Source organism: Cryptomeria japonica, chromosome 2 (genome assembly GCF_030272615.1).
Source record: "Cryptomeria japonica chromosome 2, Sugi_1.0, whole genome shotgun sequence".
NCBI classification, from domain to species: Eukaryota; Viridiplantae; Streptophyta; class Pinopsida; order Cupressales; family Cupressaceae; genus Cryptomeria; species Cryptomeria japonica.
Genome location: NC_081406.1, coordinates 313,101,237 through 313,173,325, shown reverse-complemented (window position 1 = coordinate 313,173,325; position 72,089 = coordinate 313,101,237). Strand labels below are relative to the sequence as shown.

The following is a 72,089-nucleotide window of genomic DNA, read 5'->3' as shown; positions in this document are numbered from 1 at the left end:
AGTTGATGCTAAAAGATTTAAAACTGTTGAGTATCCACTGAAGGATGGAAAGGTTGGAAAATGATGTGATCCAACCACTGAAAAAGTTAGTGTTCATGCATTTATGAATGAATTCAAGAGTAACATTGTACCTAAATATGTTAAACACACTCAAAATGCTAGATGGCTCGATGGTCAGTTTCGAATATGTAAGGATACATTTCTTGTTGGTAGTATACTTTCGGTTGTTTACTTTGCAGAGAACTACACGCTTGCACCACAAGATGAGGTCCAATCACAATACTACAATTCAGTGCAAGTGTCAATTTTTGTCCATATTGTCTATAGGCATGCACCAGATAGTACAGAAGAGGATCGCAAAATTTTGAGAGAGTACCATTTATATATGAGTGATAATAAATTACACTCATTTGAGTTTGTCCAGTATTGGTTCAAGACCTTTTTTCAGAATTTGAGGGAGAAAGAAATTCAGATGACACATCATCTAATATGGTCTGATACTTGCACAGAGCAATTCAAGAATGCTAGACTATTTTATTGGTTGAGTAGGATTCATAAGAAAAATAATATCCAACACATATGGAGTTTTTTTTAGGCTAGACACGGGAAAGGAGAACATGACGGTGTCAGTGCATGTGTTAAGATAGCCCTTTGCAGAGGTCAACTCAAATTCGAGGAAAAGGCTAAATTTAAAAATGCAAGTGCAATTGTGGATTGGTGTAGTGCAAATTTATCCACAGGATCAAGTCAGAACTCTACAATTAGACGTTTCTTCTGGCTAGTTAAAGAGGAGAATATCCTTCCAAGATATTATTGTGATACAATCAAAGGGTCAGCTAGATGACATTCATTTAAGAGTTCTAATTCTAACACTTGGACTATATGGACTAGAGAACTTGCATGTTTTTGTCAATTTTGTGTTGCAAGTGAATGGGAAGAATGCAAGAATACGGAATGGGTCGAAGAATGGCAACACAAATCTTAAACACCTAGTGGGACACAATATGAAGATGTTAGAAGAAATGAAGACCCAGATCATGCATTTGCATCAGAAGATTATGATCGTGTTTCAGACCTCATACAACCTGGTAATTTAATTCAATTTCTTGTTTATAACTTTAAATTATATATTTTTATGTATTGTCATATAATTTATGATTACATATTTGAATTATAAATTCTAACAAGTTTTATTTCTGCATGTACTTAAATTTGTTGTCTAGGACATGTGTATGTTGTTTTGCACCTGAGGATAATGATGAGCAGGTTGAGTATTGGCTAGCTAGATGTGTAGAACCTAAGAAAAAGTTGATATGTGATCAAGTAGATGATGATGGTTTTCAGTATCTAGTTGGGTCTGTTGTGGTAGTTGGTACATGTCTATGCAAATACATAAAAAGAAGGAATGGCTTACCAGCATATGAAGACTACCAATCAGAAAAGAAGATTATACACTATTCTCATTTGGTGGTGGCAACAAACATCAAATTAGGAAGATACAAAGGTAGACCCGCTAATAAGGTATTGTGGACACTTTCAGTAGAAGAGATTGCGGCAATCATAGATGCATTGCAGAAGAGAGAGGATGCAGATGGTACATTAGGTTGAATCAAATTTATATGCATTTAAGTTTGTGTTACTTGTGTGAACTCTTTTATATTTAATCATGATAATTGTTTTTCTTTGTCCCTTTAACATTGTATTTGTCTACATTTGATACAATTTTGGTTTCATAAACAACATTGTATTAGCTATCTTCTTCTTAATGTTATTTTGTGCACATTGTAATTGTGTTACAATTGAATTCTAATTTTTTATGATATATTTATTTTATTGTAATCTCTTCATAGATTAATTGTAAGTTCAAAGATAGAATTATGTCTAAAATATGACAACTCTATATTTATCATTGTATGACAAATCTATATTTATAGTGTGATTTTTTATTTTACTACCATTCCATCCATGCTTTTCATACCACTACTATCCTCACTTATTAACCTTCAATACACTAGTAAAGTAGTGTGGTCATCTTAAGAGGAAAGTTGATACTATGTTTGTAGCTCTTACTCTATTACACATTTTGCATTCGTGGTTGTTACACACTCATTGCCCAATGGATTTGTTATATCTATATAAATGAATTATATTATGGAAAAGGAGGTCACAATGTTCACCTGCAGTCTTTCAATGTAATTATTCCATAGAGCAGGGCTCCCTTTACTTATTCCAACCCTTCAAAATGTCAAAAGAATTATGCATTATAATTAAATTCCATCAATCTATTGGATTCCTCTAGGAGATTAAATTATAATTAATAATCCTTTTATAATTTTCATATCAAATTTATATGCAGGTAAGTTTGTGTTACTTGTGTGAACTCTTTTATATTTAATTATGATAATTGTTTTTCTTTGTCCCTTTAACATTGTATTTGTCTACATTTGATACAATTTTAGTTTCATAAACAACATTGTATTAGTTATCTTCTTCGTAATGTTATGTTGTGCACATTGTAATTGTGTTACAATTGAATTCTAATTTTTTATGATATATTTATTTTATCATAATCTCTTCATAGATTAATTGTAAGTTCTTGATTTTATTATTATTTTAAGAATAGGATGTTATTGTAAATTGGGATGATTATTTTATTGAATTATAAACTGTTGCACTATAAGATGATCAATCACAATGTTAAAATATAAAGTCATAAATAGATCACATAACAAGTCATAAATAAAAAGTCCTATATAGAATGACATAAAAATTCCTGATGACATAATAACAAGTCTTGAAAAATAATAATAAGGAAATAACATTAAAACAAGTCCAAATAACATAATAACAAAACAACATCACATATATAATCATTAGAGTGCGCCAAATCACATAACACGAGCTGATATCATAATAGCAACAAACTGACATAATTAAAAGTCCTATATATAATCACATAACAACAAGTCCTATATATAATCACATAACAACAAGTCCCAGGATAACATAACAAGTGTCATCATAAAAAGTCCATAATAGAATAACATGACATGATCTAAAATATATAATCTAAGAGCTTGTGTGCATCTTATCTGCAGTCCTCTTCACTCCACGTGAAGGTGGCTGAGATGAATCATCCTGTTGCACGTGGTCCTGAGATACACCATCCCGTGTCTGTACAGTATCAGTGTCTCCACCCTCCTGTGCAATATTAGTGACTCCACCCTCCTGTGCAGTATCAGTGTTTGCACCCTCCTGTACATTATTAAAAGATTTTACATCAGAAGAATATTTAACATGAGAAGAAGTTACTTGCATAATTCACTTATAAGTAATTAAATACTAAAAATTTAAAATAAATTACCATACAGTCGTGCTCTACAATGTCGTCACTGGTACGTGGAGGTCCACTATCATGAACAAGAAAAGTGGTTGTAGTCAAAACCTGCAAAAAAAACATTGTACATCAATTTTGATAATCCCTATAAAAGCAAGGTACAAAGTATAAATAAAGTAGAAATTATTTTTCTAATCATCACCTCAAATGACAATGTCGATGGTTGCATCTAGCTCAATCCCATAGCCATACCAATACTAGTAGTGGTATCGACCTGAACAACATATATAAAGCATGAATCAAACTTGTATATATACATAAATTATAAAGTATATATATAGACTACAAGATTATCAAAGAAAAGCATACATGTGATGCAGGCAAAGTAACTGATGGTCGAAGGCGTACATGTGATGCACCATCAAACAATCGAGAAGCCTACAATTGCAAAAAATAACGAACATGAATCAAAGTTGCACATAAATTAGTAAGCATATAAACACTTCAAATTAATGGATGAAAAACATACTAGTAATATATGAGGCCGAGCCTCAGTGGTCCACGGGTCACGTGAAGAACTACCCACCTCGGTGCTACACAAAGCACCCTACAAAATTGAAAAAACATATCATACACATCATTACATTAAAAAAATTATTGTTTATTTTAAATGTACATATCAATACAATGTATCTAGATGAAAGTGCATACCGTAAATGGGGCACCAACATCTCTAGGTATTGAGGTAACATGATGTCAGTTCCTCAATGACGTGGTATGATCCATCCTATGTTCGTAAAAAATTGACTCATATTATGGTTCATATGTGTATATATAAGGAATTTAATATTGCACTGTAAATTATATAAATAAATTTGTACCTATGTAGGTTGATCATCGTCTGCCCACAGGAGATCAACATATGAAGAGACGACATTAGCACGTGCAGGCTCCTCGACATCATCATAACCACCATGGGCAGCATCAAGATCATCAAAATCACCATCTCCTCCAGGGGCAGCCTCACTCTATGGACCCGTGCATACATCCCCACAGCTCGTGCAAACATGTGCTAAGCTGGGGGTAGCCCTCACCTCGTGCAACTGTTGTACCAAATTGCCCTACAGGGCACTCCCACTGCTCGATGATTGACAGGTGCTGGAACAACTGGTGATGGAAGAGGAACCAATGGATCATCATGCACACTGTTTCTAATCCTGTTGCTCAATTTTGCTCCTAGCCTATCCTGGGGCATGCCTTTCCCAACCCCCTGAAATGATCTAACATCAAAGTAATTGGGCTTTTTGCCCAATTCAAATTCAGCCCATAATTTCTTCAAAAAATGCATCAGGACCTCATGATTGGAGAGACCATCCACCACCGCTCCCAAAAGTGTCTAGCAATGCCTAAGTGCCTACACCATCGAATAAAGATCCATGGCTTCTTCGGATCTATCTCTTAACCCATCTTAGGGTTCACAAAATATTGTTTCAAATCCATTTTTATTATTTTTAATTCATTGACTTGTTTGTATGTGAGGCCATCAACGTAAAATGCACACAATCCCTCCCACCAACTACGATATCTATCTAGCTCGCTATCTAAAGCCTGCACAGACTGTACAATGCCTTGCATACTATCTGCAAGGCGTAAAAAATGTGGAGGTGGATGAGGCTCACGTCTAATAGTATGGATATCTCTAATTAAAGAATCAATATTCATCCTAATTGTCTGCCTCAACTGATCGGGTGGAGGTGGAGGTGGAGGTGGAGGTGGTGATAGACCTAATAGCTCATCTATCTCAAACTCATCCATTATGTGAAAATAATCTGCATATATATACAAACATGAAAATTTATAATTACAATTACAAACATGAAAATTTACAATTACAATTACAAAAATGAAAATTTACAATTACAAACTATTTAATTTACATTTCACCTTCTAAAAAAACTTATAATTAAACACAATTTAGCAACTTAAATATATAAAAAGGAAACTCACATAGATCTATAATATTATTGATAGGTGGGTAATAATAAGCATCATTTAAAAAATATTATCCACTTAAATCAAAGTATAAAAAATATTCTACAAAATAAAACATCATAATGCCCATGCAACTCAAACAATACTTTTTAACATCTAAAGATGAATTAGTATAAGTTCCATCAAAATCATAAAAATAATCATGAGAGAGAGAGAGAGAGAATAGATAATGAATAAATGACTCCATTGACTTAGATAATGAAGGTAGCTTCCATGGAATTACAATTTAGTACCCTTGCAATATTTAACCATTATCGTCAATGAGGCTACCACTTTATATTTTCAACTTGATAGGATTTGATTCAACTACTCTCTTTTGGTTAAATTAACTAGATTCATTAAAGTCATAAGTTATATCTATGAACTTGTCAATACATGTACTACTTTGTTGTGTTCTTTGCTAGAGTCATTGGATGATTTAGTGATCGCAACTAGTAGTACTACACTAAGTTGAAGCTTGAATAAATAGTAGGTTCTCTACTCTTGGAGGAGTTTTTTTTTTTTAAATTCAATTTTATATTGGTATTTTCTTGTTCAAAGTCGCAACCCACAAAATGTGATTCCAATATTGATCTATATTTGATTCTTATTTTTATTAAATTTGCCACTAGTGTGATTTATTGTCCTCTTAACTTAAATCAAGCTATGTAAATTTAAAGCCTCGTAACTTTTGATAGAGAGCATATTTTTTCATTCTTCATGTGGCGTTGAAAAGGTGGTTCATACATCTTCATAGATCACACAATTATTTTCTAGAATATTCCCTCTTATTTTATATCTTATTTTTTGTGATTTCACATTCTAGTCATTTACTTGGACATCTTGGCACTTGAAAATGACCGTCTTACATGAGATAAAGATGGCTTGGAATGGGAAGTGCATCTTATCTTGCATCAATCAACCTACCTAAAAATTGGAAATTTCCTATCCTATGTACACTTCAGCTGAAATTAGAATCGCGTCTAAAGATAGAACCTAACTAAATCCAAAATAACAAAATTGCCATAAAATAAAGTCTAAAGTTTGAACATCAGTTAACTCACTGCTAAAATAAAATCTTCACATGCAAAGCGTCTAGTCTAAGAAAAAAAACCTAAAGACTTTTATCATTCAACTCCTTATGAATTCGCATATCTTCATTTGCAGTTCTTCATTAATCAACGTGACTCGCCCAATCCAAGCTTCCATATTAATTTCATTCATTTTTCGCCACTTCTATTTTAGTTCTTCAATTTCAAAATCCTTGAGTGGCTCTTCCAACATATCGCTTCTTAAAACTAACTATAACACTAACCATGATTTAAATCCAGACCCTAACCATTAACCTAACTATAACAATAATGTAAACCCTAACTATAATCCTAAACTTAACCCTTAACCCTAACCCTAATAAAAAACCAAAACAAACCCTATTCCTTATATAATTAGGCCTCAAATCAAATCCTAATCCTAATAGTAAACCAAAATTAACCCTAATCCTTATTGAATTGGGCCTACTATTTTGATTCCAATCCTAACTATAATTCTAAATCTAGTATTGAACCAAATGGAATCCTAAATCTAGTATTGAACCAAATGGAATCCTAAATCTAACACTGTACCAATCCAAAACATATAAATATACAACAATATATAATTTGAAATTAATTTATGTCATGTCTTCCAATTCATGTTGCGACTGCTACTAGCTTATACATATTTAATAATATATATAGAATAAGCTGAGACATATCCTTCTCGAGGCACCTATTGCAATTTAATGTTGATAAATTCATAAAAAATAGGCCCCTCTAGAAGGATATCTCTTGGCTTATTAAATATATATAAGCTAGCACATTTACTATGAAAATTTAATAAAAGGAAATCTGTTGCGCAGACATTAAGTGGTCGGACCCACAAGTATCTATCAGAATGCATCATTTAATGTATGTTATTATTGGCGTTGTTGTTGTCCGTTTTCAAATATATCGGTTTTGTTGTCGTTCTCATTCCTTAGTGCAACGGTTTTCAGAACGATTTTATTTACTTCCCATTCAACAGAGTTTGCATTGCAACATGCTTAACAAGCTGAAACTTACCACTTTGGACCCCACAATTTGGGTCAAATAATATCATAAAACATAAAATTATATAAGTGAATAGCCCTCAGTTTCAACTTTTCTCAAAACTATAAATTTGTTATACTTTATTTGAGTTTTCTCTCTCTTTTTAATAAATCAAAATTTGTTACTAAAAATAATGACATGTTCGAGATGACAAGAAAAATAGTAAATGATGTCAAAAAATCCTTGAAAAATAACCTTGTACTCTACATCAATACTTTATTTCAATGAAATATTTAAAAAGATAAAGTATAATCTATATGCAAATATTTATGTGTTATGGTCACTCAAAATCTAGATTATAATTAGCCGATAGGCTATATTTGGTGGCAATGGCCACCGGATTCGTCGACAATCAGACGCTATTCTTTTTTCCCAATAGTTTTACGAATTGGTTTTCAAGAATACCCTTGCCTGTCTTGTTATGGATGTTTTTAGGAACTGGTGTTGTCATCATTTGATTTTGACCAATGAATTGGAGGCGTGCATTCCATTAAGTTTGTAAGGTGGTCAATTGTCAGCATTACACAATTTTTTGCTCATACTGTACATTGGATATAATGTGATTTTATGCATGTAGAAGGAGGAGATCTTTGATTTTTCCCAAATATATCTTATCGTACCAGAACCCTCTGAATTTATCCGTTTGATATGTTGTTTGCGTCTTGAGGTTTCTGACCTAACAAACAACTACTATTCCCACCATTAAAGCATAATATTCGCAAGCATACCAGAGAGCTTGAGCTTGAATGCCATCTTTCTCTTTCTAGCCATGTCAATACAACTCCCTTGCCCAATATGCTTTCTCGGCTCCCCTTTTATAGTTAATACAATGCAGAGGATAACAATGCATGATTGACTTGAATGGAAGTTCCAGTGGATGATTGGCATTGACCGAAATTTAATACTTCAACAACCCTTCCAACATGATCATCCCTTCCAAATCCATTAAAGCAGAAACAACAAATTGTGTTTCCTTCTTTTTCAATTGCCTGGGCTAATTTATCATTCCATTATTGATTTCACAGAGTGGAGTGATATGCTTGCAATTGTGATCAAGGGGTAGGCTTAACCCTTGGAACAATGATGTAGTTGGTAAGATTATTAATGAAATTAGGTGGCAAAGTGAATGCATCTATTTGTAAATTAACCACCTCCATAGCCTATTTAAAGTTGGCCTTTGACCATAGTGAAGCAAGGTATTGAGGAAGTGAAATTTTTTGTTAGCAAATCTCTCTGAAAGGTAAGTTCTTGGCTTCGTGTTTGTTCACGGTTGTTTGCAATTTTCACAAATAGTGGTAGAATGTTATGTTATAAATAAATGTATGCAATTTCTTTCTTTGTTTTTAAAAGTTCTTTGTGTGTCCTGTAATGCCCGCCAAAACACCTTAGAGAAACTAAACATATAACATACTAATGGAGATAAAAAATAAAATTAACATCTAATAACAACTAATGTAACACATAACATCTCCATCTAACTACATTCATTAACCATTTTCCCATTATGAACATACTTCATTACACATTTCATTAATCAACGCAAGCGGAAATAACATAACACCATTAATATTTCCCTAGTGTACTTCAACGTAATTACTTAATTTAACTTCCATAATGACATCCCACTCACACGACAAACATATTCCATCTTGAATTAATGCATCATATTTAATTTCCTAATCATGAGATATGAAACCTACTAGATTATCTATCCATCATGATATGCATAATGTTCTATCATTCTACTAGGATATTATATTTATTCTTTTAAAAATGCAAGACAACCCCTTAATCCTACATTCTTTTTATGCACCAAAACCAAATATGTTTTAACCCATCATTCCCTATCTACATGCTCTTTATCATTTTCCATGACAATGCAATCCTATTGCATAAGTATAATCCATCTAATCTCACTTCAATCACATTTAGTACTAATATGATCTCATTCCATCTATTAATTATCTACTCATAATGTATAAACTATATTTCCTTATTTCTTTACTTAAGCATGACCAAGCACAACATCACACTAATCCTTCAATCATAGAGTTCATTTATTAACTTACAAACATATAACATTATAAATCCATTACTTTCAATACAAGTGCATGGCATTCATCATATAAAAGTCATTTACTATTCATCTAGCAGGATATACATTCCATTACTATGCAAATCAATCCATTTCCTATTAGCTATATTCTAAGGCCTCAATACCTTTTAATCCCAATTTTATTTTACATTCTATTATACATCCTAAACATTCCATAAAATAGTACAATTAAACCATAATGCAACTCCATTTCTCTTTCAAGGTACAAAAGATCACATCCTTACAATAATACAATTACATCTCTAATGTCTTATTATAATTTATGACATAATCCTAATTTCCAACTACTACATACAAGAATATTACATTACATGAACTCCATTATATTCATTACATAAATCTTCTACAAGGTACATCCATAATCATCATGAAGAAGAATACACGTCCACGCAAGAATCCAAGAGAACGTCCAAATGGCTTAAAAGCATAAGCCACCCGACAATGTGGAACCAAAGGAACCACCCCCCGTGCTAGGAGATGACACAAGGTCTCAACACACACACTAAACCTAAATTGGCACCCTAACCAAAGAAACTAACTGCACAAGGACTCTCATGCAAGAAACCATACATTACTACAAGAATAAACTCCCAAAGGCACACAACTTAACAAGATATTAATGCTTCCAACAAGGCGTAATCTTAAATCATCAAGAGGGACACATGTAGGAGTGGAGTGTCATCACATGCCATGCTCAAAAGAAAATAACATAAGGCACTAGCCTGATGGACACATCAAGCCATCTCAACATATGAGAGACTAAGGGAGATTAGCTTATTGTCTTCACGACCTTCTCATGCTTATCCTAAAACATCCTCTGTAGGACTAAGTCATGAGACTCAAATCAATTTATTATCTTATTAATGAATCTAGCTACCCAACCCATCAATTATTAGGTTATCACTTATTTATGAATCATGGTAAACTCCAATGTGCCCTGAGGTCTAGTTTTCATGCATCTTTACAAGGAACCGCATGCAAGCTTATCTCTCGTGACTTTATTCATCACAAGGAAGCCCACTCCCCTTGATATGGCCCAACAATAAATCACAAGAGGCTCTAAACCATAATAAAACATGAAAATATAACATACATATGCAACCAAGAACGTCCACACATACTATTGCAACATACGCAAGGATACAACAACATCAAATATAACAAAATGAGCCTCTTGCCCAATAAAAGCATCCCAACAACCAAATAAGGTCTCAAAGAGAGAAACATTTCTCAGAAAGCGTACAGAACTGTGAGCGACATTCTAAGGAAACCAAAAATATACTTTTCGGAAGCAACTATACAAAAACACCATATAATATAAAGTTTCTCCCCAAATATTTATTTCCAAAACTATATTATACCCATTGAATAAATATTATTTTCAACCCATCTTCCACAAACAATGTGTAGACATAAAGCATACAGGGAAGCCATTAAAATAAAAACAATACAAAGGCTCAAGCTCCAACCTGCAACTAGAAGTGATGGAATGTAGTTGTAGAAGAGATCCCCACAAAGACAAGCCAAAATCCAACCAAGCTCTAGCCAAAATCTAAGTGTAAATCCAAAGCCAAAGGAAAAATGTTTGCAGAATGTGTTCATACACCCCACTTGGGAAATGAAAGTCAAATTATTAAATAAACATAACCTATAAATTAATTAATTAATTAATTAATTATTATCTCTTAAATAATCAAGCCAACAACATTTAACGGTAGGTGGGGAATATAATAAACTCGTTTACTCTTGTAATAAGAGAAATAGCTAAAATTATATAAAATATTATTTACCAAGTAACAAGAGAAATGTAATAAGATGTTATAAAGTATTGATTACCAATGCACAAACAATAATGACCATGCCCTATTAAATATCTAATCCGACCATTTAAAATAAAACCAATTAAATAATTAAATATATGTTGCCAAGGCTAATAAAATAAAAGCTGACTAAATAAATAAATATAAAATAACCAAGGCTCAATAAATAAATTAAAAGCCACAAATAAATATTAACCAACATTAAAATATAAAAGCACTATTAAATAATAAACAATAAATATATATATGCCAATTAAACAATAAATCAATAATAAATAAACATTAAATACCAAATAAGTAATTAAACCATAAACATTAAATGAATAAATAATTAAATAATTAAATATCAAATAAATGATCAAACCTCAATAAAGATTAAACAATAAATACCAAATAAATATTAAAATCACACAAAATAAATAACCATCAAATATCAAATAATTAAATACTCAAAGCCAATAAATTTAATGCATTAAAATAAGCATTATTAATTATAAAACCACACATCAAGGATCACATAATTAATCTAAACATAATCAAATAAATCAACCGTGTCTAAACATACTCACAATACTGAAAAGATCAAACTCACTGACTGACATGGCGAATTATGCCAAGACGCTACGACACTTGGTGCACATCTTAGACCTAGAGTAAGTGAGGGGAACTCATGTCATATCCAAACCACATAAGCCAATGGAATTAAAGGTACGCTCAGACATGTGAATCTAGGTGGAGTCGATGTCTGGTACTTGCAAGGTCTTACAACCACAAAACGATAATACAACATATACATATATATCATAACAGACAAGTGATAGAGAGTTGCGTCAGCAAATCCTGCTTGCAATGAGTGATGTGGAATTGTATCTATCACAAAGATAGTAAAAAACATCTCATAATAATCTCATCAAATGTAATCATGAAATAGGGTTAGCTTAATCATAATCACCATCAAATCCTTGATCAATATAATCTATCGATAATGTATCACATAGTAAGCATATAGTATCCATCAAATCACATGATCAATAATGATAGTATCAACATCGTATAAATCATCCAAAATAGCATATGCCCAATAACTTTTATCATCACAATGCGTAACTAAAACACATGAATAATCATCATCCAAACCATCATAAATAGTCGAGATAAGTCTATCACGCATGAAATAAAAGTCAACTCTAATAAAAACAAGTCAAGTCAAGGGTGGACACTACATCCTCCTCCGCTTAGACTCGACTTACTCCTGGAAGTCGTAAGAGTTAGGGTGACAACTAGAAAAAATTAGTTAAAAGCTTCCTTTTAACATAAACATATTATAATATTTTCTAGCTCAAGCAAGATAATGACAACAAAATTCCCTCCCTATGCTTCAATTATTTGAAATAAACACGTTACACAAAAGGTAAAGGAAGCACCAACTCCTATAAATTGCGATATGTACACTAAATTGTTAAAATATTTTCAAGGGAACTTCATTTTAACCACACTTTTGCAAAACAAAACTATAATTTTAGTCATTGAGTTAAGCATCAATAAGCATAAATCATTATATTTCACACCAATATTCATAGTAACACTCCTTCAACATCTAGTTGCACACAAATAAAGAGAGATATACATTTTACACAATATCTTATACATATGCACATATTATATTATTGAAGAAATCATATCATAAGCCTAAATGAGGGAAAATTTCTTATAAATAAGCCTCTTCAGGTCAAATACATTCAAGACATTGCACTATAAACAAACATAAACAACCCATTTACTTAAAAGATCAAGATTCATGGAATTCAAATGTCCTAATTTCCACCATGCTTCCATTGCACTACTCTTGATACAACATTAGGTGCAATCTTCATCCAATCAAATCATTCAAAAGCATCTTTAATCCATTATTTATACATGATATGTAGACAAAATATTTTGAAGGCAAGAAATCAATAGCTGGTCTTTATTTAACTACTCCATAAATTACAGACTTCACAATTCCAAAGCACTTCTATCTACTATAAAATTCAGAAAATTACCAACACATTTCATCTTATTAACACCTTTCATTTACTTAGCTAATATCAACATTATCTAATTGTTTTCTTAGTCTAGTGCACTTCTCTGTGGTGTCCTCCCTTGCACACATTATCAGAGGTTCAAAATGAACATGATAGAGACAACACTTGACTCAAGATAAGGGCCCACAATACATCGACACTCAGAATGACCATCATAGACAACAAAAGAAGAAGTCAAAGGAAACATCCTCAAATAAATTCAGTAAATTACTAGAGAAGAAAAGTTGTCAGTGAAATCAATCAAGAAATTTAAGTGTGACAAGTGCCACCACAAGGGCAAAAATAAAAGAAAGAACTCAGTGGTCATCCCAAGAGTAAAGAAATCTCAAAAACACATTAATCCCAATGATACATCACACAAATTACAAATTAACTCAAGGAAAAATAAACGAGTCATCCAACCCACATCACGAGGTGACCATCATTAGTCACACCAAAGGGAGTAACCGCTGCACAACATCCAAGGGTACAATGCCTTGAATGTGTTAGAGAGTCAATGCCATATATTTAAGACCTTTATTTTATTCATATATCCATATCCCTTACATCATCTTTTAAACAATGCAATCTTTTACGAAAGTCTTAGTCATTTATTCTTTACGGAAGATAACATATGCTAGGAAGTGATAAAGTGACTAATGTACTCATACACGCACAAGGAATACACTCATACTATGACTAGTGTTCAAGATATCTTATCTATACCATGATCATATTAACCAAGTTATAATAGAAACAAAGGTTAGAACTTCGATTAATCACTTGATAGTAAGCTATAACATACATCATTTCTCTATATGTGCAACCAATAGCATATAAAAAATTAGAATGTCCTTCATCAAATCATTAAGCAATTTAGTCAATCATATATTTAAACAAGAAAATAAGTTTCATTACTTAAGCCAAATTTTGATATTAATTTCTACTCACATCCACACCTCTTACCCATAGCAATCTCCTAATATACTCCTAGTTATCTAAATTAAGGACTACACAACCCTACTTGTAAAAAATTAATTTCCTCTTTTATGTAATGTCACACAAATTTCATAGATATATGGAAAAGTGCAAGGTAATGAATCGCAAATTCGTGGAAGTCCGCGCATTGGAAAATGCGCTCTTATAAACGGGGGCCCGTTTATGCTTCGGGTTCTTGAGCCGAAAGCTAGCGGGGGCATGAAGAAAAAACAAAATGGGCCCCCGTTTTGTTCTAAAATGGGGGCCCGCTTTTTACAAACGAGGGCCCGCTTTTTTTAAAACGGGCCCCCATTTCTAAATCATATTTTTCCTTTTTTTTCCTCAAGCCGCCCTTGTTTGAAAACGGGGGCCCGTTCTGTGGAATTTGATTCCACAACCCGCCACCTGACTCGGGATTAGGCCCGAGATAGGCCTGGGATGGCCACACCTAAGACATGGACCTGCAAATTCAAATCTCTATGAATGAAAGCACAAATATGATCTTCTGAAATAATTTACGTGCCTGTAATTAGAGAATTTTTATACGATATTAAAACCCATTTCAGATTGTACTGTCTAGATTCTAAATATGTAAATTTATTTAAAAATTTATTATTTTAACTATTTTTCATTTAATTTATACTAAATCTGGTCCATAAACTTGAAATATTAACTAATTTTGTTAATTTAATAACTTTTTTATTTTAATGAATTTTGAAAAAAAATTTATATGTCATCAATCTACACAAAATTCTTTTCTATTTAACAAAAAATAAAATTTAAAAATGTTCAGTTTACGTCAAATTATGTGGGCCGTACACGTCAAATTTTTAAAAACATAATTACGGTCATTAAAAATAAAATATTTTTTTTAAAAATACAGAAAAATATGCTCATCAATCTTTAGTGAATTACAAACCATTTCCCAAAATAGTTTGAGAAAATAATTTTAATTGTGTCAAAAAGTTTGGGTTGTACACATGCATGGTATGGTCCTGAAACAGGCATTTTTAAAACATAGTTTTTTAGAACTCCATTCCAAAAGTTATTTTTTATTATGTGGGTATTAAAATAAATTACATATTTGGAAAGTACACTCAGAGGGATATCTTTTATATTACTGACTTTTTCCAAGATTCAATATCCAAGTGTTTCAAAATTTAAGCTCAAATGAGACAAAATCTGAAAATTAGGGAAAACACTTCCACTTTTTGGCCAAAAAGTGGACTCATCTTCTTGAACTGACCCATATGCATCATTCTATTCAAACACACTTGGACTACCATTACTTGATTATAATAATTCATAGACTATGTATTTTCAGCATTTCAAGGAAAATTGACATTTGGAAACCCAATACAAATTCATACGACGACTAATCATAAATTATCTCACCAACATTTGTGAAGGAAGCACTTTATTAAAATTCAAATAAGGTTAGGAGGTAACATTCTTTCTTAATCTATCCATCTAATCAATCAAAAACATTTCTTCAAAGCCACACATCTCCTACTCAAGGCTAAAACTTTTATCTTGCCAAACCAAATAAATACACTATGGTATTATTACAACTCCTACATATTCAATGCATCAATCCTCACTTCAATACACATATTTATATCATCTAGTCTTTTAACTTATTGGTTTTGTGAATTTTTTTTTTAAAAATGGTGAGATATTCTATCTAATCAATTTTTCCTTTTTAAAAGAACGAAGATCATGAATGCAATACTTAAATTTCAACCTTCATTGCAAATTTATTACATCCAAAATTCTCTTTAATATATGCAAATTCATTCCACCAATGATGATTTCGACCCTTTTATTTCACAAAACCTTAAGTATTTGAAACGTTTACCCAAAAGAGAGAGGAGGAAGAAAGGATACTACCACACCATCAATACACACACAAATTTATGCATAATCAGTTGAATTTCCTAGTCATGTCAGATGCAGCTACTTACATCCTTTTATGATATGCAATTTCAACTTTCCATATGGTCTCCTAATTATTACAAAAGCAACTATAAATCTCAAATTTATTGAAATATATGATTTTCTCAAACAATCTTTTCTTACATGCAGAATCACACATATACAAACAGCTGACAGTTCTATTGGGTACCCATACATCACTAACTAACTTTCTTACGTTACACATAGGAGATTAAAATAAGGAAAAGGTATTATTAAGCTACTTTTATATATACAGATGCATCACATACAAGTTCTTCGATTTCACATCATGATCTATACTAAATCATTCCTAAATGCATAATAAAAACACTTCATCTTGCTATCCGTAGGAAGATCAACATAACAAACTAATTTTATGAACATACCATTAGTTAAGAAGATACACACATTATTTTCTCATTCTACTACATAATTATTTATATATAAGAGAACAACCTTTATCATTAAAGTAAGCACTAGAAATTTACAAGGCAAGCAAGATTGGATAGGATCATATAGACATTTCTCTTATTCTAAACACATGCATATGAAATGAATACACACTTTGCTTAAAATTATGATTCCTAAAAGGGATTAGAGAAAAACACAAGGCACAAACATCTAAGATTTTCGAAATTCCAATGACACTTCTTCCAACACAAATCTCAAAGAGAAACTTGATTCAAAGGAACATCAAAGCACATTCACAAGACTAATAGCAACATCCTTAACCAGAGATCCCAGTGTTTGCAACATGGGCTCTGATACCAAATGTAATACCCGCCAAAACACCCTAGAGAAACTAGACATCTAACATACTAATGGAGATTAAAAAAAAATTATTAACATCTAATAACCACTAATGTAACACATAACATCTCCATCTAACTACATTCATTAACCATTTACCCATTACGAACATACATCATTACACATTTCATTAATTAACACGAGCGGAAATAAAATAACACCATAAATCTTTCCCTAGGGTACTTCAACATCATTACTTAATTTAACTTCCATAATGACATCCCACTCACACGACAAACATATTTCATCTTGGATTAATGCATCATATTCAATTTCCTAATCATGAGATATGCAATCTACTAGATTATATATCCATCATGATATGCTTTATGTTCTTTCATTCTACTAGCATATTGCATTTCTTCTTTTAAAAATGCAAGACAGCCCCTTAATCCTACATTCATTTTATGCACCAAAACCAAATGTGTTTTAACCAATCATTCCCTATCTACATGCTCTTTATCCTTTTCCATGACAATGCAATCTTATTGTATGGGTATAATCCATCTTTACTAATCCATCTAAACTTACTTCAATCGCATTTAATACTAATTTGATCTCATTCCATCTATTATGATTATCTGCTCATAATGTATAAAATATATTTCCTTATTTCTTTACTTAAGCATGAGCAAGCACAACATCACACTAATCCTTCAATCATAGAGTTCATTTATTAACTTGAAAACATATAGAATTAAAAATTCATTACTTTTAATACAAGTGCATGGCATTCATCATATAAAACTCATTTACTATTCATCTAGCATGATATACATTCAATTACTATGAAAATCAATCCATTTCCTTAATGCTACATTCATTTTATGCACCAAAACCAAATGTGTTTTAACCCATTATTCCCTATCTACATGCTCTTTATCCTTTTCCATGACAATACAATATTATTGCATGGGTATAATCCATCTTTACTAATCCATCTAAACTTACTTCAATCTCATTTAATACTAATATGATCTCATTCCATCTATTATGATTATCTACTCATAAAGTATAAACTATAATTTCTTATTTCTTTACTTAGGCATGAGCAAGCACAACATCACACTAATCCTTCAATCATAGAGTTCATTTATTAACTTTAAAACATATAGAGCTATAAATCCATTACTTTTGATACAAGTGCATGCCATTCATCATATAAAACTCATTTACTATTCATCTAGCATGATATGCATTCCATTACTATGCAAATCAATCCATTTCCTGTTAGCTATATTCTAAGGCCTCAATACCTTTTAATCCCAATTTTCTTTTACATTCTATTATACATCCTCAAAATTCCATAAAATAATACAATTAAACCATATTGCAACTCCCATTCTATTTGAAGGTACATAAGATCACATCCTTACAATAATACAATTACATCTCTAATGTCTTATTATAATTTATGACATAATCCTAATTTCCAACTACTACATACAAGAATATTACATTACATGAACTCCATTATATTCATTACATAAATTTTCTACAAGGTACATCCATAATCATCATGAAGAAGAATCCATATCCACACACGAAGAATCTAAGAGAACATGTCAAAGGCTAAAAAGAACCAACCACCCCCCGTGCTAGGAGATGACACAAAGTCCCAACACACACTCTAAACCTAAAATGGTACCCTAACTAAAGAGACTAACCACACAAGGACTCTCATTCAAGAACCCACACATTACTACAAAAATAAACTCCCAGAGGCATACAACTTAACAAGACATAAATGCTTCCAACAATGCATAATTATAAATCATCAAGGTGGACACATGGATGAGTGGAGTGTCATCACATGTCATCCTCACAACATAAGGCACTAGCCTGATGGACATGTGGATCCATCTCAACCTATGAGAGACTAAGGGAGATTATCTTATCGCCTTCATGGCCTTCTCATGTTTATCCTTATAAATCCTCCCTAGAACTAAGTCGTGAGGATCAAATCAATTTATTATCTTATTAATGAATCTAGCTACCCAACCCATCAATTATTAAGTTATCACTTATTTATGAATCATGGTAAACTTCAATGTGCCCTGAGGTCTAGTCTTCATGCATCCTTACAAGGAACCTCAGGCAAGCCTATCTCTCGTGACTTTGGTCATCACAAGGAAGCCCACTTCCCCTAATATGGCCCAACAATAAATCACAAGAGACTGTAAACCATAATAAAACATGAAAATATAACATACATAAGAACATCCACACATACTATTGCAACATACGCAAGGCTACAACAACATCAAATATAACAAAATGAGCCTCTTGGCCAATAAATACAAGGCATAACCAAGCCATTAAATTTGTCATCAAATAAGAAGATAACATCACAGCAAGGCCAATCCACTTGCTAGTCTCAAAAAAACAATATAACTTACTCATTAACATGGAGAGTCTAAATACATCAAAACAGATCGAAGCCAAATTTGGAAAATATCAGCAGCCCTCAATAAAGCCTATAATACACAAATTCAATTAGAAAAATTAATCAAAATACTTGCAAAGCTTTGAAAAACACGTGCCCAAGAGGTTAGCGCATTTACCCAACAGGTTAGCGCATTTACCCAACATGTTAGCGCTTTTACCCAATAGGTTAGCGCATTTACGCAACAAGTTAGCGCTTTTGCTGAAACAACTCAAATACATAAATTTAACAGAAAACTTAAGAAAACTTTCGACAAAAATACAAAATCATACTTAACGAAATCTTATGAAACAAAGACCAACAAGGTCACCCAGAAATAAGGAATAAAAGGGTATAAATAAATAAAATCTAATCAAGTATAAATAAAAATATATCAAAGCTTTTCTCATGGTAAAACACATAAATAAACCAGAATAAACACTCACAAAACCTCTGAACAACCCAACAAAACACACACGGGATAATCCTATTCAAAAAGGGGATTCTAAAGCATCCCAACAACCAAATAAGTGCTCAGAGAGGAAGAAACATTTCTCAGAAAGTGTACAGAGTCGTGAACGACATTCTCAAGAAACCAAAAATATATTTTTCAGAAGAAACTATACAAAAATACCATACAATATAAAGTTTCTCCCCAAATATTTATCTCTAAAACAATATTAAAACCACTAAATAAATATTATTTTCAACCCATCTCTTGCAAACAATGTGCAGACACAAAGCATACAGGGAAGCCATTAAAGTAAAAATAATACAAAGGCTCAAGCTCCAACCTACAACCAGAAGTGATGGAATGTAGCTGAAGAAGAGCTCCCCACAAAGAAAAGCCAAAATCCAACCAAGCTCCAGCCAAAATCCAAGTGTAAATCCAAAACCAAAGGAAAAATGCTTGCAGGAAAAAAATTCAGAGAATAGCCAATCCCAAAAACATCACGGGAATGAAAATAAAAAGCAAACAATAATCAAAACCCTAACCTCAATCTCAGCCAATCAAAATATTTCATTTTGGAATATATTTTACCAAGGTCCTCAAGATTGATTGTGCTCTGCAACTAGGGCACGGACCTCGGTGGTGTCGCTGGTTGCAGGACGGTACCGCGTGAGAGGGCTCCCTGGCCTTGCTGGGAAGCCCTCGAAACATTTATTACTCTCCATGCAATAAATGGAGCCGAATAAAGGTGACCCCAACAACCTAAAACCACCCATTCTTTCCTCTGCAAACAGTTGAGAGCAACGGAAAACCTTCAGCCAGGCGGAGGAGGGCAAGCGGTTTTCATTCCCTGAAGATGCAAAGTTCGAAGCCGCTCTCCACCATGAAGATGAAGCCAATCTCATGGGAACACAAGGTGAGGTCTACTCATCCAAACACATGACAATTAAACCTAACGACTCAATGCTCTCTGCCATTTCTTCTGAGATTTCTAGACTTAGGGATTCAACAATTTTTTTCGCTGCCTTTGATGTAAATAACTTACCATCTTGTCAATATATGAATAAATGGCTGCAAGATGTGTGGGTCAATAAACTAGGGTTTCACTTTTCATTTTGTAGAATGATTCAAAAGGGTTTGTTTCTAATTTTCTTTGACAATAAGGAAAGCCAAAGCAAAATTGTAAATAAGCAGTTTTGGTCGGTAGGGAATTCGTCTTTTAGGGTTGTTCGTTGGGACCCTGAGGCTTGTAATGATGAAATTCTCGCCCATTCCTGCCCGAAATGGATAGCCATTAAGAATGTCCCGGCCTTCCTCTAGTCCTGTGTTGATAAAATTGCGGAACCCTTGGGGAAAATTGTAAAAATCGACTCTTCTCCCTCGATACTCCGTCATCTCGATGCTAGACTTCTCATTGCCTTGAAACTAGGTATGGTATACCCTACTGAAATTGTTATTCGCCTTAACAATAAAACTTACTATTGTTCAATTGAGTATATGGGTGGAATTGATGCCTGCCATTTTTGTAAGGTTAGTGGCCATTTTAGAATTAAACCTCCCTTATTATTAAATAAATCTTCAAAGTCTAAGACTCGGGCCTCCGGTCCCCCCTGTACCTAAAGCCTCGCCTTCTGAACCTACCCCCACGTCCCCCCCTCATGTCCCTTCCTCCCCCCCCCCCCCCACCTGCATCTTCTCCTTCCCCCTTCCTCCTCGACCCCCTCGATGGCTAAATCCATCCTAGACTACATAAATGCTATCAAGACGTCCCCCGCCGCTGCTCAACCTCCTCCCTTTAATCCCACTGAACCAGTTGGTACCCCTGCTCATCTCTCAACCCCAAGGACCCTTAATGCCCAACAATTTGTGATGGAAAAACTAAGAAAAGCAGCTGAAGCTAGGAAAATTCTTGAGCAAAATCTCTTCAATCAAAATTTGGAAATTGAAGCCTCTCGCAGTCAGTTACCTGACCTTGAGGACATTGATAGGGGTGTTCCTTTTGGTGTAACCAATGCCCCAGCTGCATTTATGAACCTAATGAATAGTGTACTCCATGACTACTTGGACAAATTTGTTTTGGTATTTCTGGATGACATATTGATTTACTCTAGAAATGAGGAGGAACATTCAGTACACCTACAAATTGTTTTGCAAAGGTTGAGGGAACATAACTTATATGGGAAATTGTCAAAATGTGCCTTCTTCGAGGAAAAGATTCACTACCTTGGGCATATAATATCAAAGGAAGGAATAGCAGTTGATCCAGATAAGATAAAGGCAATAGTAGAATGGTCGGTTCCTAAAAACGTTTCAAAGGTAAGGAGTTTTATGGGGCTAGCAGGGTACTATAGGAGGTTTGTGGAAGGATCCTCTAAGATAGAAAACCCCATCACCTCATTACAAAGGAAGGGTAAGAGGTTTGTGTGGACAGAACAAAGTGATAAGGCATTCCAAATTTTGAAGGGGGAACTAACTTCAGCACCCATTCTAAAGGTACCAGATCCGAATGGACACTTCACAGTCATAACTGACGCCTCTATCGAAGGTTTAGGAGGAGTACTTGTCCAAGATGGAGGGGTAGTAGCTTACGAATCTAGGAAGATAAAGACTCATGAAGTTAATTATGCACCCCATTACTTAGAGTTAGCAGCGGTTGTGCATGCCCTACAGAAATGGAGACACTTCTTACTAGGGAAGCCCTTTGAGTTAAAGTCAGATAACCAAGGACTAAAGTACATATTTACCCAACCCCACTTAAATGCTAGACAAAGAAGGTGGTTAGAGTTTCTAAGTGAATATGATTTTGAAATTGAATATATTAAGGGGAAGGAAAATAGGGTGGAAAATGATTTAAGTAGAAGGACACACTTGATGACTATAGCAACATTGAAAACTTCTTTCAAAAGACAAGTAATGGATGAGCAGGGACATGACCCATGGTATGAGCAAGTCAAATTGACTTTAGAATATGATCCAACCGATCCTAAGGTTGAAGGGTATACATTAAATGAAGATGGGTTGCTCAGATACAATAATAGAATCTATATTCCTAATTCAGGAGACTTAAGGAAAGTAGTCTTGTCGGAGGCTCATAATGCCCCTTATTCAGGGCACCCGGGAGTTAACAAACTTTATGCAGACCTAAAGAAGTTATACTTTTGGCAAGGGATGAAGAATGACATAGTTAAGTATGTGGCTATATGTTTGGAGTGTCAAAGAGTAAAGGCAGAACATAGACATCCAACTGGATTGTTACAGTTACACGATGTACCTCAACACAAGTGGCAAGTTATTAGCATGGAATTTGTGCAAGGGTTGCCCATGTCACCTTCTAGGCATGATAAAATAATGGTGGTAATTGAAAAAATCACTAAGGTGGCACACTTTATACCAGGGAATTTGATGGATGATGCACCTACCTTGGCTAGGTGCTTTGTTAAGGAAATATTTAGGTTGCATGGAATGCCAGAGAAAATCATATCAGAAAGAGATGCTAGGTTCACTTCAAGGTTTTGGACAAATCTTCAAACAGCTTTGGGAACTCAACTAAATTTTAGCACTGCATACCAACCTGAAACCGATGGTCAAACAGAAAGGACAAATCAATTTTAGAAGACCTACTTCGCATGTACAACATGGACCAACAGAAGAAATGGGAAGATTAACTACCTCTAGTAGATTTTGCTTACAATAATACATATCAAACACCTTTGGGAATGACACCTTTCGAAGCATTGTATGGTAGGCCATGTCGAACACCGTTGAGTTGGGATAGTCTTGAGGATAGAGTAATTGTTGGACCAGATATATTGAAGGAAATGGAAAGAAAAATTAAGGAAATTAGGCAAAGATTGAAGGAAGCCTCAGATAGGCAGAAAAGTTATGCAGACAAGAACAGGACACCAAGGGAGTTTGAGGTCAGAGAGAAAGTCTTCCTAAGGGTTAGGCCACACAAGAGTTCCATAAGGTTTGGGAAAAAGACCAAGCTCGCACCTCGTTATGTTGGACCTTTTGAAATATTGGAAAGGATTAATCTAGTTGCATACTGGTTGGCCTTACCTCCCCAGTTGAGTCGAATCCATGATGTCTTCCATGTATCTCTTCTTAAAAAGTATGTACCCGATGAGAAACATATTTTGAATTGGGATGCTTTACAGGTCTAGGAAATGGGAGGAATAATGATAGATCCATTCAAAATCTTGGAGAGGCGCCAGTGCCAATTGCGCAACAAAGAGGTTGATCAATGCAAAGTACAATGGAATCAATATGATGAAAGGAATGCCACATGGGAAGATACTAGGGAAATGCAACAGTTGTTTCCTTTTTTGTTTTAAACTAATCATGAACTATAGGCTCTTTTGGATGCATTCAATAAGTGCATCGGGACGATGCACAAATTAAGGGGGGGAGGATGTCACAACCCTCCTTTATCACTTTTTGATTTCATACAATTTTATTATATTTTAGGTTGAGCTATTGAAAATAATTAAATGAATATTATAAAAGAATAATTAAGGGATATTTCTTATATATTGTATGCAAGTTTTCATAAGAGGGAGTTGACTATATTTTGAAGAAAAATCTTCCAAGTTTTAGTAGTAGGATCTTCTTTGGTAGTCTCATTTACGTTGTAGAATTGTTAAGTTGTTCTTGAAGATTTCTCTCAAGTTGCAAGGAAGGATAAAAAATGATAGTGAGAGGATTCAACATCGAGCTTCGATAAGCCAGGTTCTCTTTTTTGTCATCTCTCATTTACATATGACTAATTTGTATTATCAAAAAAAATAGCTTCTAGATCTTCCTTTATATAAAAATAAATAAATTATTAGATTGTAAATATTTTCTTCTTATTTAGGGATAAATATTGATAAAAGTACTTTCATATAATGCATGTAAAAGATAGCTTTATTATTTATTTAATTCTCTTTAGAAAATATATATCAGATCTTACTTTTGCTTTTCCAAAAGATTTTTTCTTTGATCTGTGCAAAAATCATATTTCCCTTACTTAAATTTCTTTTTCTGAGATTAAACTCCTCTCTGTGTTATTAAATGATAATCACTTGTGTATGAATCTTGTTCCTTATTATTCTTCTCTTAAATTAATTTCTCTCGCTCTTGGAATGGAAATCTGAATGTAAATCTTATTTCTGTAATTAAATCTTACATCCCGATGAATAATCTTACCTCTGTGTGAATACAAGTTGATATTCTGCATATGAAGTTATTTAAATTTTTTTTTTCCCTCTGAGTAAAAACCCATCTCTCTCTCTCTCTCTCTCTCTCTCTCTCTGAATGTAGATTTGATCATAAATCTCAATTCCTTATGAGCAGTCTTACTTCTCTGTGAACAGAAAATGTCTGATAATAAAATATAAACCTCATTGTATCCATTACTCTCTGTGAAAAATGAAGTATAAATCTCTCTGTGAATATTAGTTCTGTACATTGCTGAAACAATTTAGTTCTCTGTGTTATTCAACCCTGTGAATAAATTCTTATTCTCACTTGTTTTACATTAATATTTCTATTACACATATATCTGTTTATATATTTCTCTCTATGCTTAAATAAATTGAAAATGAAAACTATATATATATATATATATATATATATATATATATATATATATAAAGTATTTATATTATTGTTAAAATTTATGCCAAACAAATTTATATGTGAAACAATGCAAAATCCGTAGATTAAACTCCACATGGAACGATGTGTCGACGCAAGGGGAGTGGGTGGAGTTATTATCGCGGCTAGGAGGGGTACCCCCACTACCCTGCGGTCACTCTTATGGTAGTGGCCGTAGGGTAGTGGTTCGGACCACAGCGGTCCCCCACCACTGCGGGCCTGTACCCGCAGGTTCGCAGTGGTAATGGGACTCGTGGTCCCCCTCTTCCACTTGCCTATTAAAAGCCACAACATAAATTCTTTTTTTTTTTGGCAAATGAGTTTGTTAAATTGTTTTTGTATATTTATTTATTTACTTAGTTTAAGTAAAATCAACTTAGGTAGATTTATAATTAAATTATCTTTAGTAAATTTAGTAAATTATATAATTGTAAAATTAAATTATAATTAGATCTTTCAATCTATTTAAGATTCGTTGGGCCACTTAGTTGGCATTTTGGATTCATCAAAAATAATTAATTCATGATTGAACCAAAAAATGTCTAAACTAATTGCTATTTTTGGAACCTATGACTATAATTAATTATTCCCATGGTAGGAATAATACATTGCTTAATCTTGCACGCAAGTTACACTATTCTTGTATCATGCAAATTACTTATACATTAATTGCATTTATTGACGTTTTCATCCCCATGCAAGTTACACGTTTTTAATTATCAATATGCGAGTTCGTAATTATCATTATTATGTAAGTTAGATTTCAAGTTTGAAATATTAATTGTAGAAAGATGGTATTTTTTTAATCAAGTGGTACATGAATACCATCGAGGTAGTTATTTCAATTAATTAAACTTTACAATGTCTAATTACGTACATTCATTTCATAATTGTTTTCAAGCATGATGTTTTCATAGCTTCTTAGTTAGAAAACTAAATAAAGGAAGTTGGAAAACCAAAACCTAGCAGCGTTCGGTATATACAGTGCCTCTAAGTCACGCTTACGGGTAATGTCATCGTGTTGAACTACTGCACTTAACGCCCAATAAAGCTGCATCAATGACGTCTGTGGCATCGTCCCTATAAATCGTTGGGGAGTAATAAAGGACACTTGGAAGTTAAAGTCCAAGGGGCGGGCAATCCCCCTTGGATCGATAATCTAATAAGATAATTTTAAAATGATCTTTCATCCGCTGAGTTAAACCATAGTAAACCCCTATAGGGATGATTGAGTGAAATGCTTTTATGAAATTGATTTAATCTCGAAGAATTGTTGACGATTGACAATTGGTCAAGGGTGACGCTTATGATAGGTATTAGGATCTAGTTGTTTTACGCCACAAGCAATAGGCCATCTTGAGCCTTTGCTTAAGTGCTACCACTGTGGGTAGCAATCGCAGAGAAACTGTCTAGGACATTGACCCTAGAAAAGGTTGCGTACCCACTAATCAGTTTACACCAAACCACAGAGTAGAAAATAGAACTACATACTTTACGCCTTGATCCCGTGCCGAAACAGGTATGTAGCCAGTCTCGGGACGGAGTTGTCCCTAGTACTCAGGCGTTCGTGGATGGGGTCTAGGTTTGGTAAGAAGAAGGATTGAGTAGAATCCCAATTTGAAAGATAAGTATAATAAAAAGGGAAAAGTAATTCAATGCATACTCGGAAGGAATTCCGTATGGATTCGCTTGACTTCCCGAGGCTTTAAGCCAAATTCCGAGGCAAAATTCAAGCTTGTATTATGTTATTTTAATTTCTCCTAAGGACGGCGACCTCGGTGCACGCCTATTTGAAGAGTGTAGTACTTACTGAGTGACTCAGGACCCAAATGGTCCCGATGAGTCTAAGTCTCTGGCTAGAGCACCTCCTATCCTAATTGGATAGATTCCTACCCCGTATGGGTAGATGCCTATCCGGTATTGGATAGATGAAACCTCCTACCCCGTATGGATAGATGCCTAACCCGTATGGTTGGATGCTCATCCCGGATGGATGAATGCCTAATCCTAATGGATGGATGCCTAGAATATGCGATTGAATCAAACACAAATGATTAAATTAAACAAAAAAAAGAATGGTCAAATTTTGTTGGGTTAATCAAGGTGGGTTGTTATAGAACTAATGTCATCTCCGAACCATATAAGCCATTGGAATTAAAGACACGCTCAGACCTGTAAAGCCAAGTGGAATCGATGTCTGGTACTTGCAAGGTCCTGCAACCACAAAACGATAATACAACATATACATATATATCATAACAGACAAGTGATAGAAAGTCGCAATGACACATCCCGCTCACAATGAGTGATGTGGAATTGTCTCTATCACAAAGATAGTCAAACACGTCTCATAAGCATATCATCAAATGTAATCATGAAATAGGGTTAGTGTAATCATATTCAAAATCAAATCCATGATCAATATAATCTATCGATAATCTATCACATAGTAAGCATATAGTATCCATCAAATAACATGATCAATAATGATAGTATCAACATCGTATAAATCATCCAAAATAGCGTATGCCTAATAATGTCTATCATCACAATGCGTAACTAAAACACATGAATAATTATCATCCAAATCATCATAAATAGTCGAGATAAGTCTATCACGCATGAAATAGAAATCAACTCTAATCAAAACAAGTCAAATCAAGGGTGGACACTACATGCCCCTTATTTCGGTAGAGGATTTGCAGAAAATTGAAGAAAAATTCATATAATTTAGTGATAAGCTTCTATAGCAAGATTTGATAACCTATCTACCTTAGCCCCTAGGATTTTTCCTCTTTCGATTTTCTCTACTCTGGAAAATGTGTCGTTAAATAACTTTCTTGCCTTTCTAATAACATCAGTTCAGAAGCCCAGGATGAACATAAGAATTGAGGTATCTGGAGAAAATTATGTGTTAATTAATCGATACCCTTGTTGATGAAATTGGATAGAGGAGGTTTACTTCTCTTTCTTTTTTTCATGGAAATTCGGAGGAGAGTTCAAGTTTGTTTTTAATTAGTGAATGTTACCATCAACATAATAAAGAAATATATACTTTGGTGTTATATTATGAGCATGATGTTTTGTGAGAGATGCAATGTATTCTATGGACCTATACAACCAAAGAAACGATATGATTAGATGTGTAGATCAAGGTGTTGTATGCAAGAAGAAAATTTGTAGCTTGAGTAAATAGATAAGATGCATAAATTGAGGCTTGAATTGTGTAACGATTTGTGAGTGCATGTAATCTAGAATTCTAGAAAAAAGGAATGTGGAATAGTATAATTGCATACATTGTTTTTAAAGTCTCTTGCACCAACTCGACCTCATACTCTTGCACAAAGCGTACATCATAGATTGATTGCATAGCTTCTTCAAGAGTCTCTTCACATCTTTTTATGATGTTGTTTGCAAAGTCTTCTATATTGCTTTGGTAAAAGCCTGGCTAGTCCACAAATGTTGAGTCTATTATAGATAAAGGTGTCTCATTTCCTTGTGGTGGAACTATGTTATTCTCAGGGTCATTGCTAGATATAGTAATAATATCCTCGAGAACTTGTGGATCTGTCATAGCCTGACACAAATTCAACAAAGCAATACCAATATCAAAAAAACTTGTCATTATTAGGGATGTAGCTGTTCACCGAGGCCTAAACAACGAGAAAATTTGTCACACCATAACATAATCAAAATATCTAATCTAATAACATTAAATTAGTAGAAAATAAAATTTTCCAATCTTATAATATTAAATTAGTAGACAATAAAATTATTTTGTTAAGTATATATCATATCTAAAATCTAATTCACAATATATCTAATTCAATACAACTCTCCATTTATTTATTATTAATTCTTTATTTTAAAAATATATATATACAAACATATTTGTTTATAATTATTAAACAAAATATTTGATCTTATATTTATCTAATTACTACAAAATAAAATTATTTTCCCAAAACATAGACATCATTTTAAAAATTAAATCTATATAATTTATACTTACAATATATCTACTTCAATATAATTGAAAATTTATTTTGATAACTATAATAAATACAATTGTAAATTTATTTATTTTAAATATAATTGTTTAAATTTATTTTTAATCCCTCTTTTAAAAATATTTTAAAGCTTGGAAAAGACATGGCTTTCCTCTAAAGGCAGACACTATTTGGCCATATACAACAAACTAGTCTCCAACCTGATCAGAACACTCCCAGCCTTGGCCAAGATGGGAGCTTTGTAACATTCACCAAGCAACTGCCTTGGTGGACTCCACAACCTTTGCCAGCATTCTCCCCGCTTATGCCAAAATGGGTATGGGCATCCATCAAAGCAATGAAAAAGAGGGCAGAATTTCCAAGATAGAATAGCAATTAAAATTGAGAACCATTTGAACCAATCTGCCCAGCTGCTGCGAAAACTGACAGATTTAAGTGCCTATAATAATATTTTTGTAAAGGTTATGTTGATCAGAAGTAGTTATTGACAGATGGATGCTAGGTAGGGGTCAGTTCACACACCATGTATAGATCAAATCAAGTGCTGCAACAATGCATTATGAACATGTGAACAGAGATCTCGGTGTGCATCTACACCGTCTCGTTGGGGCAATTCCGAAAACAAAAATAATCTGATAAAATAAAATACACCCTTTATGTGGAGCCCAGGTGCAACCATGTTTACAAGGAACTAAACAAAGAAAGTGAATGGTAGAGTGCATTCATTTCATAATACAAGTTGGAGCATCAATATTTCATAACATACACACAAATGACATAACAGATTGCAAATTAAACGTGTAGGCAAACATTACCAGTTTCCTAGCCATTCAATTCTCTGATCATAGAATGTAACATAGAACCTCGTGAACCTGTCAAAATTGACTATTTTATCATTTAGATGAACTACTTACCAATCATTTCTTGTTCATAATATTTTTAGTTTCATATTAGCATTAGGTTCATCCAAGCAACTTGGCAAGGTAAAAAATAATGTAAATTAAATTTCTTGGATTAAATTTCAACAATATTTGGTATTCCCACAATTGGAATGCTCATCCTTGAAAGTGAGAGCTGATTATAAATAACCATTGTTCCAAAAAAAATTGTTATTATAATCTCAATTCTGAATACGATTTACCCTAATCTAGAATGCCAATATTTTGCTGCACTACTTATATTGCCAAACAGTTCTAGATGAAGATGGTATTCGCACAATTGTCATGCTTAAGTACTCCGCAATCAAAATACAATATCCTGCTGAAAATGCAAATGGTGACGAACAATAATCTCTGACTATTCTAATCTACAAACACATACTGCTGAAAATGCAAATAGTGAGAATATAGAGTATTTAACTTTCAGTTCAGAAGCCCAGGATGAACATAAGAATTGAGGTATTTGGAGAAAATTCTGTGTTAAGTAATCGATACCCTTGTTGATGAAATCGGACAGAGGAGGTTCACTTCTCTTTCTTTTTTTCATGGAAATTAGGAGGAGAGTTCAAGTTTGTTTTTAATTAGTAAATGTTATCACTAACATAATAAAGAAATATATACTTTGGTGTTATATTATGGGCATGATGTTTTGTGAGAGATTCAATGTATTCCATGGACCTATACAAGCAAAGAAACGATATGATTAGATGTGTACATCAAGGTGTTCTTTGCAAGAAAAAAATTTGTAGCTTGAGTAAATAGATAAGATACATAAATTGAGGCTTGAATTGTGTAACAATTTGTGAGTGCATGTAATCTAGAATTCTAGAAAAGAGGAATGTGGAATAGCATAACTGCATACATTGTTTTTAAAGTCTCTTGCACCAACTCGACCTCATACTCTTGCACAAAGCGTACGTCATAGATTGATTGCATAGCTTCTTCAAGAGTCTCTTCACATCTTTTTATGATGTTTGCAAAGTCTTCTATATTTTCTTTGGTAACAGCCTGGCTAGTCCACAAATGTTGAGTCTATTATAGATAAAGGTGTCTCATTTCCTCGTGGTGGAACTATGTTATTCTCAGGGTCATTGCTAGATATAGTAATAACATCCTGGCCAACTTGTGGATCTGCTATAGCCTAACACAAATTCAACAAAGTAATACCAATATCAAAAAAAGTTGTCATTATTAGGGGTATAGTTGTTCACCGAAGCCTAAACAAGAAGAAAATTTGTCACACCATAACATAACCAAAATATCTAATCTAATAATATTTAATTAGTAGAAAATAAAATTTCCAATCTCATAATATTAAATTAATAGACAATAAAATTATTTGGTTAAATATATATCATATCTAAAATCTAATTCACAATATATCTAATTCAATACAACTATCTATTTATTTATTATTAATTCTTTATTTAAAAATATATTTGTTTATAATTATTAAAAAAAATATTTGATCTTATATTCTCTAATTACTACAAAATAAAATTATTTCTTCAAAACATAGACATCATTTTAAAAATTAAATCTATATAATTTATACTTACAATATATCTACTTTCAATATAATTGTAAATTTATTTTGATAATTATAAATATAATTGTAAATTTATTTATTTTAAATATAATTGTTTAATTTATTTTTAATACCTCCTGTTTTGAAAATATTTTAAAGCTTGGGAAGACATGGGTTTCCTTAAAGGCAGTCACACCATTTGGCCATATACAACAAACAAGTCTCCAACCTGATCAGAATACTCCCAGCCTGAGCCAAGATGGGAGCTTTAGAACATTCACCAAATATTATCTTGGGTACTGCAATGATTGCAGGATATGCGCAGAATGGATATGTTGAAAAGGCTTTAGAAACTTTCGAGCAAATGTAATTGACAGGTGTAAAGGCAGACTCCACAACTTTTGCCAGCATTCTCCCTGCCTATGCCAAAATGGGTATGGGCATCCATCAAAGCAATGAAAAAGGGGGCAGAATTTCCAAGGAAGAATAGCAATTAAAATTGAGAACCATTTGAACCAATCTGCCCAGCTGCTGGGAAAACTTAACAGATTTAAGTGCATATAGATCAGAAGTAGGAATTGACAGATGGATGCTAGGTAGGGGTCAGCTCACACACCAAGCATATAGATCAAATCAATGCATTATGAACATGTGAGCAGAGATCTCGGTGTGCATCTACACCGTCTCGTTGGGGCAATTCTGAAAACAAAAATAATCAGATAAAATAAAATACACCCTTTATGTGGAGCCCAGGTGCAACCACCTGTCTCCAAGGAACTAAACAAGGAAAGTGAATTGTAGAGTGCATTGAGTGTCCACAAAGTCCAATCTAATCTGTAAATACTAAATACCTCTATTTGATGCGATTTTTGTTTTTCATAATACAAGTTGGAGCATCAATATTTCATAACATACACACAAATGATATAACAGATTGCAAATTACACATGTAGCAAACATTACCAGTTTACTAGTTTACTAGAATGTAACATAGAGCCTCATGAACCTCTCAAAATTGACTATTTAATTATTTAGATGAACTACTCACCAATCATTTCTTCTTCATAATATTTTTAGCATTAGGCTCATCCAAGCAAATTAAATTTGTTGGAACTAAATTTCAACAATATTTGGTATTCACACAATTGGAATGCTCAACCTTGAAGGTAAGAGCTTATTATAAATAACAATTGTTCCAATAAATTTGGTATTATAATGGACAATTCTGAGTACAATTTACCCTAATCTAGAATGCCAATATTTTACTGCATTGCTTATATTGACAAACAATTCTAGATGAAGATGGTATTCACACAATTGTAACCTGTTTCGGTATTCAACAATATTTGGTATTCACACAATTGGAATGCTTAGTACTCAGCAATCAAAATACAACATCCTGCTGAAATGCAAATGGTGAAAAACAATAATCTCTGACTATTCTAACCTACAAACACATACTTCAAGAGTTAATTGTTAAGGGATCATTCAACCTGGAACTTCATGTGGTTATTTTGTGAAGGGATCATTCAGCCTGGAACTATAAAAAAAACTTCTTCCATCTACCAAATTCCACTTGAAATATTGAGATAGCAACCTTGCAACATTCATGGATCAGAAAATAACATTGTTTTGAAACACCCTATAATCTCAACACAAAGAAATTGTGCTTGAATAGTTGGCATCTATAAATTAAAGTAGATTGTGTAAAAGTACTCCTTTCAAAACAACAATTTAAGCATTATCAGAAAATTATTGACTAAAGTACATTGTGTAAAAGTACTCTTTGAATCTCTTTAACCAGCTGATCTATAACAGTTCCAAATTATCCCAGCGATCGTAAAACCTACACTCAATAGTCACCAATAAAATATATATCTTCCTTCTAAAAGAAGAAAAAGCAAAACGGACTACAATATTTGATATTCACACAATTGAAATGCTTAGTACTCACTACTCAACGATCAAAATACAATATCCTGCTGAAAATGCAAATGGTGAAAAACAATAACCTCTGACTACTCTAATCTACAAACACATACAGCTGAAAATGCAAATGGTGAGAATACAGAGTATTTAACTTTCAAATCTACAACTATTTCTTTTCTTTATACTGATTGAAAGAAAAAAAACCTACAACTGCCTTTAGAAATATATTGCAGTAGCTTAAAATAGAAATGAGATATCATTCAAGTCTTATACCCATGCATTTTCTTTAGATGAAGATGGCCAAGAACGGTACGTGCATCTTATCTTGCATCAGTCAAACTGCCAAAAACTGGAAATTTCCTAGCCTATACACTTTAGCTGAAATTAGAGTTGCTGCTAAAGATAGAACAAAATAACAAAATGCAATAAAACAAGGTCTAAAGTTTGAACAGCAGTTAACTCACTGCCAACATAAAATCTTCACATGCAAAGCGTCTAGTCTAAGAACAAAAACCCTAACAACGTTTATCATTCGACTCCTTACGAATTCGCGGCATCCTCATTTGCAGTTCTTCATTCATTAACGCAACTCGTCCAATCCTAGCTTTCAACTCAGTTTCTTGCACCTGCCGCCACTTCTCGTTTAGTTCTTCAATTTCAAAATCATTCAGTGGGGCTTCCAACATATCGCTTCTTATGTAATGAGAACAAGGTAAACTATCAAACATATCAGCCCTGTGCTTGTAAGAGGCTGACCCTTTGCGCTTCTCATTTCCTTGTCTCGCCTTATTTTGAAAGGCATCCATAATACTCTTGTTCTCTTTCCCAAATTCTTGTTTTGCTTCACTTATCATAGATTTCACACACCCCTCAATCATATTCTTGGTGTGAATGTGATCCAGCACCTGGTTTGAAATTTGGATTTGAAAACCACCATCAAATTCAAATTTTAATGCCACTATAAACAAAAAAACATATATATATATATTAAAATGATAATAAACAAGAGTTTTTCGAAATCGTTACCTCAACACTCGAGTGTTTTTCTTTCCCTTCATCTTTTTTTTTATCATTCTCCACCAGACTGCTCTCTTTTCTCCTTTTTAAAATGCTGTTTTGCCTTTCATCAATTTCTTTGGTCTCAGTTGTTACCTCCTCCTGGAATCTGACTTTCTTTGCAGCGGAGGCGGGTGTAGGTTTTTCTTGTTTCTCCTTGCCTTTGCTACTTGTATGCCTCTCATTTTTCGACTCCTCTCCTCTCTTGCGCTTCTTCGTTGAAATGGGTATTGAAAAAACCTCAACAATTTCATTCTTCCCTCCGCCCTGCCTATTATTTGATGGCGCGGTTTTCTCTGAAGAAGCCGCCATGCTGTAAAAAGAAAGATAGGCGGGGAGCAAAGAAAAAACACAGAAGGCGCGTTTCTAGGGAAACTCAGCTTTTTTTGGTCAGGGATTTATATCGGGTATTATGGCGGATTACAGACGACACGCTCATTTTGTAAAACCGGATGCTCTTTTTAATGGAAATGTCACGGTAATGAGGTTCCCAGATCAGCAGATTTATGACGGAAATATAATTAAAATGAGTAGCTTTCTTTCAATCTAAAATTAATTACCTAGGTACCAGGCCTGGAATTTGACGGCCACCCCTACCTGTCATATAATTTTTTATGACGGTTTAGTAATTTTAATGCCTTTCATTTTACGTTTTTAAAAAAATGTTAAGTGTCAATATTTTTTTATTTTGTGAATAGTTTAATATAAATTCTTTAAGCTTCATAGAATTGAAGTTCCAATAAAATTCAATTGAGGTGAAAAGAAATAATTCCATAAAAAAAAGTAAAACTTTGAAAAACAATGATAAATTAGTAATGCACTTAAAAAAATTTAAATTTATTTGTGAGTTTCTAAATTCAACCCAAAAATCTTGTTTATTATAAAAATAGAAACCATTTAGATTTTTTTATTACAATATTTAAAAAAATTAGAAATGATTATATCTTATCATTTCAATTGTTAGAAGTTTCTATATTGATATATAAGACAATCTTTAAAAAATATTAAAAATTAAATTGACAAAATTTCTAAATTTATATAAGAAAAACATACTAAAAATTCATATAAAAATAATATAAAATTAGAAATAATTATATCTTAATCATACCATTTTAAAATATTCTAAATAAATTCATATATTTATAATAAACATTGTAAAATAATATATATCAATATATATTACCTATTATAATATTTTATGACTTATTAATAATTTTAAGTGTCATATATACGGTTTGTGGAAAAAATAGCATGTCGATACTTACGGTCCACTAATTTTATTAGTTGTAATATACGATCTAAAAGTACAAAAACGGCCATATAGCCTGTCAAATTCCAGGCCTGCTAGGTACCTCACAACGCATTCAACTTTAAACGATTCGGAAACCATCATGTACCTAGGTACCTCACAAGCCTTTGCCCACCGGAAGTCGGATAAAATTCGCCGAGATCAAAAATTTCAAATCAAATTAAAGTTTGCCGATAGGTTTTGAAGCGGTAATCTCGCGAATTTCCGATACAACTGTTGGAATATCTTGTTATTTTCTTAAGCTGCAAAATTTTGCCAAAATGTTATTTATAGGCAGTATGCTTTTTGAAATTTAGTATTCAAATTGCAATTTAGTGACCAAATTGCAGTTTAGAGGCCGGTTTAAATGAATATTCAATGATTTAGAGGCAAAGTGGTCAATCTTATTTCACCATTTATTTTCCTGTCGTTCTTATTCGCACATGTGGGTGAGTAAAACCAAAGGAGAAGGGGATTAGAATAGGTAAAATCTTAGTATTTTAATTTGAAATGATTATTTAATTATATTAGTTAAAATAAATTTTAATTTTAAATAATAATAAGGATGAAAATTAATTTGAAAAGGAATTGATAAGATTTAGTTAATATTATTGTAAAGGTTAAAATAATGTATTTTAATAATGACTTTTCTTTTAACCTCTTTTATGAAATCATAGTCGTAATAATTTTTTTTATAAATTATTTAAATCATATAGAAGATATAATTTATATAGAATATATAAATAAAGATAATGCTCTCAGATCTGTTCATGGGTTAATCCTGTTTGTAAGAACTTTGGAAACAAGGAAGAGATTTGGTTAAAACCCGAATGAGGATGCGTTAAGATCAACTATGACGGGGCTTCTAGGGGTAACCCGGTACTTTTGGAGCGGGATGTGTAGCTTGCGATGATGAAGGGAAGGTTCTTTTTAAAGGAGCAAAAAGACTACAAGATGGAATAAATAATGAGGCAGAGGTGCAAGCAGTTTTGTTAGCAGCTGATTTGGCAGTAAACATGAAGGTTTCGAAAGTCCATTTAGGGGAGATTTGCAAGTTGTGGTTAACGCAATCATGAAAGGAGTAACCCCGAGTTGGAGATTAAATAAGTTTATCACATTAATTTGCTCAATATTAAAATCTTTTCAAGATTTTTGCATCTCTCATGTAAGGAGAAGTGGAAATGCCAGTGCTGACGGATTGTCCAATGTGGCATGTGATTTAGCTAAGGGAGAGGTGAGGTGGTGGGATGGAAATGATAGTACCATTCAATGGAGTTAAGATAATCTTCTAAGTACAGTACCTTGTCATACATGAAATGTGTGAAATGTATTTCTTTTCTCTTTGTTCGTGTGCCTAGGCTGGCTCGAGCATTACAAGCAATTAATGCCAAAATCCTTTGCATTGACGACGGGAGTTGGGAGAGCTTCATTTATTGTTAGAATGAGAATTTGCATTCGTTCATTATGGCAGTCGAGCGATTTTGGTGGTGGCAATAGTGCTCTCTGTGTAGAGTTAGGCAATTTTGTGGGGAGTGCGATATGGAAGCCAATTTCATACTCAAAACAACTAAGCTTATGCTTGCTTTTCGGGGTTTGGTTCCTTCAAAATGGCTGCAAAACATGTTCATTCCGAAGGACCCCCTGTTCTTGAGGGTTGTTCAACTAGTTCTTGGTGAGGAAGTGGTTGTTATCAAGCATAGATACAGAACAAGGGTGGTTATCTACGCCTTAATTATGGTGTGGGGACTCGAATTTGCTTATTCTCGTGTGGAGGTGAGAAAAGTGATGACGATGATAGCGCCAAGAGATTATTTGCTCAATATGGAATCTTTGTTGGAGTGGGCGGTCCCAGGATGCGGCTTTAATGTTTCGGAAGGCATTCCGGAGGAGCACGTTGAGCTTAGAGGCAGGCATGAATTCCTTTTCTGAGACATCGAGAAGAAGTAAAAGCAAGATTTCAGGATGATGCGAGGAGAGGTTGGGAGGGCCTAATAATGTACATTCAAATCATCGAATTGGAGGAGATTATCAGGCAAGCGAAGGAGGAAGCTGGGGTGGTGGAGGAGGAACAAAGGATGTGACCGATAACCAGGCACCTAACTACGGAAATGGCCAAGCAGAATATGTCGCAGGCTAACAAACCGACTGGTGAAGTGAACAGGGCTAGGGAAGTTGCGAGCTCATCGAATGCAAAGGCGGTGAAGAAAGAGAGATAAACATGCTGCAGGGAAGGGTACCTCTTCATGCCATTTCTTTTTTATGTTAAATTCTTGTTTTGAAAATCTGAACTTTCAGTTAGAATAGTTTGAATAGTTTATGCCAGTTTTTTGTCCGGCACTATGTGTATGACATTCTCATACTTGTAGATGTGGGGTAGGGTTTGTGCAGACTACAGGTTTATGGATACTTTTTTTATGGGTCCTTTGGAGTCTTTTATGGGTGACTTTTTGGGTGGTTTGAGGGATATAATCCAGATGAAGATGTACTGTTTAGTTTTATTCAATAAAATACAAAATACTACTGATAAATAAAAAGAATATGCTTTGAGAGTCTTTTGTTCTCTTTGGTCTCTCCTTTGAAACTTTTAACTTTGTTTTGTATGTAGAAATGGTCTCATTTTACTCGCTGGGCTCTGGTCTCTTGCTCTAGTTGGGCATTTTTTCCTAATTTTCTTATGGTATGCTTTTCATCTTTTAATGTTTTATAGACTTGTAATGTAATATTATACTATATTTTAAATATATTCCAGCTATTGCCCTTTATTGATAAAATAAAAATAAAAAATTATAAAGAATATATATTGTAAATTTATAATCAAATATACTTATATAATCAATTTCTTTATACAAAAAAATCAAATCTGAAAACATTATTTTGATCTTTTTGTTTCATCTTACATGAGACATGACGTAAGTTGTGAATAATTCCTTGAACAAAGAATGTTTGTAGAAGAAAGTGAATTTAATGTGGTGATGAAAGCTCCCTAATTAACAAACTAATCTCTCACTTGATGTGTCAAATACTATAAATTGTAAATCGTTTATTTCTTTTTTAATGTAATATATTATACAAAGAGTTGAGAACATGAAGTTAGAATAAATCATTGGCACAAAATACCTAGTGAATCAAAGTTGCAAATAACTCGAGGCAATTCACTTCCCTTCTTTTGAGTGAAATGCACTACTACATCGTAGCAAAGAACATGTCAACATTGTAAATATCTCAAGGTCATATAAACTCAATCATCCTCACAAGATACTACTACTAGAACACTATGATACTACTATCAGGACGCTATTATATTCATTTCTCACATTCTTCAATTCATACCCTCCAATATATCACTTAATGCATATTTTACTATTGGTGTAACCATTGCACCTCCATTTGATGCAAGTGCTACTAATAATGAGTAGCTTTCAATCTAAAATTGCCTACCTACCTCACAATGGCATTCAACTTTAAAAAATTAGAAACCATCATGTTGTAAACACCTACTAAAACAATTAGTGAGCATAGTTGATTTGAAACGATAAAGAAGAATAGTGACCAAAGTAACATATCACAAAATGTTTTTGTTTTTTTTAAGTTGAATAATATAATAATTTTTTATATAGAAATCATTTATTTATCACTAACATCAAATCTTTGAAATAAAGAATAGGAAGATTCATGTATTGGGATTTGTAGTAGGAAGATTCATATATTAAGATCTATAGTATGTACAATATAATCACAATCAAAATCATTTTTTTTAACACTTTACAAAACAACATAGATTTATCAAATAGAGTTATATCAAACATTTTCCATATAATTACAAACACTATAGGATTGAACAAATGGTCTACACTAGCAATTGCACCTTGGTGTGCAATGGGTATGACGAAGAGGTGTGGAAGGTCGATTAGGATTAATTTTTGGTCTATTGGTTGCATACATTTGCAACGCATGAGCTCAATCAATAGACAATTTAGAAAATGATGTTGTTTGTGCAACAAATTTAACAATTACCTTTCACATGATTAGTGAAGTCTTTCGATTTGTGCCTCCACATTTGATGCATTGGTGATCTCATCTTGTGTGTCATTGTGCTTATCTTGATACCTTGTGTGCACATTGGTGTGTAATGCACTATGTGAATGTCACGTACAATGCAAAAAAATTGTTTGTTCAATGGTTTAATTAATGTCTTGTGTGAAAGCTTGGGGCATTATATTATGGAAAAAATTTAAAAGGAGGGAGATGGAGATATAGGGAGAGAGATGTATGGATAGAGAGAGGGAAACATGTTTAGAGATAGTTTAGAGATAGAGGGAGAGATAAACATAGATGTAGAAATGAAGATATAAGGAGAGAGGAAGAGGGACAAAAATAGATGCAAAGAGGCATTGGGAGAGGAATATATATATATATACGGAGATAGAGAGGGAGAGATAGAGAGAAAGAGATAGAGAGATATATAGGAAGAGGGAGGTGAATGTGTGTGTGTGGGGCAGGGGGGAGGGAGGGGAAGAGATAAAGAGAGTAATATAGATGGCTAGGTAGACTGATGGGGAAATAAAGATATAAAGAGATATATGAGGAGTGAAAGGGAGAGAGAAGAAGAGATAGGGATATAAAAAAGAGATATGGAGGAAGGGAGGGAAGGAGAGATGGGTGAGTTAAAGAGGGGGAAGATAAAGAAAGAGTGATAGGTAGAGGAGGCAGAGAAATAATAGGGGAGAGGGAGAGACATACCAATATATAGAGGAAGAGGAAGAGATAGAGAGATATATAAATAATGAGGTAGGGTTGGAGATATATAGATATATAAGGAGATATAGAGGGTGAGAGAAAGAGAGAGATGATTAGATGGATAGAGAGGCATACAAACATAAAGAAGTGGAGATAGAGAAATAGAGATTGAGAGAAATAGAGGGAGATAGAGAGAGGTGGAGAGAAAGAGGGTGATATAGATATATATGGGAAGAGAAAGAGAGAGATATATGTGAAGAGAGAGAGAGTTATAAGGGAATATATATATATATATATATATAGAGAGAGAGAGAGAGGGGGGGGGGGGGGGAAGAGGGGTAGAAATCTAGATATATATAAGGGATACAAAGAGAGCGAGGGAGTGAGATGGGGAGAGTAGAGATCGGGTGGAGGGAGAAAGACAAAGGGAAAGGAGGGAAGATATGTAGAGGAGGGAGATCAAGAATAGGGGAGAGAGAGAAAGATGGCCCAATATATAAAGTGGGAGAAATAAAATGACTGGGGGAGAGATGTATGGAGATAGAGGTAGAGAAGGAAAAAAAGAGAAGGAGAGGGAGGGAAGGGAGAGGGAAAAATAACTTAATAGATAGATATGGAGGGGAGTGATATGGACAGAAGGAGATATATAGATATGGAGAAGGATAGGGAGGGTAGGAGAGATAGAGTGAATAAGAGAGAGGTAATGAGATAGAGGAAGAGGTAGGGAAATAGAGGTAGAGAGATATGGATAGAAAGAGATAGGGAGGGGAGTAAGGGGGAGATAAAGATAGTAATAGAGAGGTAAAGATATAAAGTGAGAGAGATGTAGAGATAATAAGTTATAGATAGAGAGGGGGGAGACACGGGGAGATAGATATAGAGGGTACATTAATGAGAGATAAAGGTGATAGAGACAAGTAATAGAGAGAGGTGGAAAGGGGAGATAGAGTGAGATAGAGACAGTGAAGGAGAAATAAGGAGTGTGTGTGTGTGTGTGTGTGTGTGTGTGTGTGTGTGTGTGTGTGTGTGTGTGTGAGAGAGAGAGAGAGAGAGAGAGAGACCTATTGATAGGGAGAGTGGGAGAGATAGGGATAGAAAGGAGAGATAGGGATAGATATGACTTGGGAAAGATATAGGAAGTGAGAGAGAAATAAATGTATAGAGAGGGGGAGATGGAAGGGGAGAGGGATAGGGAGAGGAAAAAATAGAGATAGAAATAAGGAGAGAATGAGGGGTAGATGGAGAGATAGAAAGATGAAGATATAGGAAGTGATACATATAGAGAGACATATATACGTAGCTTTAAGAGAGTATGAGAGGTAGAGGGAGAGATGGATTAAATAAGAGAGAAAGACATATAATGATACATAGGTAGAGGGATAGGGAGAGATGAGAAGATAGATGTGAAGGGGAAAGAGTGAGAGATAAAGGAGGCCATGGAGACAACTGAGAGAGAGAGAGAGAGAGAGAGAGAGAGAGAGAGAGAGAGCGGACAAGGGGGACAAGAGTGTATGTGTGAGAGATATAGAGATAGAGATGGGGAGGGAGAGGTATATGGAGACGAGGATAGAGATGTAGAGAGATATAAATCAATAGAGAGGGAGGGAGATGTAGGGAGAGAAATAGAGAAGATAGAGATGTAGGGGAAAGATAGAGGAGAGGAGAGGGATGCAAAGAGACATAAAGAGAGGGAGAGATCTAGAGATAAAACTATATAACAAATATATTATATATTCTATTTAACAATTTCTAGTATAAAATATAACATTAAATAATATATAACTATAATATTAATTTAAAAAGTAGATCTTATATTATATAATAACAAAGCAATATATTATATCAAATATTGTACATAATTTTAAATATAATTATATTATATATAAGTAAATTGTACTATATAAAAATATCTTAAATATTAATTATAAAAAAAAAATGTATTTAATAATTATATATATATATAATCTGTGCATATATAATTATATTGTATATAAATTAATTTGTATTATAATTTGTATATTCCAGATCATTTACTATTTGTATTATAATTAATATTTTTTATTATAAATTATAGAATATAATAATAATATAATTTATGTATATGTAATATTATATAATAATGTATAATTATTTATATATAATTTATTGTGTTATATATTAATAATATAATACATTATATTTATATTTTAAAATTTGTAATAAAAAATAGAATAATAAAAAAAATATTATGTTATTTTGAAAATAAATTTAAATTATATAAATGCATATTCAAATATTTTCTCATTTAATTTTCTAATATTTATTTACTTTATTTTATTGACATTTACATTAATTATATGCTTATTATAACATTTAATTAATTAATTTATAAATTACCAAGAATATATAATTAAAAACTATAAAATTTTATTTCTTTGTGTTGGTGTAAATAAATATTCATTTTGGATATTATTACACTTTACTTAAGTTAACTTAGGATAATGCATCTCTTCGTAGTTTGGATTTGAGACACTTAGGGAAGTGTGCACATAGGGATAGAGCTTGTAGGAGAAATTCCACCTTTTGTGGTCTTATTTTGTTGTTACACTCCACATTCGGTGGGTCATCCACCTCTCGTGGAATATTATATTATTTCTCCTACCTACCCCTAGTATTTCTTACCTACCCTTGTTTCTCATTGAGCCACATGTCATAATTGTATGCTCATACATCCATATGGCCTTGCCTATATAAGCAGGCCTATATTCATTGTATTGGTAAATCTAGTTGATCATTTGCATATTGATGAGAATACAGTTTGTTCTTGTCATTCTATTGTCTCTCTTTTATGCTTTTCATTGTGCCCTTGATCTTGGCAAAATCCTACATGGTATCAGAGCTATTGGGGCTTCATTGATTAGTTTTTTGGAGACATTTTGGAGGCTTCTACTTTCGGATTTGGGGATCTTCATTTTTTGGGGGCGTCATACAGCGATTTGGACATCACCGTTGAATCCGGGAGGCCGTTTCCATAAATTTCGACTATAAAGTCGACCTATTTTGGTGAGAAATTTTTTTTCCCCATTTTGGCTATTATTGTACGGATTTCGAAAAATTTTAATTATTTTTTCAAAAAAAAAAAAGAAAATTTTCGAAAAAAAGGGTGATCAAAATTTTTTTTGAAAAAAATTCGAAAAAAAAAAAGGGCGAATCAAAAAAAAAAAATCAAAAAGCAAAAGTTGTTTGGGGGTCCGCAGACCCCCCTGTACTTTGTCGTACCCTGCAGGTCCGACGCCCGGTTGCACTCTGCAGCGCCTGTCATGTACCTCCCGCGCCGACGTGTACCCGCCGCCGCCGCCGACGTGACCCCCGCCGACCGCCCAAACTCTCGCCGGTGCCCAGGTTTCTCTTCGCCGCCCGTCCAGACCTCTCTCCGACAGCTCCCTCCACCTCCGACGACCTCGGCTCCTAGCCCACCGCCGGCCAAAGCTCTCTCTGGCAGCCCGCTTCCCTCCTCTCCGGCGTCTTCTAAACAAGCGGACCCGTGCCCGCCACGTGGCAGGCAGCCACTGGCCCGCGATCAAAACCGTACACCCAGTCATAGAGCCACGTCATCTGTCCGTACGCACTGTCAAACCGCCACGTCATCAAATCGTAAGCCTAGCCAGTTGCCCAGTTAGCAGTCCGTACAGTACGGATGCCCAGTCAGCAAGGAGGCGAAGTTTTCGTGACGGTCATACGACCGTCAAATTTAAGCCAGTGAATTGCTGACATCAGCGCCACATCAGCAGACTTTTGAAAATTTTCAACCCCTCTCCATTGAGTTTTTCAGTTTTGCAGTCCAACTTTGAAAGGCCATATCTTGCTCATTTTTGCTCCTTTTTTGGTGCAATTTTTTTTGAAATGGGCTAAAATTTCGTGATCTTTGCAGTGGTGTGGTTATTTTCTGATTTTGGTGCATAGGTTTTTCAGAATTTTTGGATTCTCTTAGCTGTACCTGTCCAATCCTCAATTCTGCAACTTCAAAGGCCTCGTTTAAGCTCATACGACCTCCTTTTCAGTGTCGTTTTTTTTGAAAGTGCATGTCTTTTTGTCTACTTTCATAATCTATGATAAGATTTCAGATATTTTGAGTGGAAATTATACTTTCAGATATTGGTCTTATTTGGCCTATTAGGTACTTGTAAAGTGCTTGGATCTTAGTTTAGATCTCTTGCATTATTAGTTTGAGTCTCTTTTGGCCTTATTAAGGCAGTTGTAAAATTGTAATCAGAAGTCCACTTTGCCATTTTTTGCAAGTGGCCCATTGTATACGCACTAATTATAAAGTGCCAAATCATCACTTTTGGGGGGGTTCTTTGATTGAGTGAATTTGGGGGGGGTGTCTTGTGTGATTGTGCCTCTCTTTGTGCTCTTTCCATTTTTGTTGCAATGAGTCCTCATAAATTTCCACCTTTAACTGCACATAATTATGCATCATGAAAAATTAAAGTATGGAGTAAATTAATGGAAAAGGGTCTCACACATTACATAGATGGAACAATAACAACACCACCTGATCCTAAGGCTGATCCAAATGCTCAATTAGAATGGCTCACAAAGAATTGCATGGCTCTTGGAACTTTGCACAGGTATGTCTCAGATGACCTCATCTTTCATATTGAAAAGTGTACAACAATCAAGGAGGCTTGGGATATGTTTTAGAAATTGTATGGTCAAGTTGATGAAATTAGAGGCTATAAGATTGACAATGAGCTCACCAACTTGGGTCCCAAGAGTTTTGATACAATCCAAGATTATGTCACCAAAGCAAATGAGCTAAGAGAAAAGCTTAAGGATTGTGGAATTGACAAAAAGGATGCTCAGTTGATATTCAACTTGTTGGACAAGCTTGCACTAGAATATGCAGCATTTGTGTCTAGCTTCCAAACTCATCATTTGACAGTGGGGAGTTCCTATGTTATGCCTTCATTTGATGCTTTCACAGAAATGTTGATATTGGAACAATCTAAGTTGTTGAACATGGGGCTTCTCAAGTCTTCAAAGTCCAAGGCTTTGGTGGCTAATCAAGGGAATCAAGGAAGTCAAGGCAAAGATTCCAACAAGAAGAAGAAGCAATCCAAGTCTAAGCCACACCAGGAAAAAGGGCAATCATCCTCTCCATCACAAGGCGATTTTTCATCCTCTTCCAAGAAGGGGACACCACCTAAGAAGGATAAACCAACTTGTGCATATTGCAAGAAGTATGGTCATGATGAGCATCGATGCCACGCAAAGCAAGTTGATGAGTTAACTAATCTTCTTAAGAAAAACAACATCAACTTGCCATCCACCTACACAAAGAAGGATTCATCTCCTTCCTCTTCCTCACAGTCTAAGGGAAAAGGGCAAGCATTTGTGGCTACAACAGGTTCTTCACAGCAATGGATACTTGACTCGGGTGCCTCATATCACATGGGTTCTACAAAGGAGCAGTTTTCTTCATTGGAGCCATCTAAGGTACCTCACATTTACATAGGTGATGATACACAGGTAGAGGTTGAAGGGAAAGGTTCAGTTGACATGGATGATGGAACATTTGAGAATGTTCTCTATGTTCCTAACTTGTCTACCAACCTTCTCTCTATCTATCAAATCACTCACTATGGAAATGGGAAAAAGGTTGAGTTTACACCAGATTCAGTTGTGGTAAAGGAACTTGATGATGATGCCTTGGTAGCAGTGGGACAAGTCAATGACAACTCAAGGCTTTATTCATTCTCCCACTTTGTGCCAAGTTCACCTTCTAGGGCCTTGCTTACTCATTCAAATTCAGAAAGTAAGCTATGGCATGAGCGGTTTGGTCACCTCAACTACCACTATCTTCAGCAGCTTAGCACTAAAGACATGGTCACAGGTCTACCTCAAATCAGTTTTTCAGAGGGTGTATGTTTAGGTTGTTCCATGGGTAAGCATCCCGAAGAGAAGTTTGATAAGGGGAAAGCTTGGAGAGCTTTGGAAGTTCTTCAACTTGTTCACAGCGATGTAGTAGGTCCATTTCCAACACCTTCATTTAGCAAGGCCCGCTATGTTCTCACCTTCATTGATGACTACTCCCGCTTCACTTGGGTCTACTTTCTTATTCATAAGAGTGAAGTATTTGACAGATTTCAGGACTTCAAGACTCGTGTGGAGAAGCAATCAGGGAAAGTGGTCAAGATTCTTCGCACAGATAATGGAAGGGAATATGTGAACAAAAGACTTGAGGATTTTTGTACACTTGAGGGGATTGATCTTCAGCATTATGTCGCATACACTCCACAGCAGAACAGGGTTGCAGAATGCAAGAATAGAACTCTCAAAGAAATGGCTAGCTGTATGATACATGCATGTTCTCTTGATCCCACCTTTTGGGCAGAGGCTATCAGTTGTGCCACACACATCCAGAATCGGGTTCCTCACAAAGCTTTGCAAGGTATTACTCCTTTTGAGGCTTGGGCTGGTAGGAAACCGATTGTGAGACATTTTAGAGTCTTTGGGTGTCCAGCATGGGCTCGCATACCTCCGCAGAAACGCAAGGCATTGGAACCGCAGAGTCGACCTTGCATATTTGTTGGATATCCTGAGGGTGTTAAGGCATACAGATTGATGGATCCTGAGACACACGAGGTGTTCATTGAGAGGAGTGTTCACTTTGAGGAAAGCTCTCCTAGCTTAGCCTCTCTACCTCCTCCACCTTCCTCCATTGTGGATAGTGATGTTAGTGATTCAGATGATGAGACTCCTACAACTCCGACTCGCAGGGTTACACCTCCACCGGGTCCACTTGCAGTTGAAGAGCCTCGTTCTCCACCTCCACCTAGACCTCGTTGAGCTCGACAGACACTTGAGTCCGCAGGTTCTCTTGTTGGGGATTCTTCAAATACACGGAGAACTCGATCACAACATCAGGATCTTCCACATGCATTCATTGCTACTGCTTTCGATCCACAGACATTTAGGGAAGCATCAGGGGTTCCTGAATGGGACCAAGCTATGGAGGAAGAGTATAGTTCCTTGATGAGGAACAACACATGGGATCTAGTCCATCTCCCTAAGGGGAGAAAGATGGTTCAATGTAAGTGGATCTATCAGACCAAGTTTGCAGCGAATGGTAGTGTGGATAAGTATAAGGCTCGGCTTGTTGCGAAAGGTTTCTCTCAGGTTGCAGGTGTTGACTATATTGAGACCTTTGCACCCGTAGCCAAGATGAACTCCATTCGTTTGACACTTGTTATTGCTGCAGCTCATGGTTGGGCTATACATCAGATGGATGTGAAGAGTGCTTTTCTTCATGGTGATCTTGATGAGGAGATTTATATGGAGCAGCCACAGGGTTTCATCCAGGACACTTCCTTGGTTTGCAGACTAAGGAAATCTCTCTATGGCCTTAAGCAGGCCCCCAGGGCTTGGTACGCCAAGATGGATTCCTTTCTTCTCTCCGCAGGGTTCACCAAGTGTCATTCCGATCCGAATGTCTACATTTTGCGACAGGATGACTCTCACTTGATACTTGTGCTCTATGTTGATGACTTGATCATTACAGGGAGTACTTCATCCATCATTAGCAGGGTCAAATCTGCTTTGCATGACAGATTTGCTATGACTGACTTGGGTCTTTTGCACTACTTTCTCGGGATAGAGATTTCACAATCACCTTCCAGGATTACACTATCGCAGCCCAAGTATGCTCTTGATCTACTTGCACGCTTTCATATGGCTGATTGTTCTTCTCCACCAGTTGATGCCACTTTGTATCGTCAGCTTGTGGGTAGTCTCATTTACTTGACCCATACACGCCTTGATATTTCATTTGTAGTTGGCATGGTTTCTCGCTTCATGCAAGAACCACATGAGCTTCATTGGAAAGCCGCCAAACGCATCCTTCATTACATCCAGGGTACACATCACTATGGGATTCACTATGCAGCAGGCACAGGACTTCGCTTGGTTGGTTACACCGACTCCGATTGGGCTGGCGATCTTGATGATCGTAAGTCTACTTCTAGTTACAGTTTTCACCTTGGTTCGAGCCCCATTTGTTAGCAGAGCAAGAAGCAACATGCTATTGCTCTCTCTTCGACTAAGGCTGAGTATCGAGGCGCTGTTAACGCAGCGATTGAGACCATTTGGCTCCAGTAGATCCTCACAGAGTTTGGATTCACCACTCCACGACCGATAGCTCTACATTGCGACAATCAGAGTGCTATTGCAATCTCGAAGAACCCGGTCCAGCACTAGCGGACCAAACACATCAAGATTCATATGCACTATATCCGAGAGCTCATCCAGGAGCAGGTCATTGATTTGCAGTATTGTCCTACAACAGAGCAGGTCGCTGACATATTCACTAAACCTTTCACCGAGAGTAAGTTCCAGCAGTTGCGAGCTCTCTTAGGGGTGCGGGATGTGTCATTAGGGGGGGTCAGCTGACTTCTCCTTCCTCTCTTATGGGGGGGACTTTTTCCTCTTTGAGGTTTTGTCCTTCTTCTTTGAGAGTCTTTTGTACATTCATCTCTCTTTTGGGGGGGATTTTTTTCCCATTGGGTTTTCTCCCTTTCTCTGTTTGTGAGAGATTGCATTGCATGGTTTTGCTTGCATTTGCATATTGTACATGGGTACCTATCATGGCCTAGTAGTCGGGACCCATTTTGCATTATTGACTTGAGTCTTCATTCCCCTAAGTTGCACTTGAGGGGGGGTGTTGGTGTAAATAAATATTCATTTTGGATATTATTACACTTTACTTAAGTTAACTTAGGATAATGCATCTCTTCGTAGTTTGGATTTGAGACACTTAGGGAAGTGTGCACATAGGGATAGAGCTTGTAGGAGAAATTCCACCTTTTGTGGTCTTATTTTGCTATTACACTCCACATTTGGTGGGTCATCCACCTCTCGTGGAATATTATATTATTTCTCCTACCTACCCCTAGTATTTCTTACCTACCCTTGTTTCTCATTGAGCCACATGTCATAATTGTATGCTCATACATCCATATGGCCTTGCCTATATAAGCAGGCCTATATTCATTGTATTGGTAAATCCAGTTGATCATTTGCATATTGATGAGAATACAGTTTGTTCTTGTCATTCTATTGTCTCTCTTTTATGCTTTTCATAAAGTATTTGAGGTTGCCTGTAATGTACTAACTATGAAAAGTTGGCAAATAAGGTATGCCATTGATGGAGCCGACAGAGATTGTGAAGAGCTGATAGTCATTGATGGACATGGGCATCAGATTCATCTGGAAACATGTCAGACAAATTAGTATCGGCAATTTGTTAATCTTAGAGGATCTTGTTGATAGTGAGAGGGGGGGGGGGGGTGAATCAGTATTAACAACGATTTCGAACTTAAAAATTAAACTTATTAAACTTCATCAAATCAATCATAAACCAGTAATAAACTCTTTACCATTACCAGTAATCACTGATAACCAACTGTTAAACTCATTTAACAAAATTGCTCATCAAGCATTCATCAACATGCATAAATTAAAAGTAAATCAAATCAATACATCAAAAACAATCACCACATCAACACCATGTTTTCACGTGGAAACCCAAATAGGGAAAAACCACGGTGGGAATTGGTACCCACAAAAGTTGTGCACTCTTTCTGAATGCGCCCTGGTAGGATCATAGCTCGATTAGAAGCTTACAAAGATGCTCTGTTAGGAACAAACCCTATTAGGAGTCACTCGGTTAAGGGATTTAGATGATGAGCCCTGTTAGGAGCTTTGACCTGTTAGGATCAACCTCACAAGAGGATTTAACACTCAGATGTTGAACTACCCGGTTAAGGGATTTAGATGATGAGCCCTGTTAGGGGCTTTGACTTGTTAGGATCAACCTCACAAGAGGATTTAACACTCAGATGTTGAGATACCCGGTTAAGGGATTTACAATGTAAGGCCTATTAGGACATACCCAGTTAAGGGATTTTGACTGCTGCAACTGTTAGGGAACAACAGTGAATGATCTGGGTATAACACTTAACTGCTTGCTTGATAAAATCCAATTCTACTCCAAATCCGCTACACTCTGGCATATCTCTCACACTCTGGTTCGGCTTCACAATCTTCTCAGAACCACCAACACAACAAACATCAATTGTATCGACCTAAGTAACCTTCACAACTTAGTCGATTACAAAACCCTAAGACTTACAACATAGATCATCACATATCTTTTACAACTCATTATAGATCATCATTGATCATCATATGGATCATTACAGTCAATTAAAATAGTTGAATGATCATTGCATCTCGATCTGATACAAAGTCAAATCCTTAGAACGCTCCACTAAGCACTTTGCACATTCCCAAGAAATTCGCTTTTTAAACGTGCCAAAACATCATTCAAACACTTCACACGGTTCCAGTCACGTCACCTCCAACATTTGAACTTGATGTAGATCACCGCCAAACCAAAAATCATTATCGGTTAAGAGAATTATTTACTGGTCCTTAAACCCTTCTTAAAACCTAGCAAAAATACAACAGAAATCATAAACATGACTTCCGGTAACCAAAACATGATGCGGTTCCATTCAAATACATATTACAATGATACAAACTCACATTCCAATCCACAACACTTCAATCATCACTAATCGAGCCAGATCTAATCAAAACATTTCCTCATTTACCGGTTAAGGTCCTAATTCCCTGTTTCCTGTTTCTTTACCAGTAAGCTCTTTCTGGTAGACCAAAAAGACTAAGATGTCAAAATACAACATAGTAAATATCAGTTGCCATCAATGACAACACAAATAACTAATCAAATTCATCCAACCATGTAATCTCAATCTCTTCATCACAAACAGTCCTTTACCGGTTTAGTCATCACTCTTCATCTGCATTAATTATGCTAATCATGCCAACATACTCCCCCTTTGGCATTGATGGCAACACCAACATAAACACCACCATATTCAACTAAAATCATGCTACTTAGTTTTAGAACTTCTTTGTTACACTTCACTCTTTTGTCAGTTCTCCTCTTCTCCACCTGGAACTAAATCTTCATTTCTTCTCCCCCTTTCCGTTACACATTTGCTCCTCCTTAGGATAATATATTTCTTCTCCCGAATCAAATATCTTATTCCCCCCCCTTTGACAACAATGCCAAAGGTGCATATGCATCACCGGTCATCAAATTTGTTGTTGTTATCTTCAACATCTCTGCAAATCTCATCTAAGCTACTCCCCCCTGCCGAGTAGCCATCATTTCATCAATCCATAGTGAAATTTTTTCAATAAGAATACTTGATTGATGCATCTCCTGCATCCTAGTTTTTCTTATGTAGGGGTCTGACCCCTAATTTACCTCTGAGGTACTCAAAGGTAGTCTTCGACAATGGTTTTGTGAAAATGTCTGCTAGCTGCTCTTTGCTTGTCACATACTCCATTCTGACTTGTTTTTCCTGTACTCTCTCCCTTAGAAAGTGATATTTCAATTCTATGTGTTTATTTCTTGCATGTAATACAAGATTTTTTGAAATATTAATTGTACTTTTATTGTCACCGGTTTAGACATATTAAGTTTAAAACCTTCTAACATATGTCTCATCTAGATTGCCTTCTTGAAATTCATTGATGCTGCAACATACTCTTCCTCTATTGTTTACTGTGATACACATGTTTGCTTTTTTACTCGTCCGTGGTTTGGTTGTTTAGTGGTAAACACTTCATCGACACCGGCACTGGTACCGACATGTATCTTCACCGGTAGGAAGGATTCTTTGGGTACCGGCATTGGAGGCCGACATGACTTCATCAAGTTATCGGTATTGGAGGCCGACATCATTTGGGAGATCTGGCAGTCAACAATTGATTTTGATATTCATGTAAATATGTAATGAGCCGACATGTATATTCATTTTGTAATTATCTATGTAAGCCAAAATGAGGCATGAAAGATTGTAAGGGTATATAGGTCAGTTGATTAGTTCATTTTGTGAGATGTATGAAATGTGTTGAGGGATACGAGAGTGATATTTTGTAATGAGAGGAATGTTGTAATGCGAAGATTATGTAAGAGGTTATTCCGGTAAGGGTTTAGGGTTTTAGAACCGGAACAATCAAAGCTTGAACCAGAACTCTATCAGGCATAGAAGATGCATTATATGAGTTTAGTTTTATGTTTTCTTATTCAAAGTGATTGTAGTTAGTGAGACTCCTTTGTGATGAGAAGTGTGCTCTAGGTTGTAAGCCTTCCTACAAGTGCAAGCCCCCATATTTTTTAATATCTTTTCATATGGTCAGTGGATTGATATTGTGGGTCACAAATCCCACTGTGATTTTTACTCTTTAAGGTTTTCCACGTATAATTCTTTGTGTTATGGTATTCATTTTTGTGATTTTCTTATTGATTGTTTTACTTCTTTCAATCTTATATGTACCAGTTTACTGGTTGGTGAATTCATGTTATAAAAAGGTTAAAATTGAACATTCTGGTAGAACACTGATTCACCCCCCCCTCTCAGTGCTCTTGGATTCCAACAACTTTTTCATGTTAAGCATCCTTGCTGCAAAAATTGGTTTCCCCTCTACCTAAAGAAGAGGGCATTGAAGATGAACTAGGGGAAGAGGAGTTTCCAAATGCTTCCTTTATATGTGAACCCTCTTATAAGGCCTCTCCAAATGAGTACAAGCAACGCAAGAGGGTGAAGCCCTCTTCTTCATCTTATTAGGTGGCTAGGGCCGGTATTGACCTATTTTGGTTTACTTTTGAGTAGCAAATAATACTGTGGTGTTGTGATGTTATTTGATAAACTTTACTTTAGACTTTTGGTATAGGGATGTTCCCTATATTGTGTTGTGTTATTTTGGGGATGTATGGCATTGCAGCAAAGACTTGTTCTCTTAATGGTTACGATTTTAGGATGTTTGGCTTTCTAAACATATACACATTATATGTATGGATAAAATTTTAACATTAAGGTTTAGATTTGATATTTTTGCATGCTTTTATGGATGTTATGGTAATGGTAGTTTTGACATGGTTTTGGTTTTGCAGACAAAATATTAATCTTCGATGCGGGTTAGTTTTGAATTTTGCACGATTTTGTTGTTGGGTCTCTTGAGCTTTTCTCAGAGACTTCTTAGACATTTTATGTCTATTGAATTATGCATTCTCTCGCTAATTTATTTGTTGATTCAGATGTTTATTGATTAATATATTTACAAATATATATATATATATATGTGTGTGTGTGTGTATACATACATACATACATACATACATACATACATACATACATACATACATACATACATACATATATATATATATATATATATATATATATATATATATATATATATATATATATATATATATATATGCTTAGTCTTCTCTTGGTCTTGTCATATACTTTTAGCTTTATTTCTCGTGGTCTGGGTCCAAGTTGCATTCTCTGTCTAGTTAGTTTTGAATCTTATCTGGTTCCAGATTCATTGTCCTCTTTCACCTTTCTACTTTAATGTATCCTTGTCGTGAATGGTTTTGTTGCTTATGGATATGGGCTAAACATGAATTTAATTTTATTCTCTAGAGAATATTTTGATAGGACAACTCTCTATTGACTAACCTTGGTATAATAGTAGTCTTCGGCTATTTCCTCAACAAGGTTGGCCTATACTTTGGATTGGGATTGTTACGACATTTTGGTTGATGAAGAGACTAACATCTAAACATTCTCACCTTGATTAGATAAATATTTTGGGATGCCTTCTTTGACTTTTCATGGCTTACTTGGATACTAATGATGAGCTTAATGGTAGGACTCTAAGTAAAGGAATGACTAGTTTCAGAATGCTTATTAGTTAAGATTGTGAGTAATGATTATGCATTTAGTATTGCGATTTCGGGTTATGATGGTAAATAGATGCTATTAGTGAGCTTACTTTCAGTACTAATTTGTGTGATGAAGATAGTAGGATAGTTGGCAGGTCTGATCTTTGCTCATATTCGAATTAAAGAAGCCTATTTCTGGAAGACAAGACAGTTGATCTATTCCTTTAAGATGATGCAAATTTCCTGTAATAATCAAGAAAGATGTAATTCAAGGTTTAATGTCGATTGTATAGCTATATAGAGACTAATCGCCACTATATGTAAACACCTAGTATGTTTCTAGGAATTGTACTCCTTGGGCAAGACCAGAGGTTTTCTTTACCCGGTTCTTTCCTACCGCTGCCCACATTGAATCGGGTTGTAATTTTTTTAAAAAGATAATAAAATTATTCGACCAATGGCTCATTATCTATCAAAAAGAAGAAGCTCTAATTAAACAATAAATCAAATAAACATTAATCAAATCAAATCAAGATAAATATTAAACAATCGCACATCTCCAAATAAATAATCATAGACTCACATCACCCTATGCCAACAAAGGGGACAATCACAACTCAAGACTCTAACATTAACTTGCACTGTGGCACAACTAACAAGGTATGCAGCTTAAACCTAGAGTGTGTGAGGGAAACTATGTCATCTCCAACAACTTGCTATTGGGATAGAGACACGCTCTGACCTATGAAGCCAAGTGGAGTCGATGTCTAGTACCTACAAACCTACATTTAGCACTAAACACAACATATACAATACATACACATCATAATAAACAAACATGTGATAGAGAATTGCGATGACATATCCTGCTCGCTATGAGTTATATGACATGGTCTCTACTCACAAAGACAATCACACAATATAATATCAAAACATCGCATGGAAACATGATCATGAAATAGGGTTAGCACCATTATAACATCATGTCATATAATCCACATGAACACCGAACACATATAAATCCACGAGTCATATCGTATAACATATATCCACATAGAGTAACTAGCATCATTGATGACATCTAAGAACCAATCATATGTCTAAATAAGTCTATTAATGCATAAATCAAAATGCAAGTTTATGAGAGGCACTACAACTGTAACCTTCACAAGAAACCAAAATAAAATTAACCCTAACTTTAAATAAACCCAAACCCTAAACTTAACTAAACCACCAAAACAATAAAACCCTAACCCTAAAATTAATTAAATATACCAAGTTGAACCCTAACCTTGAGACTAAACTATATACATTCCTAATCTTCAACCTAATTCAACAATAAACCGAATTCGACCATAAACCTAATACTAAATTAACATTGTTTCTTATTGAACAATAACCTAATTAAATCTAATTTATACCTAAACCATAATGAACTCTAACTTCAATTGTAACTCTAATAGTAAACCAAATTTAACTCTAATAATGAACCTTATAAAATCTTACTCTAACCTTATATCAAATTGAACCTTCATGTTGCATAAAACTCAACTAAACCATAACACTAATCTAGATTGAACCCTAACAATAAACATAATTAAATACTAAAAAAATTGAACCCCTAACCTAAACTAATTTAAATACCAATCCTAAAGCATATTGAACCCTAACTATAACACAAAATTAATTGAACCATAACCCTAAAAAAATTGAATCCCAAATGTGAACCTAATTATAACTTTAAAATATATCCAAGTTAAATAATAATAATACTAAACCTAATTGAACACTATATTAATTTAAACCCTAAATTTAAACCTAACAAACAATAAGCCAAAATGAACCAATTAACATTATACCAAATGGATCCCTCAACCTAAGCCAAATTCTACCTTAAACCAAATGAAGATATTTTAAAAAAAATCTCCATTATAAACTATTCATTCTTTACAAATTATTTAAATAATTAATTTAAAATAAATTTATGGACTTATAAATTAATAAATATTTCTTTGTTTAATTTCTTTTGGGTTGCGATGCTACTAATATATATATATAAAGAAAGTCAAGACATATTGAGGATTTCATTATATAATAATGTATATGGTGAAAATGGATAACAATAATAACAATATTGAAAGGCTAAATGAATTCAACCACAAAACCTTAGCCTAACAATCAACAAAGATCCACCATAACATATGAAGATTACCTAAGACAATGCAAATCACATGAAATCACAAAGATTATACCATCACATGTCCAATAGAGTTTTGATCTCCATTCTTCCTATCTCCATTGATCTTGCTTGATATATTTGCTCTCAGATTTTATGTGCACAAGAGCTCAACAAAGAACGGAATGTGGTTGCAAGTAGGATTGTAGTGTAGTCAATTGATCAAGTAGTTAGGATGCATAGAACGATTAGCCAGGGTTAATAATGAAGGAAGAATCTCCTTATATAGAAGACACTATATGAAATGGAGGGATAAGATTGAGAGGTGTAAAAGGAGGTCAGCTATGATTAGAGGGTACGTAAAAGAAATAATAAAATAATGAAAGTGGTAGGTAGTGTATGAATTAAGAGATGAATGACATGTGTCATGTGTAGAAAAAGCTAATGAATTAATTAAATAAATAAAGATTTTATTTAATTAATAGAAGAAGTAGGATAATTAAATAAATAAATATTTATTTAATTTAGGAAAAGGATAATTTAAATAAATAAATGTATTTATTTAAATGAGAAATAAGGCTAGAAGAGGATAAATGAATTAATTAAATAAATAAAGATTTATTTAATTAATAGAAGAATTAAGCTTAGATAATTAAATAAATAAAATATTTATTTAATTAGACATGACAATTTTAGGTGTCTACATTTTGCCCCTCTTTGAGACAATGCGGCTTGTCGCGTTGTTTCAAAGAAGATAAGATGAACTGATACAGAGTTGCCCCAGAATGGGAATGATTTGCCCCCTCGAGAGATTGGATGAAAATGTCTGAAAAGATTGCAGACAATCTCTCGATAAGAAAGAGAGGCTAGAATGGACTGACCAGATAAAGTGACAAAGGCACGGGATTAAGAAGACTGACTCGGGAAATGAATGCGAGGGCTAGGGTAGGCTATAAGATAGACCACCGGGGAAAATACATCCTCATTGTCATCTACACCTTCACGAGATCAAAGTGCAGAGCAAGAAAAGAGCAGGAGCAGTCAGCAGCGATGGCCTTCGTGCATAGATTCGACCATGTTCGCCGATTTCAGAGGTTAGCAGAGGCAGGAGAGCCGGTAAGTACCACCAAACCTCCTTATACTTTGACGCATTTAATTTTTGTCATTAATGCATGTCGAATAGGGCAATAAATGCGCTTAGAAGTAGAGTTGAAAAATGTCAAAAACCGTCTAACCGCATCTGCGTCGGTGCCAGGCGCGTCTGTGTCCGCCAGGCGTGTCTGTGTCGGTGCCAGGCACGTCTGTGTCTGGAACCGCGTCTGCGTCGAATGCGGGCATGTCTGCGATGTTCAGGGGCGTCTGCATAGTCTAGTCGCGTTTATGCCCGGCATAGGCACATTTGTGTTATACAGGCGCGTCTGTGTTGTGCAGGTGCGTCTGTGCAGTCTGTAGGCGTGTTTATGTAATGTAAGTGCGTTTGCGTTGAAAAATGCAAGTTTCGGTCTTCTAGGTCAAATCGGCAGTTCTGTGATGAACATATGCTGTCGATTGGATAAGCTGCTGAGAGGATACACTCAAGCAGGTCCTCTAGGAAGACTAGGATAGATCAAGGCACTTTGTGATGAACAGTGAGTACCAAGATAGAGTACTTTGTGATGAACAAGGAGTACCCAAAGTATGAGCAGCACTTTGTGATAAACAGGGAGTGCAAATGTGAATAACACTTTGTGATGAACAGTGAGTGTCACACACGTAGTACTTTGTGATGAACAGGGAGTACCACTAGGATAAATAGCAACACTTTGTGATGAACAGTGAGTGTCACTAGGGTAAATAGCCATATGCATTTAGATAAAAAGTAGCATTTTGTGATAAACAGTGAATGCCATTATAACTGACATGATTGATTTGCTTGACTGCAGGAGTATTTGCTGATGCTGGAGTCACGGGAGAGATTCCCGTCGACACAGAGGTTGCGACCAAAGTTGTCGCTCGAGGACAGAGCTGCCATCGAGGAGATGGGCTTGAGACATGTACTATATGTGCCTGAGTTTCGGGCAAACATGGGTTTGCTGACTGCGCTTGCTGAGAGATGGCACTCTGAGACGTGCACGTTCCATTTGCCTATGGGTGAGATGACAGTCACCTTGGAGGATGTATACAGGATACTGAGGATACCGATCGATGGGGAGTTGATTCCGTATGATCAAGATGGCGACAGAGAGGCCCTGAGACGAGTATTCCAGGACCCTAGATTAGAGATGAGGGCAGGACATGTGGCATGGGATACCATGACAGCCACTGGGTTAGCATTGTCGGCAGTGATCGGAGGAGCTATCAGTGGGTTCCTGTGTCTAGACAGGGCGACACGGGGGTTGGCTGTGGGCTGGGGGGGAGCATTGGAGACGCTGATGACACAACATACCAGATATGCCTGGGGACCGTGTGTGTTGGCACACTTGTATTACGAGCTGCATCAGTTTGTTTATCACGGGTCAGTGGGATTGGGCTGCGGAGTTACATTGCTGCAGGTATGGGCTTACGAGCATCTGCCGGTTACCCAACCGATACACTTCCGGGGCAGAGTTCATGGGCGCAGCTTCGTGCATTTATATGATATGATCACTTCGCAGCCACGGATTGGCAGGCTAGAGTACTGGCGGCGAGTGATTGATGACATTGTTGAGGTCATATGGCGACCTTATCTGGGCTGCGAGCAGTGGGAGGATGATGCAGTCGAGCTACCGTACACCTTTCGGAGAAGGTACCTAATTGGGCGGATGCCCTATGTGTTAGAGAGGCAGTTGGTAGACAGGATTGGCCGACAATTTGGTCGGATTCAGAGGATGCCGCGGGGCTCAGGCATGTATGCCCGTACCGTGAGAGATCAGGCACAGTTTGGGCCGTTGCTGTCGTATGATCAGGCAGTGACACAGCTGGTGGAGATGATACCTCTACCCTGGGACATGTGGCCAAAGATCGAGGATGTCGGCATGGATGCCGAGTATACAGCTTATTGGGCAGAGCATCCGTTCCCACGGTTGACAGATCCAAGAGAGGCAGTGGAGGGAGATGGTGGGGGAGATGATGATGATGGTGGAGGTGATGGGGGTCGAGGTCGACGGAGGAGGAGGGGAGTAGTTGGAGAGAGGAGGGTTGCACCTCGGAGGGAGGGTGATGAGGAGAGACTGGCTTGGGTGGTGAGGGGTCGTGGTGGATTGCTGCTATAGGTACCAGCAGCACAGGGTCCCAGACAGGGACAGGCATAGGGACAGGGACAGAGACAGGGACCAGTACAGGTACAGGTACAGGGACAGGGGGATCCACAGGTAGAGGCAGAGGCAGAGGGGGTTGACCCAGTGGAGGTTGAGCTACTGGATCTGAGGGAGATCTACCAGGGACAAGCAGATGAGATTCAGGAGCTGGAGAGGGAGAGGGATCGGCTCAGGACTAGGCTTAGGGATACTGAGCGAGAGCGGGATCAGGCTATCCAGCGCTACACAGAGGTTGAGACAGCACTAAGGGCTGGGAGGCAGGCAACAAAGGACACAAGGGCAGGATATGCATATGTCCTGCGGGCAGGAGAGGAGATAGGCTACTTGAGGGACCTCTACTATGGTGCAGTGTCAGCAGATCAGCAGGCAAGGAGCTTCCATAGACCGTCGCGTATAGCGACAGCTACGGGGGGAGCCGGAGGAGACAGGCATCGAGTGGTGGGGTCATGGGTCCTCCACCACCACCAGATAGAAGGGACAGGCAGGATGATCCTGGGGCGGGTCCTTTAGGGGCTCAGATTCCACCAAGGCCAGGCGGCTCCGAGGGAGGGAGTTCATCATAGCCTTAGAGGGCTCCCTTTGTATCAGTTTTGTACCATTTTTGTATTGTAGACACCTGCGGGTGATTGTAGCCATATGATTTTGACATCATTGTATTATGACACTTTATGATTATATATGAGATGATTCATCTTTGCGGCAGCTATATGCATGTGTACCTATGTGATGAGATGTTCTTATGTGATGCTTTATGCTATGGATACAAATATTTATGTACTGCAATATTTTTGTTCTTTTATGTTTTAAAATGTTATGCAAGTGCAAATGTAAATATATGAAGTGCAGATGAATATGATAATGCAAATGTAAATTGTGCTAACAGGTGTTGTATGCAGGATGTGATGCAGTTGTGATATCTATATGTATGTATGAAATGCTTATATGTGGTAATGCAGGTGAAACAACATGAAATGCAAATGTTTTTGGTGTGTCATTATACTCAGTCATGTGATAGCGGGCTACGCAGACTCGAGAAGGACAATGGAAGTCAATCAAGAAAGGGGGATGAAAGTGAAAGAGCTTCTTGTACATTATCATCATTGAGCTTTATTATGGCAAAATAGGTTATGACAATCGAGACATATGTTCGACCCAGAAAGTCATTGTACTTGTTTGCATGGAGATAAGACAGTCACAAACAAGGAATGCCCCAGTTCATACTAGACTCACAGTGTCCTCATATCCTTGGACAAGTCATAGCATTACTAAGAGACAATCCACAGACAGAAAATACAAATAGGTGACGATACCCCATCCTCGCCTTTCTAGTCAAAGACATCCTGGAGATAGAATCTCTAATCAAAGACATCCCAGAAAAGCTAAAAGACATGTCACCAAAAAAGATGAAATCAAAAGAAAACCAAGACTCAACACCAACATCCACTGTAGTCCTCAAGTTTAGTGTCTCTTGTCACTTGTATAAGTCTTATTTGATTGTGGTCACAATGTTTACTTCCATAGAAAGGATAGATAGCACTGAACCATAATGTTGTCTGAGTCTGTTGAAAGATTTGATTTGTTGCTGCTATGTCTCATCTAAAACTGACTGAACCCATGAAACTGATACTTTATTGCGGAGAAGATGAAACTTTATTGCGGATCTGTGATGCAAATGTTGCTTTATTGCGAATTGTGTGCGGATAGACTAAAGAAAGCTGGAAGAAACTGTACTCCTCGAAACATGTGACGTTCTCAGTTCCACCTCCATCACTAGACGTAGGATTTGCCTTAGCCACAGATAGGATCTGATTTATTATGGATGGAAAGGGATGAAAAGGAATGTTTATTATGAATGGCTAACCAATCTTGGGTAGATCAATAACAAGCCATGATGGGAATGGGTAAGTTTATTATGAACGAATAGGTTGTGAGTGTGTGCAAAGTGAAAGGATGAAAGTGAATCCTGAAGGAGGGAGGAGCAATGTCTCTACGCATGGCATTGGTGACCCAGTTTTCACCATGGTACTTGCCCAGGGCGCCACTGAAGTGGTTTTCACCGTTGGACGAAATTATTTCTCTTTACTTTTTTCGATTTTTTCAATATTTTTTGTGTCACAAGGCGCCTGTTTGCCAGGTTTTCACCAAGAAACGATTTTTTTTGTTTTATAAATTTTTTTGTATTTTTGAAATTTTTGATTTTTTTTGTATTTTTTGAATTAGGATACTCTGAGGAGCTATGTGTAGAACCTGCGAAGGTGCATGCTATTGATAGGATCCTCAAAAGGTTCACCTTCTGTAGTTGAGAGCTGATATGCACCAGATCCATATGCTACTGTAATAATGTAGGGACCAAGCCAATTTGGTTCGAACTTGCCCTTCTTCTCTCTGTCTTGTTGATTTTTAGGATTTTCTCTGAGGACTAAGTCACCTACCTCAAATGTGCAAGGCTTGACCTTGTGATTATAGCTGTGACTCATTCGTTGTTGGTAAGCCTTGAGATGACTATAAGCAGTTTGTCTTCGTTCATCCAATAGTTCCAGCTCTTGTAAGCGAGAGACCCTGTAGTCTTCATCACTGATGATGTTTTGCAAAGAGACCCGTAAAGAGGGTAACTCGACCTCGATAGGCAAGATGGCTTCAGAACCATAGACTAGTGAATAAGGTGTAGCTCCTATAGGTGTACGGATGCTTGTGCGGTAGGCCCAAAGTGCAGGATTAAGTTGAAAATGCCAATTACGACCAACATCGTCAACTGTCTTCTTTAGGATTTTAAGGATTGTTTTGTTAGACGCCTCAGCTTGGCCATTACCTTGGGGGTAATATGGTGTGGAGAAACGATGAGAGATATGGAAGCGGTCACAGAGTTCGCGAACATCCTGATTTTTGAAGGGACGCCCGTTATCAGTGATAATGGAAACATGAATACCATATCGGCAAATGATATAGTTAAGGATGAAGGTAGCAATCTATTTTCCAGTGACTTGTGTGAGAGGCACGGCTTCAATCCATTTTGTAAAATACTCTGTGGCAGTGATAATGAATTTATGACCATTGAAAGAAGGAGGGTGAATCTTGCTTATGAGATCGAGTCCCCACTGACAAAAGGGCCAAGGAGACGCAAGTGGTTGAAGTTCTTATGCTAGCGCATGTATGAGATCTCCATGAATTTGACATTGCTTACATTTCTTGACAAACTGATATGAGTCTTTCTCCATATTGGGCCAGTAATATCCAATCCTGATGAGTTTCTTGGCCAAGGTAGGACCACTAGCATGTGGACCACATATCCCTTCATGCACTTCACGTAACACAATCTGAGCTTCGTCGCCTTCTAGACATCTAAGAAGAGTGCCATCTAGACCCCGTCGATATAGGATATCAGCTAAAATGACATATCGAGAGGATTGGCGAATGAAGGTGCGGCATTGGTTATTTGATAGATTAGGAGGTAGGATATTGTCGCGAAGGTATGTGAAGATGGAACCATATAACTGGGATTCAAGACCAACAACACATATCATTTCAGTAGGAGTGATCTCATATGAAGGAACCAAAAGGTTATCCACCAAGAACTCATAGCAGGTCTCATTTGGAGGTAAATCGATCAATGAAGCAATTGTAGCCATGGCATCTGCGGCGCGATTCTGCTCTCTTGGTATCTGCTCAAAATCTATCCTTGTGAAGTATTGTTTCAGATCATCCACCATTTGTTTGTAAGGCATTAATTTTTCATCTTTTGTTTGGTAATCATCAGTTTCTTGACGGATGACAAGTTGAGAATCCCTAAAAACACGAAGTTCTTGGATCTTCCACTGAACTGCAATCCGTAATCCAGTTGTTAATGCCTCATATTCCGCTATATTGTTAGTGCAAGGAAATGATAAACGGTATGATTTTGGTATAGAATCCCCTTGAGGAGTTATAAAGAGAATACCAACTCCTGCCCCATGCTGTGTGTATGAGCCGTCAAAGTACAATTGCCATGGCTTTGCATGTGATACTGTTAAAATGGATTCATCTAGAAATTTTGAATTTAAAGGAACATCATCAATCATGGGGGCATCTGCTAACTGATCTGCGATGGCTTGTCCTTTTATTGCTTTTTTGTCCACATACTCGATGTCGAATTCACTCAGGATCATTACCCATTTGGCCAGTCGCCCAGTAAGTGTTTCTTTATTGAGAAGGTATTTTAATGGATCAATTCTTGCAACCAACTTAGTCTTATGAGTGAGCATGTAATGTCGTAATTTCTGTGAAGCAAAGACCACAGCAAGACATGCGCGCTCAATTGGTGTGTAGTTTAGCTCGTATCCCACCAATGTGCGACTGATATAGTATACTGCTTTTTCCTTGCCTTCAGCGATTTGTTGCGCTAAGAGTGCCCCCAGTGCTGTTGGAGTAGTTGATATGTACAGTAACAGTGGTTGATCTGGAACTGGTGGCATCAGAACTGGCGGATTTAGAAGATAATCTTTGAGCGTCTGGAAAGCCTGTTGACAGTTGTCATCCCATTTGAATTTGATATTTTTATGTAGCAGGTGTTGAAAAGGATTACACTTATCTGCTAGTTGTGCTATGAATCTTTGAATGGACTGGAGTCTGCCTTGTAAGGATCGAAGTTGACTGATATTTCTTGGTGGTTGCATGTCCAAGATAGCTTTGACTTTTGCTGGATCCACTTCAATTCCTCTTTTGGATACAATGAATCCTAGGAGCTTCCCCGAGGTTACTCCAAAGACACATTTCTTAGGGTTTAATCTTACTTTGTATTTTTCCAACCGATCAAAGGCAACTAAGAGTATGTCCAAATGCGTATTTCTATCTATTGATTTGACCAAGAGGTCGTCAACATAATCTTCCACAGTTACATGCATGAGATCATGAAAGATAGTAGTCATGGCTCTTTGATATGTAGCACCTACATTTTTTAGCCCAAAAGGCATGACATTCGAACAGAAAGTTCCCCACGGACAAGTAAATGTTGTTTTATGTTGATCCTCGGGTGCAATTCTTATCTGATTATAGCCAGAGAATCCATCCATTAATGATAGCATTTCATGACCTGCTGTGAGATCAACAATCAAGTCAATGTTTGGTAATGGGAAGTCATCCTTTGGACAAGCTTTGTTGATGTCTCTGAAATCTGTGCAAATTCTGATGCTGTGATCTGGTTTACTGACAGGTACCAAGTTAGAGATCCATTCCAGATAATCAATTGGGCGTATGAATCCGACATCGAGTAATTTCTCAAGTTCTGCTTTGACTAGTAATGCCACTTGTGGATGCATTTTTCTTAATTTCTGTTTTACTGGTTTTGCCCCCGGTTTGACTGTCAGATGATGCATTACCAAATCCGGATCCAATCCAGGCATATCAGCGTATGACCAGGCGAAGTTGATTTGTCGCTCTTTGAAGAAATTTATGAATTTTGACCTTTCAGACTCGGTCAATGATTGAGCTAGGAATATGTTGTGTGGAACCTCTTCTGTACCGATGTTTGTTTTGATAGTCTCCTCTACCAACATGGATGATTTTTCCTCATATGATGATGGGAGAATGTCGAGCCTTCCATCTTTGGGCGCCTCAGAGAGGTTTTCACCCTCAGATACGTCCTTTCTTTTTACTTTTTTGGGGTCAGATAGCGCCACAATGTGGTTTTCGCCATAAGACCCTTGATTTGTTCTTATTTTCACATTTTTGCGACTGGAAGGTCCGACACCCTCACCAAAATATGCCACGCTATTGAGTTCTATGGTGTATCCCGCTTTATGGTCTCCAGGGGGAAGATCGTCTCGTATGCCTAGATAATCAATAAAAGCTTCATCGTTTTGGAATGTATCCAACTATGCAGGTCCTTCATGATCCCAGCCAATGAGTTGGTGGTGAACAAGGGGAAGGTCGTTAATGTCTTCGAAGTTAGCGGGGCTAAGAGTGAAGATGTGGTTATATTCGGGTATGTCAAGGTAATTATCAAGGTCATCGATGGCACTCTCCTCATCAGTCTCGATCACGAGCGAATCCAAATTATCATCACTAGTAGCGCATTCCGGAACAGGTGTTCTCATCCTATGTGATTTCAACCTAGAACCTTGAGACAAGGACTGTATAGACTCCTCATGGGTTGTTTCTTGACCAACTCTGAATTTGTTATAAAACTCCTCCTCTTCTGTGGGTTCACCTGGCTCTCTGAATGTCTCGGTGAGCTCGTAGTCCCTGGAAGACTTGTCAGAACCCCATTCCCATTCGTTGGAATCTGTGGAATAGCAATTCTCTTGTTGAATTTTGGCAGCTTTGATTTGTAAGGCTTCTTCTGTCCTTTGGGTGTGGACCTTGGAAGTTAAGAAACCAAGTCCTTTCGAGCGTTCCTTCTTGAAAGTCAATTCAGGTTGTAAAGGTTCAATGATGCCTTCCTTTCGTAACCCCAGAGGGCTTTTTCCATCATACCCAAATTTTTGTAGAATTTTGAAGCCTTTGCCATATTTCTCACATGGTAGATTGACATGATCTTGTGTTTCCTCTTCATTATCTCTGAAAAGCATTTGGTATAAACCTTCCTCTTCTAGTTCACCCCATCTTTGAAAGGTAGTAGGATCCCATTTGAGCGTCATGATGGAGATTTGCTTGTTAGGATGTGGTCTTCCATATTCTTTTGGGGAACTCATGACTTGTCTTAAGTACATGGTCTGATTGAAAGTATATTCCCCCATGCCTTTGTCCTGAAACTTGCCTCTAAGCTCACCTTGTTTGGATGTCGAAGGTTTTAATGACTCAGGATCAATGTATGCCAACGAAGGAACAACCTCCCGATTACTAGGAATGATAGTCTCAGTCTTTGATTTCAGGTTATTGCAATATATGAATGGATTAGGATCACCACTAACTGTTACTTCCACTCCATTATGAGGAAACTTAATGCATTGGTGATATGTGGATGGGACTGCCCTCATTTCATGAATCCAAGGACGTCCTAGCAATATGTTATAAGTGAGATTTAAATCCAGGACTTGACAGACCACATCCTTTGTAACTGGTCCCACTCTGAGAGGTAAGATGATTGTACCCTTGGATGAACGCTCTTCATCATCATATGCCTTAATGGTGATCTTGTTTGTAGAATTCACAGCTTTATCAGAATATCCCAATTGTGTGATAGTGCTTAATGTGCAAATGTTTAGACCTGCTCCTCCATCTATCAGGACTCGTTTTATTCGATGTTTGTGTATGAAGGCTTCAATGTGTAATGGTGCATTATGTGGCTGACTTATGGAGGCATCATCGGCTTCTGTGAATGTAAGGGAGTGTGGAATGGAAAGGTATCCCACCATGGCTTGAAACTGGTCCACGTTCAGATCAGTAGGAACAGCAGTATCTCTCAAGATTTTATCAAGAATGGCTTTATGTGCGGGAGATATGCGTAATAGTTCAAGAATAGAAATGAGCACGGGTGTCTTCCCTAATTGTTCTACAAGGTCATACTCAGTTTGGTTGATGAAGAGGTGGTGTTTTTAGTTGGAGCACCTTGCAAAGTAATTTTACCTTGACGGGTTGTAACGTGACATTCAGAGGTAGGTTCGGAAGAAGATCCAACACCTTTTAGGACAATCTTGGGTCTCTGAGTAGAATTCTCAGATGCTTTGTCCTTGATGATAATAGTAGAGACATAATTGTCCATCGAGATATTATTGATAGTTGAATCATAGTCGTAAGGTGCTCTAGTATAGTTGGCTTGGTCATCTGTGGCTTTAGCTTTTCCCTTGTCATGTTTTGGGAATGGTTCCTTAAACATCTCATGTTCTTGATTAGACGAATGTCCCTCAATCTCAATGTCACCTCTATCAATGAGATCTTGTATGATGTTCTTCAGTCTATGACAATTTCTTGTCTTATGACCCTTGCTCTTATGAGATTCACAATATTCATCATCATTCCACCAATTTGGTTTGACCTTTGGTTCATATGGTGGGAAATCTGGAATTGTGATCACCTTGTTTGCCACTAACTTCTTGAAAACTGACTCAAGTGGTTCTCCCAATGGGGTGTACTTCCTTCGTGATCTGGAAGTTGTTTGAGTATTCACCTGATTGTTGGTAGAACTTGATCCTGAAAAGATGAATTTGGGTCGCATTGTGTTGGCATTGACAACACCATCATTGACTGTGTTCTTGTTTTTATTCCAAAATCTTGGCTTGTCTTTTCCTTTAAAGTCATCTTTGTTTTCCTTGAATATTTTAATGACTCCTTGTTCAATTAGGACCTTTTCTGTTGCTAAGCCTTTTTCAATGACGTCCTTGAAGGTGGACAAACAAGCTTTCCTTAGATCATAGCCAATGTCTTTATTAACATTCTGGGTGAACATTTCTACCATTTGTTTTTGTGGAATTTCACAAGAGCATCTGCTAGCTAAATTTATCCATCTTTGTAAGAACGATGCAAAAGATTCTCCCTCTTTTTGCTTGGTGTTGCACAAAGTAGTGACTGATATGTCTGTCTCTATGTTGTAGGAGAAATGTTGAATAAATGCCTCTGCTAAGTCACCCCATGACTTAATTCCTGGTGGAAGTTGGGAGAACCATTCCATAGCTTGATCACCTAAGCTTTGTGGGAATAATCTCATCAAATATGTCTCTTCTGCTGCTACCTCAATGCAAGCTATGAAAAACTGTCTTATGTGCGCCTGAGGATCCCCTTTTCCTCTGTACTTATCAAATTTAGGCGTCACAAAATGTGTAGGAAATGGAGGCATTGGAATGTTCTTGTCGAATGGATAGGGACATATGTCTCTCATTGTGTATGTTGGCTTCGGTGTATTTATGTCCTCCATTTTCTTTTGTAAGTCCCTAATTTGTTGCTCCAAATTGCTCTTAGGTGGAGATTGACTTCTTGGACCATACCCCGTGTTTGAGGCACCAATTGGAGGAGAAGCATGTTGCATATATGGATGATATTGATCATACACATGTTCATATGGAGGAGGTCTGTAATGATGTTGTGTATATGGACCACTTGGTATAGATTCATGTTGAGGAACACCATATCTATTTTGTGCATGTATACCATATTTTACAGGCATGTCATGTTCTATTGTGTTGCCCCCAAATTTGACATGAGGTTTCCTTGTGTCCAAATTTTGAGCATGCCTTGGAATATCCCATTGCTTTGGTGGTTGATCCTTAGCATTGATATGTGATTGAGCATATTTTTCTCCATAAGACTTCCATAATGGTCTGTGAAGGTGAGTATCATATGTTTGACCATGTGTATGTGGGACCTCTGGTTTTTGAAGCAAAGCTGATGGTGATTCAGGTACCATGTGTGGTCCTCTATTTCCTCCACTATTAGGTCTCCTTTGATCCATGTTGGAGTGAGGTTGTTGCAAAGGTCTATGTTCCATTATTTGAGACATGTCAAAATCATGAGGTATCTTGGCTCCACTTTGTGCCATCATTTGTAAGAAGTATTGTCTATCCCTCCTCATTATTTCCTCAACCAATCGATTGAAATGGGGATTCATGATGGATTCTTCCACATCTGCTGAATGTACTGAAAAGTTGTCCACATTGTCATTGTGTATAGCATTGTTGTTTATAGTGTCCATGTTCTCAACATTTGGATTGTTTCTATAGACATCCATGTCAGGTAATGTAGTATGATCAGAATTGAAAAAGATCTCATTGTCATACTCATAAGAACTCATGTTTGCGGACTCTTGAGCCTCTTTAGTTTCTCTCTTAGATTTTTGAAGACGTGTTTCAACCATGAACTAGGTATTGACCAAGATGTGTGAGACTAGATGAAAAATGGAAAGAGTATGGAAGACCAAGAGTTGGATGAAATGTAAATGAGTCTGAAGTGTACTTGCAATGTCCAAAGTGTAAGACCAAGTATGTATGTAGTAGAGTAGGTGTGACTTCCAAAGAGAGGATAGTTTCTCTTGATGAGGTAAGTTGACCTTGACTCTAAGTAAGACCAAATGAGACCCAAAGGTAAGAAACCTTGATGAGGGACCACTTAGCAAAGTGTTGTTGTATGTAGTGTGTTGACAAAGTATGATGAGGACAAGCAAGTGACCTTTTGACTCAAGTTTAGACAAATGTGAATGTAATGTAAGGTGTAAAGCAATGATGGACTTTGTGAGACCCAAGGATAGGTTGAATGCTAAATGAAACCTTGGAGAGATGACCTAGGAAGCTCAAGATTTTTGAAACTGACTGTGTTTGCTTGTTGGACTGTAACAGTTTTTCAATTCTGGACACAGATGCGACTGTATACTTCACAGACGCGGTTTCCGGACATAGACGCTACTCTGTTTAACACAGACGCGCTTATGAGATTTTCTTGTTTATGTTTGCTGGACTGTAACAGTTTTTTCAATTTTGGACACAGACGCGCCTGTATACTTCACAGATGCGGTTACCCGACACAGACGTGTTTATATTCAACACAGACGCTGTTATAAACACAAACACTATTCTGCCCTTCACAGACGCGCCTAGACAACACAGACGCTGTTAAAATAGACACAGACGCATTTCTGTAAAATTTGTGCAATTTTTTCCAATCTGTGAAGTCGTTTTGTTGTGACTCAATCTGACTGTTTGACTGATTTTCGTGACAAGAGGACACAGTGTTGATGAAGACCCAATGTTTGCAAGTGTCTATACTCAAAATGACTCCAAGAAAAGTGTGTTGTTTGATGTAAAATTGTTTTGCATACACTTGAAGACACAAAAGACACAATGTTTTGCTATTTGGTCTTGAATGTTTGAATGTTTAAAATAAGTCAAGCACAATTCTTATGGCTGGCCAAGACAATAGTTGTTGATCCCACATAGGGTTTTACCCCCGAGGCTACGCTATTCAAAGCGGATACTTAGATGCTTGACCTCACTGGCTCCACCCTCGGCACTCACTTCTCGGGTCAGCCAAGCATCAGTCCCCATGAAAACTCCCCATGGCGAACTTTGTATCTCTACTAAGAACCGTATGTGTGTGGGCCGCTACCAGAGGTCCGACCTCCTGCCCCAACAACTAGAAGGATTTGGGCTTCTAAAACAAAAAGGTGCTAGTAAGGGCATCCGCTCGTGTGGCCATACATGCGGCACTTTCAGCTCTGTAAATACAGAAGGCTCTCAGCCGGTAGGGGTTACGCCCTACAACTGATCAAATAAATTTGATCAAACGGGTTTATGGGGAGACATAGTGTCGGTATGAACTAATCAGCACACGTTATTCATAGTTTTCACCATGAATACATTTATTTATAGTGGTTCGGAAGAAGATGGCTTTTCTTTTGCTACCACTTGGGTCGTTCTCTTCTCACTAGTAGTCCTAATGACCACACGGGAAGACAGGCCCTCTAAAGATTAAACAAAAAGAGCCTATTGCTCAAGACACAAAAGACAATGATTCAATTTTAGTGCACCAATGGAAGTGTTTGCTAGTCTATGAAAACAAGGCACACAATAAAAATCCAAAAAACCCTTGCTAAGGACTTGCAACAAAGACTTGTTAGTAGTTTGGATTTTGTTTGAAATAATCACCCCTTCCTGCATGCACACAAGTTAGGTAAATTTTTAAAACCCAAAAGACTTT

The 72,089-nt window shown here is 36.1% G+C and overlaps 1 protein-coding gene across 1 annotated transcript; it reads right to left on the bottom strand.

Annotated features, from left to right (window-relative positions):
- Positions 1-34,434: 34,434 nt before the first annotated feature.
- On the bottom strand, positions 34,435-35,523 carry LOC131860105 (protein MNN4-like). Its single transcript, XM_059214471.1, has 2 exons — positions 35,182-35,523; positions 34,435-35,060 (listed from the first exon to the last, which is right to left on the bottom strand). Exons 1-2 carry the CDS (start codon positions 35,521-35,523, stop codon positions 34,671-34,673), a joined length of 732 nt encoding a protein of 243 aa, XP_059070454.1. The 3' UTR covers positions 34,435-34,670.
- Between the last annotated feature and the right edge of the window lie 36,566 nt (positions 35,524-72,089).

Excerpts from the sequence above, each read along its gene's own strand:
- LOC131860105 (XM_059214471.1), bottom strand. The coding sequence starts at position 35,523 with ATGGCGGCTTCTTCAGAGAAAACCGCGCCATCAAATAATAGGCAGGGC. Across the intron at positions 35,061-35,181 it reads AAAAACACTCGAGTGTTGAG|GTGCTGGATCACATTCACAC; the intron begins GTAACGATTTCG and ends ATTTCAAACCAG.